Source organism: Phocoena sinus, chromosome 20, assembly GCF_008692025.1.
Source record: "Phocoena sinus isolate mPhoSin1 chromosome 20, mPhoSin1.pri, whole genome shotgun sequence".
NCBI lineage: Eukaryota > Metazoa > Chordata > Mammalia > Artiodactyla > Phocoenidae > Phocoena > Phocoena sinus.
This window is the reverse complement of record NC_045782.1, coordinates 40,528,146-40,593,901: the sequence shown is the minus strand read 5'-3', so window position 1 is coordinate 40,593,901 and position 65,756 is coordinate 40,528,146. Positions and strand designations below refer to the sequence as shown.

Genomic DNA, 65,756 nt, shown 5'->3' with positions numbered 1-65,756 from the left:
GAGGTGAAAAATCCTGGTGGAGGGATTGTCAAGGAAAGGTCCCAGGAACCCCAATTTTCTTGCAGCTGCCCGGGCCTTTGTCTTAATGGGAGGCGCCACGAGGGCGGGTGGTGGGTCGTTTTCTTGTTTTCTCTTCTCTCTGCTGTCACCCTCCACCCCCCACCCCTGATGGATGGCCCAGACTGAGTCACACTAATGGTTTTTTTTCCACACACAGAGCCCTCAGAACTAATGAAGCTGCTAACAAGTGATCGAGTAAATGAGTCGACACTGCTTTATCACTCCCCCTGCAACAGCTCTCCCCATGTTGGGGTTGGAGGGGGCGGGCTGAGGAGCAGGTCACAGGCTGCACAGTGGCTCATGGATACTGGGGACATAGGATAGGGTGGTGGATGGAACCTGTTACTTGGGCTGGGCAAGGAGGTGGAGTGCGGGGGAGAGAAGGGAGAGATGCTGGGTGAAGGAGGAGAGGAAAATAGGTAGAAAGGGAGTTGGTGAGAATTGTGGGGAGAGATGAGGAGATGCAGGTGGCAGGGATGAAGAGAGGGGAGGGGAAGGGATATGTGGGGTAGGTGGAGTGAGGGTCCTCCTTCCTACCAGGCACTGGGGTACAAAGATTGGAGGCCCCAGGCCTTGGCCTTGAGGAGATCACAGTTGGGATGGGGAGGGAGACAGATATAGCCATCATTTTAGTTATCAAAAGAAGCTGGTGGGGCTTCCCTGGTGGCACAGTGGTTGAGAGTCCGCCTGCTGATGCGGGGGACACGGGTTCGTGCCCCGGTCCGGGAAGATCCCACATGCAGCGGAGCGGCTGGGCCCGTGAGCCATGGCCGCTGAGCCTGCGCGTCCGGAGCCTGTGCTCTGCAACGGGAGAGGCCGCAACAGTGAGAGGCCCGCGTACCGCAAAAAAAAAAAAAAAGAAGCTGGTGACACTGGCTTTATTATTCCTTTTTTACAGTGAGGCTCAGAGACGTCAGGCAACTTTCTCAAAGTCACACAGCTGAGAAATGCAAGTGAAATTCAAGCCTGGAGCAGGGTGACTCCAGAGTCCAGGTCCTTTCCACTACCCATGATTTGCAAGTATGTGGAAGCAGAAGGCGGGATCAGAAACCATTAAGAACAGATTACTCTGGGTTGATCTGATTTGCCCCATTGATGGGATTTTACTTGCTCTGGGGTGGAGGTGCTGCAGGCTCCTTGTGCATGGACTTCGGCAAAGCACCCAAAAAATCTCTCCTGACATCCTGTGGACACAAGGGTGACGTGTGGGCAAAATGGCTCAATGGCTAGAAGAATTTCTAATTAGATGTGGGCCAATTCTAAAGACAGTTGCTGGCAGAACCGACCTATCAGTTGGAGGCAGTGACTTTGGACCATGGGGTTCTGTCCTTCGTCCTGCTGTGCTTAACATTTTTTTCCTTTTCCCCTCCCCAGTATTTAACGCTTATTACCCAAGTAGTTTATATTTGCTGTAGAAAAAGATACACTAGGGGCTTCCCTGGTGGCGCAGTGGTTAAGAATCCACCTGCCAATGCAGGGGACAGGGGCTCGAGCCCTGGCCGGGGAAGATCCCACATGCTGCGGAGCAACTAAGTCGGGGCGCCACAACTACTGAGCCCGCGTGCCTAGAGCCCGTGCTCCACAACAAGAGAAGCCACCACAATGAGATAGCCTGCGCACCACACGGAAGAGTAGACCCGGCTCACTGCAACTAGAGAAATCTGTGCACAGCAACGAAGAACCAAAGCAGCCCCAAATAAATAAATTGATTTTTAAAAATAAATAAATTGATTTTAAAAAATAAATAAAAGAAAAAGATACCCTATAGATAAGTCAAAAGAAAGAAAAAGCATCCTAAATCTCACTAACAACACTCACTGAACAGTCTTTTCAACCTGCTGTAAGTTTGAAAATTTTCATAATAAGATGCTGGGGATTAAAAACCCACAACAAAAGGTTACCTGCTGTTCACATTTAGGGTGCATCCTGCCACTCTCTATTGCAAGTAATAGCCATAAAAAGTAGCATTTTATCGGGCACTTACAATGAGTTGGCAATGGTACAGAGCAACTTGCAGGCCTCATATCATTATGTCCTCATAATCTTTTTCAGGCACTTTTGTGATCTACTTTTCACAGATGACAAAGCTCAGAGATGAAATAAGTTGCTTTGGTCGCGGAGGCTAGCGAGCAGCTGGAGCAGGGCTTGAACTGGGATTTGTCAGACTCCGGAGCTGAACTCTGAGCTTCTACGGGACTGCATGCTCCATGAGTGCGTCAGGACCCGCCCCCCACAGTCTACCCCTTACCACCTCACCCCTCCTGCGGGCTGTTTGTGCAGGATGGTCACGAATCCTCATGTTGCTTCCCTTTAGCTTACACAGGTGGTGTCCTAGGTGGAGACACCACCTGGGATGTGACCTTGTAGAAGGCAAGGACCCCAGTGAAGCTGGAGATTCTCCTGGTGTTTAAGCAGCCCCCCAGTGGGTGTTTCTCGTATGTTTCTTATACAGGCAGGTTCCTCAGCTTGGAAAAGCCAGGAATTTATTTTCTTTTGAAGTAACAAACGGTTTTAGAAAACTTACTATTTGCCAGGTGCTCTTTTAAGCACTTTAGAGATAGTAACTTAAAAAAATAAAGATTAAAAGAATTAACATGCAGTAAAATTGACTTTTTTGGTTGTTGTACAGTCCTGAGTTTTTTTTTTGTTTTTATTTTTGCGGTACGCGGGATTCTCACTGCTGTGGCCTCTCCCATCGCGGAGCACAGGCTCCGGACGCGCAGGTTCAGCGGCCATGGCTCACGGGCCCAGCCGCTCCACGGCACGTGGGATCTTCGAGGACCGGGGCACGAACCCACGTCCCCTGCATCTGCAGGCAGACTCTCAACCACTGTGCCACCAGGAAAGCCCCAGTCCTGAGTTTTAACGCCTGCATGGATTCCTGTAATCAGGATACAGGATAATTACATCACTCTGAAGGACTCCCTAAGGCTGTCCCTTTGTAGTCACGCCTCCTCCAAGCCCTAAGCTTTGGCAACTACTGGTCTGTTCTCCATCACTATAGTTTTATCTTTGTAAGGATGTCATATAAATGGAATTATACAGTCTGTAACCTTTGGAGACTGGCTTTGTTCACTCAGCCTAATGCTCATTGACATTAATCCAATTTGTTCCATGTATCAATAGTTCATTCCTTTTAATTACCGAGTAGTAAATATCCCAATATAGGGATGTACCATTGTTTATTCAGTCACTCACTGAAGGGAATTCGAGTTGTTTCCAGTTTGGGGTAATTATGAATAGAGCTGCTGTACACATTCGTGGACAGATTTTTGTACGGACATCTGTATTCATTCCTCTGGGATAAATGCCTTGGAGTGGGATTTCCGAGTCCTATGTAACTGTATGTTTAACTTTAGGAGAAAATGCCAATGTCTTTAGACATTTGTCTGAAGCGCTTCCTTCAGCACTTCTTTTAGCACAGATTTGCTGGCGACGAATTCTTGTAGTTTTCCTTCACTGAGAATTTTATTTCGCTTTCATACTTGAAAGATATTTTCACTGGATCGAGGATTCTGGGTTGACAGGTATTTTCTTATAGCCCTTAAAAAAGGTTGTTCCGGGCTTCCCTGGTGGTGCAGTGGTTGAGAGTCCGCCTGCCGATGCAGGGGACGCGGGTTTGTGCCCCGGTCCGGGAAGATCCCACATGCCGTGGAGCGGCTAGGCACGTGAGCCATGGCCGCGGAGCCTGCGCGTCCGGAGCCTGTGCTCTGCAACGGGAGAGGCCACGACAGTGAGAGGCCCGCGTACCGCAAAAAAAAAAAAAAAAAGAAAAAAAAAGGTTGTTCCACTTCTTTCTGGTCTCACGGGTTCTGGGGAGAAATCTGAGGTCAGTGACATAGTTTTTTTCTTACAAGCAACCCATTATTCTTCCTTGGCTGAGTCCCAAGGAAACAGTACGATCATGATCGTGATCTGTCCTGCTTGGGTTTGCTGAGTTTCTTGAATTGGTAAACTTATGTCTTTTTGCCAAATGAGGGAAGTTTTCAGCCATTCTTTCTTTCTTTTTTAAAAAATTAATTAATTAATTTTATTTTGGGCTGTGTTGGGTCTTCGTTGCTGCGCGCGGGCTCTCTCCACTTGCAGCAAGAGGGGGCTACACTTTGCTGTGGTGCGCAGGCTTCTCATTGCAGTAGCCTCTCCGGTTGCAGAGCACAGGCTCTAGGCACACGGGCCTCAGTAGTTGTGGCTCCCGGGCTCCAGAGCGTATGCTCAGTAGTTGCGGCACAAAGGCTTAGTTGCTCCATGGCATGTGGGATCTTGCTGGACCAGGGCTCGAACCCGTATCCCCTGCGTTGGCAGGCGGACTCCCAACCATTGCGCCACCAGGGAAGTCCGCCATTATTTCTTCAAACACCTTTTTTTTCTGTACTGCACCCTTTCTCCTTTCCTTCCAGAACTCTGATGTCTTGACTATTAAACCATTTGGTATTATCCTTTCATATCCCTGAGACGGTTCGAGTTTTTTTTCCACTAGTTTTTTTCTCCGGGACTTATTGATCTAGCTTCGAGCTCACTGGTTCTTTCCTCAGTTATCTCCATTCTGCTATTTGAGCCCATCCAGTGAATTTCTGTTTTGGTTAGTTTATTCTTTCAGTGCTAAAATTTCTATTTGATTCTTTTTAATATCTTTTAGTTAGTAGCTGAGACTTTCTATCCTTTCATCCATGTTAAGAGTATTTGCCGTTACTCCTTGGGGCATTTTAAATAACTGCTTTGAAATGTTTGTCAGATGTATCCAAAGTCTGTGTCATCTCAGCATTTGCATCTCTCTGTGTGAGGTGATGATTTTCCTGGTACTAATAGGCTAAATAATGCTAGCTTTATCCTGGATAGTTAATACTATTGTAAGAATCTGACTACTGTTCAAATTCTTCAGAGGATGTCGGTAGTTTTGTTTTAGCAGGTGACTGACCCAGGTGGGTCCAAGCTGCAAGTCCTACCCAGACTTCTGTGGGTTATAGTTTCCATGTCAGTTCAAGGTCAAAGTTTTTGCAGTGCTATTCAGATCTGTGCCATGTGTGTAGCATCCAGTGGTCAGTCTGGGACCTGGGGAGTGACCTTACCCCAGTCCATTTCTCAAAGCCTTAGGTCTACTGCTTAGGACCAGATCCACTCAGGTGCAGCTGAGGGGTGAGCTCTCAGGGGTTGCTTGTACCTCTCTGCGATTTTCTTCATACTTTCTGATTCTCTGGGGCCTTTTTGTTCTCCAGTGAGAACACTGGGGCTTGAGTTACCCTCCTCTGTGGCACACTTCCTGTGACTGTGCCCATGTTCAGGGCCACATGGCAGGAAGACAAAGAAAAAAGCAGTGAGGTTCAACCCACCCACTTGAGACCACAGCTCTTTTGAACAGAGTGGGGAGACTCCCCTCCCTCAGAGTTTTAGGTGCCTGGGGGCCCCTGCAGCCACTGATGTAACTGTCACCACTGCCACTGCCGCGGAATTGCCTGGGGTCTGGGGCACGAGAAAAGGCAGAAGAAGAAAACCAGGTTTCCTCCACCCTCTCTGATGTTAGACTTCCCTCTTCCACTCCTTGAGGCAGAACTAGAGAGTTTCTGCTGGAGATCTTTCTCTTCTCCCCAGTGCCCATTCTGGATCTGGGGCTGTCTTGTGTCCATGCTGGGGATACCAGAGGGAAAAATGAGACACTCACTGCCAGTCCAGTGGGACTTCAAATTCTGGCTCTCTTCCCCAGTTTGCCTGCTTTTCGTTACTTTTTAGACTCTTCAGATGACTGCTCTGTGCGCTTCTGTCCAAGTTTTATAGCTTCATTCAGTAGGAGAGACAGGGTGGCGTGGGCTTACACCTTCTTACCTGGAGTAAGGCAAACACAGTATATACTTTATCCCATCTTATAGTTAGGGATAAAAATGTGTTATACAAGGTACACACTACCGTATATAAAATCAACAAAAGGACTTACTGTATAGCACAGGGAGCTATATTCAATATCTTGTAATAACCTCCTAAGAATAGGAGCGCTTACATGGTGGGGATGTGCCTGGACCTCTGGGGCGGGGGGAGTGGAGCCCAGGGCCCCCTCACAGTATCTCATTCCTGGATTCACAGCAAACACCAGCATTAAAAATTTTTTTAACTAAAAAATTATTTTAATAAAAAGAATTATTTTTAAAAGTATTATTTATTTATTTGGTTGTGTTCGGTATTAGTTGCAGCAGGCAGGCTCCTTAGTTGCGGCTTGCCGACTCCTCAGTTATGGCATGCGGACTCCTAGCTGCGGCATGAATGCGGGATCTAGCTCCCCTACCAGGGATCGAATCGGGGCCCCCTGCATTGGGATCGCAGAGTCCTATCCATCATGCCACCAGGGAAGTCCCCTAAAAATTTCTTTTAATAGTGCTTTAACTTATTAAAATAACGTATATATACTCTATAAAAACATTCAAACTATATAGGAAATGGATAAAGTATTGGAGAAGTTCTTATTTGGAGATAAGCAGGACTGGTTCATTGCCCAGTCTTTTGAAAAAATGAGTTAAAATTGGGCAATAATGAAAATAGACACATATATGCCTTAGTCATTTTGTCTGGACTTGAAACATAAAAATGCACATTCAGGCACCCACCTCTCTTGGGGTCTTCTGAGTCCAGCTCACCTTGTCTTTCCTGCATAAATCACAACCACAATCCCACAATCTATCACCTACTCTTTCCAGTTTCACTAAATGGGCCAAGAACTTAAAGACGCATGTAAAACTCTCCTATGCAGGATCTGCCTTGATTTTTTAGGATTTTCCCAGAATATTTTACAGTTTTCCTTCACATTTAATCTCACATTTCAGCCTTTCCCTTTGTTGAGTCTTTCCAAAGCATTCAACTTAGTTTTCAAGGAAACGACTCTTTATGCACGCATATTTCATCAGTGTGTGTAATATTTAATTGGATTATGTAATTGTGTGATAACAGTGAAAGTATAACTGGCATAAATATCAAGAGAACATACTCAACTCACTCTTGGTAAACAGAAAACTCAACCCGGAGGGAGGGGAAGCCCTTGTGTTTTCAGACCATGGGGTTAGCAAACTATGGCCTGTGGACCTGTTTTGGTACATCCTGTAAGTCAAGAATGGCTTTTCATTAAAAAATATATATATATTTTTAATTTATTTATTATTTATTTTGGCTGTGCTGGGTCGTAGCTGTGGCACGCGGACTTCTTAGTTGTGGCATGCATGCGGGATCTAGTTCCCCAACGAGGGATCAAACCCGGGCCCCCTGCATTGGGAGCGTGGAGTCTTACCCACTGGACCACCAGGGAAGTCCCTACATTTTTCTTTTCTTCTTAAAATTGAAGTCTAGTTGATTTACAATGTTGTGTTAGCTTCAGGTGTACAGCAAAGTGATACAGTTATACATGTGTGTGTGTGTGTGTGTGTGTGTGTGTGTGTATTCTTTTTCAGATTCTTTTCCCGTATAGGTTATTACAAGATATTGAGTATAGAGACTTCCCTGGTGGCACAGTGGTTAAGAATCCGCCTGCCAATGCAGGGGACACGAGTTCGATCCCTGGTCCAGGAAGATCCCACAGGCTGCGGAGCAACTATGCCTGTGCACCACAACTACTGAGCCCGCATGCCACAACTACTGAAGCCTGTGTGCCTAGAGCCCGTGCTCCGCAACAAGAGAAGCCACCGCAATGAGAAGCCCGCGCACCACAGCAAAGCCCCCGCTCACCGCGACTAGAGAAAGCCTGTGCGCAACAACAGAGACCCAATGCAGCCAAAAATAAATAAATAAACTTTTAAATAAATAAATGTCTATTTAAAAAAAAAGATATTGAGTATAGTTCCCTGTGCTATACAGTAGGTCCTTGGCTTTACATTTTTAAATGGTTGAAAAAGTCAAAAGAAGAATAATATTTCATGACATGTGAAAATTAGATGACATTCAACCTTCTATGTCCACAAAGTTTTATTGGAGCCCAGTCACATCTATTCATGTTTTGCATAGTTCTATAGCTGCTGTTGCACTACAATAGCCAAGTTGAACAGCTGCAACAGAGACTAGAATATTTAATATTTTGTCCTTTGCCAAAGACTTTGCTGATATCTGTTCTAGGGAGGAGCCTGAGCCTTGGGTATGTACCATGCCACAGGTGTCTGGTCACTGTGTTTTACAGAAGGACCTGCAACTTTGGGGAAGGGGAGATCTCACAGGAGAACTACTAGCATAAAAAGTGAAATCCTTTCTTTCTTTCTTGGCATTACTGCCTCGCAAACCTACTCCCAAGATATAACCAGCATACATAGTGTGATAGTTTGGACAACTCCCGTTCACCCCACTCACTCACCATGGTCCCCCTGGTCCTCCAACAGTGATTCGTCCAGGATGGAGGATCATGGGACATCAAGAGTGCCTCTGCCCACTTCCCTACCGTTTGTCCCAGGAGATGACAAAGCTTCCTGGACTGTGGGTAGTATCGCTTTGGAGAGGAATGGCCATTTTTCAGTGGCGTCAACTGGCCGCTTTCACTCTCTGCTTTGTTCTGTGCGAAGAGCCAGAGTGTTTTTAAGTAAGAGGACATTTATACTCATGACAAAACGAACAAGCTTGCACGTCTGTAAGCACCATCACAGGAGCCAATATTTTCCTGGGCTGCAGCCACTAATCAAGGTGGCAAAGAGAGTTTCACATGGGCGAATAAACGAGTAGCCTTAACAATCAGAGAACTGACAGATCCAGCCCCTACTGTAGATATCCTCTGATTTTTCCTCTATCTTCTCCAGTGGATTTTGTCAGCTAGATGAAAGGCTGTCAGTACTGTACGGACATAAATGGAAGTTGTTCTTGGGTGAAATGTGTGGGACGTTTGCAGCTGTGAGGAGTGTGTGTGTGTGTGCGTGTGTGCTCTCGTGTGCCCACTCGACCAACATCTCTTGGCGGGATCATAACAACAGGTTCCTAATTGGGCTCCTGCTTCTGATTTTGCCCCTCTTCAGTCTGTTCCCAACACAGCAGCCAGAATGCTTCTTAAAAATGTAAGTCATGGGCTTCCCTGGTGGCGCAGTGGTTGAGAGTCCGCCTGCCGATGCAGGGGACGCGGGTTCGTGCCCCGGTCCGGGAGGATCCCACATGCCGTGGAGCGGCTGGGCCCGTGAGCCATGGCCGCTGAGCCTGCGCGTCCGGAGCCTGTGCTCCGCAACGGGAGAGGCCACAACAGTGAGAGGCCCGCGTACCGCAAAAACAAAACAAAACAAAACAAAACAAAAATGTAAGTCATTGTAATTAAGATACACACACTACTATATATAAGACAGATAACCAACAAGGACCTATTGTATAGCACAGGGAACTCAACTCAATATTCTGATAACTTATATGAGAAAAGAATCTGAAAAAGAATAAATATATGTATGTATATGTATAACTGAATCTCTTTACTGTACACCTGAAACTAACACAACATTGTAAATCTACTATACTCCAATAAAATTTTAAAAAATTAGATTGCGGTGATGGTTGTACCACTCTGAATATTCCAAAAGTCACTGAATTGTTCTCTTAAATAGGTGAATAACATAGTATATGAATTATATCTCAATTAAAATTATATCTCAATAAAGCTATCTTTAAATGCACAGACTTATGTAAAAAAGTATAATAAGTCAGCTCATGTCACTCCTCCAACCAAAGCTCTCATCTCATTCTGAGCCAAAGCCATCTTATTCCTCCCGGCAGCCTAAAAGGTCCTACATGATCTGATCCCCTGCTGCCTCCCTGATCTCAGCTCCTTCTGACTCTTCCCATTGCTCACTCCACTCCAGCCATACAGGCCTCCTCGCCATTCCTCAAACTGCCAAGTGTACTCCCACTTCAGGGGCTTTGCACTTGCTTTTTCCCCCACCTGGAACATTCCTCCCAAGGTAGCCTCGTGGTTTGCTTCTTCAGTTCCTTCAAATGTCATCTTATAGGTGAGCTCTTCCCTGACCATCCAACATAAAACAAGTCCCCCGCACCCCAGCGTCCTTTATCCTCCTTACCTTGCGTTTTTTCTGTGGCACTTACCATAATAGACATACTACATGATTCCTTGTTTATTCATTTATTTTCTATTTCCTGTGCTGACTTAAAAACATACATAATGTGAGAGTTGCAAGTTAAGTTTTATTTGGGGCAAAATGAGGACTACAGCCTGGGAGGCAGCATTTCAGATAGCTCTGAGAAACTGCTCCAAAGAGGTAGGGGGAAGGTCAGTACATATGTGATTGTGGTGAAGGGGGAGTACATGCAATCAGGCACATTTATTTTTGCGGAAGGTTTCTGCAGATGTCCCCATGAAGGATTTTAGTGTTTTTCTAAGTATGAGGAGATACAAGAATTGGACTCATAAAATCGGCTCCTGAAAATATCTAACTCTCTGAAGACCTGTTCTGCCAGCTTTTCCCAGAGCACAGAGGGCCTCGTTTCTGCTCTCCACCCTGAGCTCCTTTCAGGGGGTGTTGAAAGTCAGCAGGTGCAGCACACATGATTCAATCCTTGCAGAGGTAGATGGCAAGTGCCACTGGCAAGTCCCAATTTGTAGATGACACCTGCCACTAGAATGTAAACTCCACGAGGGCAAGGATTTTGCCTGTTTGTTCACTGCTCTGTCCCTGGTGCTTAGAACAGTGTCCGGCACAGAGTAGGGGCCTAATAAGTGCTTGTTGAGTAAGGATTGAATCACTCTTGCTGCATGGCCACCTGCTGTGTATAGACCCTCGGGCACGTGGCCTTGCCTGAGGGTGGACTATAGCACTGCCCAGTGGATGGTATATCAGAGAGGGGCCTTGTACCGGGGAGGTGGGGGAGGGTGGGCTAGGGGGGGACACGAAATTAACCCTCTGGGCTACTCTCTTTTTTTTTTTTTTTTGAGGTACGCGGGCCTCTCACTGCTGTGGCCTCTCCCGTTGCGGAGCACAGGCTCTGGACGCGCAGGCTCAGCGGCCATGGCTCACGGACCCAGCCGCTCCACGGCATGTGGGATCTTCCCAGTCCCGGGCACGAACCCGTGTCCCCTGCATCAGCAGGTGGACTCTCAACCACTGCGCCACCGGGAAGCCCCAAGGGCTACTCTCTCTTGATGAGTAGGCCTTGAGCCCACTGGGCAAGGGCAATGGTCAACTGGGGTCCAAGCCCATGGCCTCCTTGACCCCTGGGGTGGCCTTGCTAGGTGTTCTGAGAATGGGGATCAAGGGAACCCCAGTGATTCTGTCCCCACTTCCCTTTGAGGACAAGTTGGAGGCAGGTGCTAGTCCCAAGTCTACAATAACAACTATTTTGAAGTTTCTCCCCTCACAGATGTCAGCCCCCCACCCTCCAGACATGTCTCAAAGCGACTGAATCATGGATCAATAATGGTGATGGGTGTGTGGGTCGGGGGGGTGGCTGAGCCCATTGATCGAGGGCTGAGGCATCCTCAGCAAATTGATAAACTCTTCAATGAGGCGGTGGTGATTGATGAACCGATCAGCTGGCCCTGTCATTGTGAAGTGGAAGCCTGGCTCCTGGCCCACCCTGAGGGACCTCTTCCGGTCCCCTTTGCTTTCACTCTAAAGGTAAATGGGGAAGCGACTTCTTGAGAGGTTGAACCCTGAATCCGGGCCTTCCCCCATGCCTTCTAACTTCTCCTCCCATCTATCCTCAGACACCCACTCCCCAAGGTGTGAGGGGGTTCCAGGAATGCCACAAATTCCCTGTGGGCATCTCATAACACCTGTCGTCTCTCTCTGCCTGGGATCAGCTGCTAGAAACCCCAGCTGGTGCTGCAGGGTTAGTAAACAGCCCCTCGCTCAGATGTCCCTGCCCCCTTTAGCCTGCAGGCTCCTTGTCTAGGCCCTGACCCCCGGGGGTATAGCTGTCCTCACCAGTCTCCCGGCTGCCCTCTCCATCTCTAGGGTGAGCACCTGTCTTTTGTTTTCCCAAGGCCTCTGGAGGAGTGGAGTTCTTTTATTTCTGTTGTTTCCTCTCCAAACTGACCCAGGCTTGTTCCCCTGTATTTCTCTGTCGCTATGTTCTTGGAACTCCTCAGACAGGGGCTCTACAAGGATGGTGCCTCCTCTCTCAGATTGGGGCTCCTCTCACCACAGACTGGGAGTCCCCAAGGATGTGGCCTGGGGTTCCTGGAGAACAGGGTTGTGCCTTGCCCTTCAGATGAGAGCTCCCTGAGAAGAATGATTTTCCTCTGCTCTCTGAAGACGGGGTCCACGCTCCCTCGTCCTGGTGTCTTCCTCCACCTCCATGCTCGGCACACTGACCTGGCCTTTCTTGGGATGTGTGGGGCCCATAGGGCCCAAGTGGCTGATAAGCAGCCATTTCCGGAGAGTGCAGGTGACTGAACCCATAAAAAGGTAATTGAGAGAGCCCTGGACTCTCCACCTCCAGAGAGAACTCTAAAAATAACACCCACGGCCATCTGTCCTGGAGGGTGGCGGGGCTGGCCCTGAACTAGGGGCCTGGACAGCCCCCTCCTGCTTGTGTGGGCTGATGGGATGCCTGGAAGCACTGGAGGATCCAGCCAGGCCAGGGAAAGGGAGCTGGAAATGGCTTTATGGGGAGACTCCCCAGTAGCCCTCTTTTCCTGCTGGGGGTAGGTGGGTCTGATGGGGTTGGCAGACCCCATACTTAGCTTCCTTCCCCTGGCTCCCATGCCTGACTCCTAAAGCCCATGGTTATCCTAGGTAGTAAGCCTTTCTGTCCACCATGATTGAGTGGGATTCTTCCTGGGGTCTGCCTCAGCCCTTTTGTCTTGTTTGAATCCTGGGTGACCTTGGCTCTTGTTTCCTTATCTCCTAGAGCTTTAGTTTCCTCATCTGTAAAATGGGGGAGAAACTAAGCTCATTGTGTTTTGGGGCCTGAATCATATACTGCCCAGTACACAGTAGGTGCTTAATAAACAGGAGTCCTTTCCGGTTTCCATCAAAGGCCCTGGCTGAAGATATTTGCCCCTGAGCCCAGTGGAGATTGCAATGGGCTGGGGATGGTGGCATGTTCTTGGGCAGCCCTGGCATCACTCAATCCCATAAGACACCAGTGCCCTGAGTGATACCTGGATGGAGATGGGGGCACACTGCCTTGCAAGGGATCTCTATGCCAGGCCTGCTGGACCTGAGTCTGTATGTGTCAGGCTGGGTGCACAGGTGGCTGACTCAGCTGCTTCTGGGGAGGGGACTGCCTTTTGCCTCCTCCCGCCCCTCTCCCCAACTCTTTTTTTTTAAATTTTAATTTATTTATTTTTATTTTTGGCTGCGTTGGGTCTCTCTGCCGCGTGTGGGCTTTTCTTTAGTTGTGGCGAGCGGGGGCTACTCTTCATTGTGGTGCGTGGGCTTCTCATTGGGTGGCTTCTCTTGTTGCAGAGCACGGGCTCTAGGTGCACGGGCTTCAGTAGTTGTGGCACTAGGGCTCAATAGTTGTGGCTCGCGGGCTCTAGAGCACAGGCTCAGTAGTTGTGGTGCACGGGCTTAGTTGCTCTGTGGCATGTGGGATCTTCCCGGACCAGGGCTCGAACCGGCGTCCCCTGCATTGGCAGGCGGATTCTTAACCACTGCGCCACCAGGGAAGCCCTCACCAACTCTTTAACAGAGAGGAGACACAGTGGGGTGTCCAGAGAGGCTTCTCCTCCAGGACATCATAAACAGGAGGTCAAGAGCCAAGGTCATAGCTCCCATCCCTGCCTCCAGTAGAGAGAGAGTTTTCCCCACAGGTCCTGTCACTCCTTGGCTCTCCTCCAACATATTACAGAGCAGGGGCTGAAAAGGCTGGCTTTTGGAAGGAGTGGTCACAGGTCCCGCAGGCTGGAAAAAGTGGGTTTGGCTTCCTGCTCCCCTTCCCCCCCGAGCCCCCACCCCCACCCGTGGACAGGCTAGGAAAGATGGAATCTCAGCCCTGATCCTAGGGGTCATCCCAGGAACCTAGATCCAAATGCTTCACTTCCTCCGAAGGCTAGACCTGCTGTTGGGGGGCTGTAGGGTGAAGATGGGGTTCCGGCTAGGCACCCTATCCAGAGGTACCTTGAGTCCGAGTGTGGGAGCTCCCCCCACTCCTCTGCTCCTTGGAGGTGGAGACATCACGCACTGTCTGGGTGTAAGCTCAGCGATCTGGTCTGGGGTGGAGGGAGGAAGGAAGAAGAGCCCTCCCCCCTCCAGCTCCCCCTCCCTTTTCAGGCCTGGATATAAGCCCCGGAGGGAAAGCCCTGAGCTGAGTAGGCCACAGCCCGACCTGCAGCAGCCCAGCCCTTGGGACTCCTCTCGCCTTCCATCTCCTGATCATCTCTGCCTCTGGAGCTGTCGCTGTGAGTGGCCTGGGACCCAGGAACGGTCTGGTGCTGGGGATCCCAGGCTATCTGGTGGGGAAACTGAGGCTAGGATGGGGGAAACTGGGACTGAGTGGCGGGAAGCTGGATTGGAAGGGGGCCAGCCGACGTGGGAAGGAGAGAGGCGGGGGAGCCCCCATTGCCAGCATAGCCTTCTTCCTCCATCTACCCTTCTGGGTAACACCGGTGGAGGCAGGCAGGGCTTATGCCCCTCTGACAGATGAGGAGACTGAGGCCAGAGACGGTGCAGTGCCTGAGAACACACAGCGAGCAGGTGGCTGACCCTTGGTCGGGTACCAGCCCCAGACAGGCCGCTGGAGCGTGGGCCCCACGGCAGCCTCAGCCTCCTGCCTCAGGGGTAGAGGCTCGGGCTGACTCCAGTGCCCCTTCTCCAGATGGTGACGGTGCGCAGGCCGTGGCCCGCCATGGCCACAGTGCTGCTGGCCCTGCTCTTCTGCCTGGGGGCGCTGGTCGACGCCTACCCCGCCAAACCCGAGGCTCCCGGCGCACTCGCCTCGCCGGAGGAGCTGAAGCGCTACTACCTCTCTCTGCGCCACTTCCTCAACCTGGTCACTCGGCAGCGGTGAGCTCGTGCGCGGGGTGGGCGGGGCGGGGTCGCCACTAGGGGCGCGGCCGGGCCTGACCCCGCCCACCTCTGGCCCCGCCCCGCAGGTACGGGAAACGTGACATCTCGGAAGCTCTCCTCTCCAAACTGCTCTTCCCCGATCCCGAGGACCGGCCCGTCAAGTCGCGGTAAAAGCGCCCCGCCACACGCCCTGTCTCCTGGAGCGTGGCCTGGTCCTACTGCCACCCTGGCACCGCCACCTAGTACTTTCCCCAAGTCTCGCCTCCCCAGATCCGACGCTGGGCTCCGTGTGATTCTTCTTCTTTTCCCTCCTACAGGCCAGAAGGCGCCTACCTGTGGTGAAGACCCCCAAGGCCTCCTGAGAGACACGCTGATTCACCAACCTCATTTGCATGTTTGCTCCTGACCCCGGAACCTGGATTCCTCTCCCGCTTGCTGCGTCTGGGGAGGGTTCGGGGTGGGGTCCTCATTCCACTTCTCGGTACCCCCGCCCCTGGGCTGGAGGGCTGTGTGTGGTCCTTCCTTGGTCCCTAAATAAAGAGCAAATTTCACTGACGTGCAAAGCGTGCGTTTCTATTTCCTTTCCCTTCTCCTTCGTGGAGGTGGCATCCAGGTGGGAGTGGAGGGTGGAGACGAGAGAGCTGCGAGGATAGAAGACGGCATGTGAGACAAAAGGCGCCCCAGGCCAGGGCTGGGCTGGAGTGGTGGGGGGGCTCTCTCTGATCCGAGCTTAGAGAAAACGCTGCCACTCGGCGCGGGGGGTGGATAGCATCCAGACTAGGGTCCTCTGGAACTCTCTCGTCCAGTGGGGTGGAGATAGGTTGGAAGTTCTTCAAAAGGGGTAGAGAGGAGCAGCGAGAATTGTTGCTGAAGGGTGAAAAGTGTGGAAAGGAGCATGCTAGGCAGCCCAGCAGAGCAGGTGGAGACAGGGTTGCCCCCATCCCCCAAAGGTGAAGGTGGTTGGGAGCGTGGGCTTGACACCAACACCCCGGTTACCCTGAGGAGGTGTATTACTAACCCCCCCGGCTGTAGTGGCTGGGGGTGGAGATGGGACCCACGATGGGGCTGTGGAGGGAGAGTTATTTGGGGGGTGAGGTGGGTGTGTGTGCTGGGGAAGGGGTCATTTCTAACACCTCTGTTCCCTGGGCAGGAGGAGCGATGGGAGTGTGGAGGCTGCCCTTTCTCTCAGCAGCCGCCCTCCCCTTTCTGAATTTACACCCAGTAGATAAGTCACTAACCATGCCCTCCTTGTGACAAGGCCATGACAAGGATACCCTCATCAGGTGGCTCTGGGAGGGGACCCTCAAGCTGGCTCTGCCATAGTTGCAGAAGAGCCCCTGCTCAGACACAACCTGCCTTGGAGTCCCTGGGGCTCTAACACCTACCCTCCCCCGAGCTGCCCTCCGGCGTCCCTGAAGGTAGGGCAGAAGGGGGAGATGAAAGCAGGTCCAGGGCCTGGTCAGGTCACAGGCTGTGTGGACTCTTAATGCTCTAAGCCCTTGCCCAGGCCACTCCCGCTGCCTGTAAATCCCTTTCCCTCTCTTCAGTCTGGAGATCAGCTTCAGGGTAGTGGCTACCTCATCCCAGAAGCCTTTCTTGATTGCTTGGGGGGTGGAGTTAGTTCATTTCTCTGGTTTCCTCTCCCTACAGTATTGCCATTATCTGAGACCCACTTCCCATCACAATTCCCCCTGTCTTCTCTCCTCTACTCTATCCCTTCCCCCTCCCACCCTGCGCCCCAGGAGAGGTGGGATGGGAGCACGCAACGGCTGCCACAAGCTTTGGTTCATTTTGTGGTTGGAGAAGTGGGAGGGTGTGAATCTGTGTTGGTGTCCATGGTCCCCTGTGTGTTGGTCTGCTTGGGAGAGCCGTGGTCAGTTTGAGGCTAATAGAAGAGAACCCTGGTATAAATTATATGACCACGGACAACTTTTGTCCAGTTTGACGTGTCTGGTTCAACATCAGTGACGTGGGTTTGCCTCACGTCCACTGGGGGGAGTGTTGAGAGGTGGTTAATCCACTGTTGATCAAACCCAACCAGTGTCGGAGCTGGAGGGAACCTTAGATGTAACATTAATGACGACAATATAAATAGCTACTTTTTTTTAAAGTGCTTACTGGGAATTCCCTGGTGGTCCAGTAGTTAGGACTCGGTGCTTTCACTGCAGGGGCCCAGGTTTGATCCCTGGTCATGGACTAAGATCCCGCAAGCTGCACAGGTGGCCAAAAAAAGCACTTACTTATGTGCTAGACACTGAGCTATTTGTTTTACATACATTATATTGCCAGGATATTGATGTGGCTTTTAAAATAGAGACAGAATTAAAAATGGCTTAAACAAGAAAGGAGTTTAGTTTTCTCCTACATAAAATACGAGTGGCATCTGGGGAGTTGGCATCTCTGCTCCATGGGGGCATCCAACATCCCAGGTTTCTATTCTGAGGCTTCCCCACGCCCTCATCTACACGACTGAAGATGGCCCACCACCACCGCATCCATGTTCTAGCCACTGGGAAGGGAGGGAAGGAGAAAGAGGAGGTGCGCTTGTTACTACGCTGTGTAACAAGTTATCCTATAACTTAGTGGCTTAAATAACCGCTGTATTTCACTCATGATTTTGTGTGTCAGGACTGGGAAGGGCTTGACTAGGCAGTTGTCCCTTGGAGCCTCTCATGCAGTGGCTGTCAGAGGTTGGCTGGGTCCGGCAGGTGCTGCTGGCTGTCGTCTGGGATCCCAGCCCGGCACCAGCATCATGCCTTGGGGTAGTTGGACTTACACGGTAGCTGGTTTCCCCCAGAATGAATGCTCCAAGAGAAGCAGAAGGCGCTCCATTGCTGTATTAGTTTGCTAAGGCTGCTGTAACAAAGTACCACAAACTGGGTGGTTTAACAACAGTTCTGGAGGCCAGATCAAGGTGTTTGGCAGGGTTGGTTCCTTCTGAGGGCTGTGAGGGAAGGATCTATTCCAGGCCTCTCTCTTTGGTTTCTAGATGGGTGTCTTCACTCTGTGCCTCTTCACATCATTTTCCCTCTATGCGTGTCCGCTTCTGTGTCCAAATTTCCCTTTTCTTTTTTTTTTTGCGGTATGCAGGCCTCTCACTGTTGTGGCCTCTTCCGTTGCGGAGCACAGGCTCCGGACGCGCAGACTCAGCGGCATGACTCACGGGCCCAGCTGCTCCGTGGCATGTGGGATCCTCCCGGACCGGGGCACGAACCCATGTCCCCTTTCCCTATTTATAATAACAATAGTCATGTTGGATTAAGGGCCTGCTCTACTCTAGTATGACCTCATCTTAATTAATTACATCTGCAATGACGCTATTTCCAAATAAGGTCACATTCTGAGGTAGTGGGAGTTAGGATTTCAACATATGAATTGGAAGGGGGGTAGCAGAACACAATTTAACTCGTAACAATTGCCTTTTATGACCTGGCCTCAGAAGTCACATAGCATTTTCCATTATACTCTACTGGTCCAAGCGGTCACAGGTTCACCTGCACTCAAAAAGAGGGGACTTAGACCTCATCGTAGAACTACTTGTGGGATAGGAAGTATTTTTGTGGTCACTGTTGGTGCCATTTGTCACAGGGGGGTACATCCACTTGTAAAAACAGAATGGCACAAATCACTCAAATTCTCATCTCATTGCTTAAAACTTAGTCATATGGCCCTACCTCACTGCAAGAACAGCCCAGGAGATGTCTTCAGCTGAATGGCCATGTGCCCACTTTAAACTCTTATATGATGGAAGGAGGAGAGAGTAGATATTGGGGCAGCTAGCCTAATCTGCTACAAACACCATCTCCTTTGAACATCATCTAGAAATCATTTGGTCTTACCTCTTTATTGAGCAGATGGAAATTTCAAGGCCCAGAGAAGGGGAAAGACTTACAGGAGGCCATAGAGTTAGGGACAGAGGTAAGAGAACCCACCCTGTGCCTGTTCTGATTCCATTAACTGTTAAATCTAAATGCTTCTGCCAGAAATGCAAGACTCCCGATACACACCCTTTCTCCTCTGGTGGCATCTCCCACGATTCCTTGATGTGCACCCCTGAGCTGCTCAGTCCTGCTGCCACCTCCCTGCTTCTGTGAAATAGCATCCCCTCACTCCTCACCATTCCTCACATCCACCTCAAGCCTCATTTCCTTCGGAACCTTCCTGGTCTGCCCTGAGTATATCTGTAGCCCGAATCTGAGCTCTCACACCAGGAGTTCTTCAAGGGCAGGGACCCCAAGGTTGGTGCAATAGCCTCAGGGACAAAAGATCTGGATGTGAAAAAAAAAAAAAAGATCTGGATTTGAGTCCCATCTCTGCCATTCATTGGCTGTGTGACTGGCCTAGTCATTTAATTTCACTGCATCTATTCCTTCACTGGTTAAACAGGGATCCTTAAATAATAATACATCTTACACCTTAAATAATAATAATAGTTCGCTGCTTTAAGGCTCAGAGAGATGATGTAAGTTGCTAAAGGTCACACAGCTAATGAATGGCAGAACTGGTGAGTAGGAGAGCTGAATCTACAGGTCAGCTTGGCATAGCCTGGCACATGCTTATGAGTATCCCCCTTCTTTTCCTTTCTTCTCCTACTCATTCCTAACCCATCTCAAAACTGCTCTGGCATCGCCCCCTTCCACCCCAAAGGAAAAACTCCCCTCCTTCCAGAGCCAGCCCCTACGTTTTCCTTTCCTCCCCATTCATCCATCCCTCTTCCCCAACACTTTATTATATGGATTGGTTTAGCCTTTCTCTTAGCAAGAAAGAAGCCTTCCTCTTCAGGAAAAATTCGAGCTGACAATGATAGGATTTGCTTTTGCAGGCACTCGCGGCAGGGAGAGCTATTGAGCACTCCTGAGCCTGCAGGGGACCCTGGAGGCAGATGGAGTCCCCAGGGCGGAGGGAAGTGGGGACAGAGCCCGGGTTCCAAATCAGTGACCTGAGCCCTTAGTTGGGCCTGAGTTGGTCCTAAGGGGGTGGGATAGGGGCCCAAGGTGTGTGTGAGAATCCTCAGCCCAAGGGGTTTCCCCAGGGAATGGGGGACCCCCTGGGTTCCTGGTATCTGGGGGTGGCCACAGCTTAGCTTTCCCCACCTCTCCTGCTGCCATCCAGTGTGGGAATAAGACATTGGCCTAAGAGTTGGCCCAGGCTGCTTTGGAGGAGCTCTTGTTGTAGGGGGTGGGTATGGAGGGTGAAATGCTGGTCCAATTCCTGCTCTTGCAGTCCCATATGTGGGGACCCCCGTGCCCCTTGCTACTGTCCACTCATCTTCACCTAGTGACCCCAGGTGTTTCTGGGGTCTTCCTTTCCTCGTCTCATTGAGCCCTTACGCCATCCCCAACGCTGCCCAATGGCCATCGTCCCCGTCCCAGAGGCATGAGGTTTGGCAGGGGGAGAGAGATCACTTCCGCCTTCACTTACTCTGTCTGCGGGTAAGTCCTTGGTGCTTCTCTAAGCAGGGCTCCATGGCAAGCCCTGGGAATATACGAAGGTGAGTGAGAAGCATCGCCAGTCTGGACACGGCCATATGGTTTAGAAAGCACATCCACTACCCCTTCCTCCTCAGTTGTCACAACATCCCTGAGAGGACCCAGAAGAGGAATCACTTGTTTGCAAAGGCGAAAAACGAAAGCTGTAGGTTCAGCTGACATTGTAGAGTAACTGTCATTTCTTAGGCACTGACAAAGCTATGACAAAGCTATGTCCCCTCTGTGACAGGCCAAAACTATAGATGGCCCCAGCACTTGAGACAATCCCCAGGTCTACCATCTGTCTGCAGGGGTTGGGAGCTGACCGGGGTGGTGGCCAGAACCGTCCCACAGCACTACAGTCCTGTGGGAGACCAGACCTGTTGAACTAGGGTTGGAGCCTGGCGCCCCCTGGTGGCAGCCTGCAGCCTCTGCTGGCTTCACCAGAGGCCCTCCCGGGACCAGACACTAATTCACCCTTGTTTTACCAAGTGGGATCCCGAGGCCACAGAAGGGCCAGGGCTAGCGGAGACCGAACGACCTCCATATTTGCTTTGCAGAATGTAAGTTGTTGTTGGGTGAAGCATCATTGTTCTTGTTGCCAGAAGTCAGAACTGAGAGGAACAGGACAGAACACTGGTGTTTCCTGAAGCTTCTTTAATCCTCATTATCTCAAGGAAAAGCAAAGCTCAGATCCCTGCAGCATCACCTCCAGTCCTTACCCACCCCCACCCCCCCACCCCCCCGCCCCCACAACCAAATCCTCTCCTGACACACTCTTTTGGTGTCCTGATCTGGGACAGCAGAACCTCAGGGGTGAGAAGTCCTTTGCTCCCTACTCAGGCTTCATTGAGCTATTCAGTCACTTGTGCTCCTTGGCCTGAGCTGGGGAGGGGGCAGGGGGCTGGGGAAGGGACGCTGAGTAGGGGAGACTCAGAGGTTCCTGGGGGCGGGGTGGGGGTGGGGCTGCTGGTACTGGTGGGGTTGGGAATCTAAGCCAGAACTTGAGTCCTGGACAACTGTGTGATCTTGGGCTGGTGTCTTCGCCTCTCTGAGCCTCATGCTTCTCAGCCCCAAATCAGGAAATTATAGCAATATTTTAACAGCCCTACTTAGAAGAGTCCAGATTTTGGAGTTAGACTTTGTTTCAAACCCTGTATCTCCCACTGACTAGTTATGTGGCCTGAGGCTAGTTACTTAATGTCTCTGAGACTTAGTTTCTGAATCTGTAAAATGGGTTGTTGAAGGAACTCACTGAGGTGACTGAGCTGGGAACACTTTGGAAAATTCAAGGCTTTCCAAAGGATGCTGGTTTTTATCACTTCCCTGGAATGGGGGTGCTGAGAAACGGCTACTAGATATTGGCACCCCCCTCTCCCCGGGGCACATCAGTTCTCATTCTGCATCCCATACACCAGCCAGGGAGAGGGTTTCTCCCTGCCTGGGTCCCCACTCCTTTCCACACTCCCTGAAGCATCTCTCCCGTTCCCATCTTGTTCTAATCACAAACTGGAAAGGAAGTCCTGAGTCTCCAGTCTTCATCCCTGGAGTCTCTGAGCCACAGCCTCAATCTTCTGCCCTGAGGGAATCTGTTTGAGGATTTGGGTTAATCCTTGGGAGGCAGGCGGAGCTGTTCCCAGGCCTGTAATCAGAACCTTCCAGTTATCCTGATGTTCCAGAACCCCGTCCTTCTTGAACTAAGCCTGCTCTGGTGCCCGAAGGCAGAGGGGGGCCTACAGGAGGCTGATTGTGGTCCATAACTTTTACCCATTATGCACTAGTGTGGCACCCATAACACTTCCCTGTTCCCCTCCTGTACCTGGCCCTAGCGCGCTGGCGTTGTGGGCACCCGGGAGACGGTGGGAGGAGGGGCTGAGGGCTGGGGAGTGAGAGAGGCTGACAGGAGGCGGGGACTCTGGGGGGCTGAGGACTATAAAAGGGTTATGGCCAAGGGCAGGGGGATCCATCCGGCCTGAGGCAGGCACCCGCTTGGTCCAGCACCCGCTCCCTCAGGATTCAGGGTAAGTGGGCTCAGCCTGTCCTGAGCTCGGGGTCGGGGTCTCCGAGGGGCTCGGGCTGGAATGTGGGGAAGGAGCCGGTGCCTTGCAGGGCTGGGGGCCTCCGGAGGACTGAGGTCCTACGTGGGTCCAGCTCTACATCTGGACAAATCCAGCACCCTGGAAGAGCAGCCTGCCGCTGACTAGAAGACTGCAAATGTGCACGGGGCAGGGGATGGTGGCTGTGGACACAAATCCATGCGTGTGACCGGCCTCTTGCTCACAACGACAGGGGCTGTGGTGTCCTCTCCAGGACCCGCATCAGCATGTCTACCCCTGGCGGGGAGGCTGGGGAGGGTGGGAGGGCAGCCCACCAACAGGCAACGGATTCCTGCCCTTTGGTTCGCAAGTTCATTCTGTGTGCCCCCAACCTGCAGGGGAGCGGGCGTGCCCCTACTTCCCAGCAGCCCCTCTGCTCCAACTCCCACCCCGCACCTGCCTCTTCAGGGCCATCAGGCCCTGGATGTCCTGAGTCCTGTGTCTCTTGCCCCACGGCCCCACCTTCTCTGCTACACTTTTCTGCTCTGCCCGGGCCCTGGCTAAGCTCCGCCTGCTGCGCTGCTCCTGAGAGGGGCCGTCGTGCTCTCCAGGGCAGGCTCTAGGAGGAGGGGTGGTCAGGTCTGAGTAGCCCTTTGCTCTCCGTCCCAGGCTTGGAGACGGGTGACGGGCTCCGTGCTGCCTCTGTCTCCCTGCTCCTTGCCCCTCAGATGGCCGCCTCTCGCCGCTGCCTCTTCCTGCTGCTTCTGTCCACGGGCGTGGCTCTGTTGCTGCAGCCACCGCTGGGTGCCCGGGGGACCCCGCTGGAGCCAGTATACCCGGGGGACAATGCCACGCCGGAGCAGATGGCCCAGTACGCAGCGGAGCTCCGCAGATACATCAACATGCTGACCAGGCCCAGGTGTGTGCGAGAGAGGGCGAGAGACCCCAGCCCTAGACCCTTTCACGCTCTTGGGAAAGCAGAGCATCTCTACTGATCTGGCCTGGGCCCCTGTGCCCCGGGCGGGATGGTGCCGAGGGGTAGGCACGGGGCAGGTGAGCTGGCACCTCGGCACAGCGTTGGCCCCAGCTACCTCTCCCCTCCCAGGTATGGGAAAAGAGACAAAGAAGGAGCGCTGGACTTCTCGGAATGTGGCTCCCCCCACGCAGCTGCCCCCAGGTGGGCTTGCTTCCCTGCCCTGTGTGTCCAGATGCCTGGGGCAGAAATGGGTGTGTGTGTCGGGGGTGGGGGAGAACAGGGGCCTAGGGCTGGCCTGAGGTCTTCCGAGGGCACGAGGACTACCCACTCACGCTGCCACGCTCTGCCCTCTCCGCACAGGCAGCTCAGCCCGAGGGACTCGTAAAGTCACCTCCTGCCCCTCTGACTCCAGGGCAGTGCCGGCCCAGCTCGCCCTCCCGCACCCTTTGCTCTGGCCGCAGCTTGCTCCCTGCTCCCATGCAGGCAGGCTAAATAAAGCACATCAAAGTCATAGCCTCGTTCTCTCTGTGTCTCTGGGGACCCCAGGTCGGGGGCAGGAGCAGGCCAAATGCACAGGAAGAAAGGGCGGGGCGAGGGGGAGAAGAAGGGAAACAAGGGTGTTACAGAACGTCTGTAGGGTCATCAGAGCCATCCAGCTCAACCTCTCCACTTCACAGACGGGCAAATTGCGGCCCAAGAGGAGGCAGGGACTCCCCCAAGTTCATTCAGCTTGAATCATCCCATTTCAGCATCCCTAGACCCTCCTGATCATAGGCTAGATGGCAGCCCTGCCCCCAAAGGCACCCCCTTGAATGCTTTCCTATAGCCTAGGCAGTAGGTGAAGTGCTCATTTATACTAAAGTGTCCTTGGCATGGGGGTGGGCGCGACAGCCCAGCCCAGAGGAATGACTGGGGTTAAGACAGTCACCGGCTAAACCTGTGGCATTGGAGCTGCCCTCCTCTGGGCAGTCAGAGGTGTGTCACTGTGCGTGTTCGGTCGAAGGGCACGGTGCCCAGCAGAAGCACGGCCGGAGGAGGGGGACATGGTGGGGAGGGGTCTGGAGATGGTGTCACGTGAGGTTGTTGGGAAAAGGAGCCTCTGTGTGCCAGGGACATTTAACCCTCTCTGTGAGGGGGGAGAAACTGTTATCCTCGCTCTACAGAGGAGGAAACCAAGGCTCAGAGAGGTCCAGCAGCTTGTCCAAGGTCCGGCAGCAGATGGCAATCTAATACAGGGATACAGCATTGGCTTTAGAGTCAGATGAACCTGGGTTAGAATCCAGGATGTGCCATGTTCCCTGTGTGCTTTTGGGCCAGGACATAACCTGAATGATAGGGTTGTAGTGAGCAGGACGTGAAATAATGCATGTAAAACATTTAGCATGGCCCTTAACCCAGAAAAGTGCTAGCAGACGGGAGCTTCTGCAGGGCAGACTTGCAGCCAACCAGATGCTTCCATAAAGCATGGTGGACAGACGAGCAGAGGGATGGGCTCTGGAAGGCAGGCTTTCCTTGACTATAAGTTTCATCTTTGAAGAACCAGAAAACTGGAAAGGACTTGCCCTGAGAGGTAGTGAACTCCTGAATGTAAGAGCTATTCAAGCAGTCGCAGGAGGGGAGGCCGCGGGAGGAATTCGGCCTTCCAGGGAGGAGGCTGCATTGGCTGAGCTCTCCGGCCACCTCCAGGAGTCCAGTCAGTGGACTGCACACTCCAGCTCTGGGAGGGTGAGGACCCTGATCCTGCCCGGGGAGGCCTGCACTGACGAGGGGTCCCAGTGGCCCTTGCCAACCCTTGCCCTTCTCAGGCATCCTGAATAGGTGGGCATGGGCTGATGTGTCTGCGACTGGGAGGGAGTGACCTTGTCTCTCTCCTCTTCTCCTGGCCTGGGAGCACCTGTGGATAGGGGTCATGGCAGGGGTGGGGGGAGAAGTGAGAGAATTCAAACCTTCTTGGTTCCTGGAATGGCTCCTTCTGCCTCCCCTACATGTCCTGCCTGACGAGATGGGGCTTGTGGGTTCGGTGGATGAGGGGGTCCACTTTTCTGGGCTCAGCACCTCACACTGACCCCATGGCAACGACACCACACTGTGGTTCCCCTCAAGTCTTGGCTGTCTGGTGTGTGCAAACGACTTGAAAGTGGAACTAGGCCCTGAAAGGCAAAGGGCTGGAGAGGATGCCGCCACTGGGCAAGCGCATGGCTCAGGCTGATTCTTACATCCAAGGGGGTGTCCAGGAGGGGGGCTGGTTTCAGCAGGAGAATAGAGTTTGAGTTTGGATGATGGAGCCTTAAGTCCCAGAATTTCCCCTGGCAGCTAAGGGGATGGGTTCTAGGTTGCGAGAGGTGTAGTTACTTCCCAGGAGCAGGAATCGGGACTCTGCTCAGGACATACCTGAATGTGACAGTTGGATCAGGAAGGGGCCTCTGCCCCTGCCCCCAGGGGAGACAGCTTCTCGGGGACAGGCCTGGCTGAGCTCCTGCCCTCTCCCTGCTCTGCTCACAGCCAGAGGGGCTGAGAGGGTCCCCGGGGGTGGGGCAAAGCCAGGACCTTAACGCTCTGCACACTGTGCCAACCCTGACCTCCCAGACTGGCATCAAAGCTGCCCTGCTCGGGGCAGAAACTTGGGGGGTGGGGTCTGGCTGAAGCTCCTCCCCCGAGGTTGCTGGGACCCACTTCTCTCACCTCTGCTCTCCCTCTTGTTTAGGGCCCCCCCGCCCCTCCCCCGTAGTGGTGTAAGTGTCTGAGGTGGGGGAAGATGGATGGGTCGCAGGGAGGAAGCAGGGAAGACCCCACAGCTGAGGTCTTTTTTCTTCTACTGTAGCAGCTCCAGGAACCCCTCTCCCCCCTCCAAGGACAGGTCCCTTCTTGCCCAGGGCTCACAGAAGTCAAGGAAGCAACAGAGATTCCGTTTCTCTTTATTGTTCTCACCGGGGCCGGGCTGGGCAGGAGTTGGGCCCCTCTCAGCATATAAAGAGGGTCGGTGGGCAGGGAGACTTGAGTTGGGCTTCTGGAAGTCAAAGCCCAGCCTGGAGAAGGAAGTCCCCGGAGCCCTGGATTCCCCCCAGCCCTCAGGGCTTCCTTTCGCTCCCGCCCAGCCTGCCCCCAGTTCCGAGGCCCCTGACTGGTGCCAGCCGAGCCCAGGCTCTCCTACCTGGGGCCCCGGGAGGAGGCTGCTGGTCGGGGTTTCGCGGCGTTCCGGGGTGGCAGGTTCGTGGTGCTCCGTCGGGGGAGTTTCGTGGCGTTCGCTGATAGCGGTTTCGTAGCGTTTGCTGGTGGAGTATTCTTAGGGTTGTTCGCGTCATTAGAGTTCTTAGGGTTCTTGGACTTCATGCTGGGCAGCACGTCTTTGCAGAGGCCATGCGGCTGCTCTCCGAGCCCGGTTCCGGGCCGCGATGCGCAGGGAGTGGGGTGGGGTAGGGTTGGGTAGCGGGGGCAGGTGGTGTCTGTTTCCTCCCCTCCCACTCCCTTCCTCCCTGCCCACCTGCTGTTGAAGAGCTTCTCTATGTACTTGTTGAACTGGCCGAAGCTGGGCAGCCAACGGGCAGCCCTAGGCCTGAGACGCTGCGGCGCTTGCACTTCCCCACGGCCCCGTCAGGTCTCGGCAGCAGCGGCGCAGGCACAGCAGGGCGAATGCGCAGGCGCAGCGCAGAGCCGATGTCTGGAGCGGGCGGGGCGGTCACGTGACGCCCAGCCCTCCGACGCTTGGCGGGGTGGGCAAGCTGGGGTGCCCGGGCGCTCAGACCGAGGGACCCTCAGACTCTGGGACATAGACAGGTACACTACTGCCCCAAGGGACTTCCAGGTGCCCAGGCCGAATGGTGCACACCTGGCCGTGCACAGTGATGAGAACAAAGCACCAGGTAAACGGGGACCGTGGCGATGGACTGGGAGGCACACCCTGAGATGAACACACCAGGACGCCATAGAGCCATTGGTCAGCTCCCTAATCTCACTGACTTCCGTGACTCCTTCCTCACCCCACTCTGGCCTCTCCTGCCTCTTTGCTGTTCCTCAACAATGCCAGACATGCCTTCACTCTGCCTGGAAGCCTCCTTCCAGATATCCGTATGACCAGCTTCCTCGCCTCGCCTTCAGGAGTCAGCTCAAAATTCACCTTCTAAATGGACCCTACTCTGACGCCCTTATTTAACACTGCAACTCATCCCTTCATCTTGTTCTACTCCCCCCGCCCCCTCACCGCACCTTCTAACTTACTATATTCTATGCTTATTTTTTCTTGTCTTCATCCCCAGCAGTAACCCCTCCACCGCTCCACCAATGTAAGCACCATGACAGCTGGGCTCTTTGCCTGTTTTGTTCACTGAGGTATCACAAGCACCTAAAACAGTGCCTGACATTTAGTAGGTGCTCAATACTGCGTGTTAAATGAAAGACTAACACAGTTGTGTACAGGAATGCTAGCCCAAGGATCCCCACGCACACCCAGCCGTGCACAGAGAATTTCGTGCTGGCAACACACAGACACACCCAGTGATTCACATACTTTGATGCCCATACACATGCTACATACCACCGGAGCCCCTGAGACCCTCAACCCTCTCTTGACCAGGAACGCCTCTCCTCCCCACCACCCAAAGCAGGGACAGGAAGCGCTGGCAGCTGTCCTGGCCATCAGACGGGCAGAGGGGGTCTGCCCTGGCCTCATTCATGACCTTAATGGCCTGAGGAGGGGTGCTTGGTGCCAGCCTCCGTCCCAAGCTCCTGGAGAGCACAGTTGACAGGGGCCACCAGACATTACCATGGTGCTGGGCAGGTGCAGAGCGGCACGGCAAAAGCATCTCTGGTCAGGACCTCCCAGCCCCTTTATATTCCTCGGCATCCATGTCCCCTTTCCCTCTAAGTCTCCACCTCCTCCTTCTCCTGCCCCTGTGTCATAACCTGGGAGTTGGGAACAGGGAGAGGGTGGGGGTGGAAGCACATGGGCTGCCAGCTGTCCTGACCAGGGCACAGTCCCTGCCAGAGGCCCAGAGGTGTGGGTGGCAGAGGCAGAGGCACTGAGGAGTCGGGTAACTTTTCGCTCCAAGCCTACAAATCCTAGAGAGGAACTGTCTCGGGGGTTGAGAGGGAGCTGTGCTTTTCCCAGAGGCTATTTTCAGGGTTGGGAGGGGAGCTATGTTGAGAGACCAGGTGTTCCTTCCCATCCAGCTGGCTCCAGGGGGCCTCCTTTCCCTGCAGGGCTGCTGTGAGGCCTCAGAGCCCTTCTCCTGGCTTCTAGGCCTCCGGCGTGGATAGGGTGGGGGGGGGGGGGGTGAAGGTGAGCTTTCTGTCTTCAGGACCGCAGACCTCACTGCTCGTCCTGGGTATTTTCCCGGCCTGCCCTGCCACTCTGGAGCCCCTGATGGATGGCCTGCAGAGCCTTCTGAAGGGTGGTGGGTGTTGGCTGCCTGCTTGAGGGATGAACTCAGGCCTTGGGCTGCCTCAGGTCACAGAGTTTTGGCTGTGTGGCCTGTCACGGCCCCTGTAACTGCACAACATTACTGCTTTTCTGGGGTAAGGTTGAGAAATGTAGGCTGATGCTTTTTCATGCCCATCCCACTCCCAGAAGGGGCACAGTAGGAAGAGCAGGGGCTTCTGGGTAGGAATCCTGACTTCACTACTTCCTGGCTGTGTGACCTTGATTAAGGGACATTATCTCCCCTGAGTCTCCGCGGCCTTGTCTGTGCAATGGAGCTGGTTACACCTAGAGCACAGAGCCGTTGTGAGGATTGAGTCAGATGATGTAGCTGAAGCCCTTGGACAGCTCCCGGCACTAAATAAGCGATTAGCGTGTGTGAGCCCCTCTACTCCCCGATGTGCTCTTTCCCCCCACCCCCATTCACACTTCTCCCTCAGGGGAAGGGGTGAGAAACTCAATGTCAATGTCACAGAAGTTTATAGGATGGCTCAGTAGCCAAGTGAGACCAGGACTACATTTCCATGGAGCCTAGAATCTCCAGAAAAACAATGAGATTCCTATGATAAAATTCCATAGTACAAGGCGGGAGGAGAGATCTAGGGGCCAGTGTACCTCAAATCCCAACAAATAGGCTATTATTTATCCTACTTAGGCACAAGCCCAGCGCTGATGCCCCCATCCCCGAAAGAGCTCGAATATGTGTCCTCTTGAAGCTTTGGCTGTGAGAACCCAGGCTGCCCTTACAAACCCCTGGGTTCCTCCTCCGGCACCACGGGCCCTCAGTCCCTCACTCTTCCGGGCTCAGTTCATCCCAGGAACCATCAAGTTCTGAGGGATGGTGCTCGGCTCCCCTCCTTCCTGGCCCAGAATAAGAGAAAATGCTCGATAGGGTGAGCAGGTTGCAGGAGGAGGCATAAAGGACTCAATATTATTATCAATAACAGTAGCTCTATGAATATAGAGTTATATATTGTTGATAACTGATAATCATCGCAGTTGCTCAGTGCTGGGTACCAGGAGAAGCTTTCTGTTGCAGCATCTGTAATATTGATGACCCATGCAGGCATTGTTAACTCCCCATTTGAGGAAACAGGCTCAGAGAAGTTCTGAGACCTACCCTCTTGGATCTGGAGAAACAGGCCCATCTTCTTGGAAAGTTACCCCCAGCCAGTTACATGCCTCTCTGTCCTTCAGGCCTCGGGCCATCTGCAGTCCTGAGTCCCCCTCCATCACCTCCCAGTCCCTTGGTCCATCAACTGCTCCTAACTCAAGCAAGACCGCTGGCCGTGCTCTGCGCCCCTCCCCCACTCCCAGTCTCCTTCCATCTGCTTGGCTCTGTTTCTCCCAGGGACCTTTCCGAGTGAACTCTTCTCTGCCGCTCCAGTCAAGACACAGGCATCAGCATCAGACTGACCTGGCCTCCAAGCTTACCATGCTGCCTGCTGGCTGTGCATCCCTGGATAAGTCACTTTGCTTCTCTGAGCACGGTGTCCTCAGCTATGGCGGCCACAGGGTTATTGGGAGGCAAAGCTGAGAGAAGGCTCCTTAGGCTTTCAGCCCCAAATCTGCCTTGAATTCTGTGAGTTGCCCCTGGACCCTTCAGAGAAATTCCCTCTTTTGCTTAAGCTGTCTTGAGTTGGACTTTTACTTGCTACCAAACCAAAGCAGACTGAAAAACCTTTGATTAATAAGCCTCCCATTACTTCCTGGATAAAGCCCAATCTTCTTAGCATGATATCTAAAGTCCTTCGCAATTTGACCTCAGCCTACTTAAAAAAAATAACTTTAAAAACAATTTTGTAGAAATGTTTAAACACAAAACTCCGCCCATTTTAAGTGTACAATTGGATGCTTTTTGACAAATACGTAATCAACCCCACAGTCGAGATACAGAACATTTTCATCACCCCAGCAAGTTCCCTCCTGCTGCTTTCCAGCTTATCTGGCCAGAACCGGGCATCCCCTCAGGCTGAGAATGTGGCCCGGGATGGAAGGTTCTGGAGGAAACAGTTGCCTGCCGTGACTTAGGAGAAAATGTAGCTATCGTGTTAAGAAATTAAGTAGGCTATGCACTGAGCCCTCATTAGTAGAATAAATATTAAAATGACAAGAATGCAAATAATATCATCTTAAATTGAGGTTGGTAAAAGAAATGCTGGTCTGGAAATTACTGGTATTTTGCCTTACAGGAAAAATGACAGTCAGCTTACTAATTCCCACTCTGGTCTGGCCCAGGGGAGGCCTCCCTCAATAAGAGTGCATAGAACAGATGGTGCAGCCCCTGTGGGAAACAGTCTGGCTGTTCCTCAAAACGCTAAACATAGAATTGCCATATGAACCAGCAATTCCATTCCTAGGTGTGGACTCAAAAGAAATGAAAAACGATGTCCACACATAGCAGTATTATCCATTATAACCAAGGAGTGGAAACAACCCAAGTATATATCAACTGATGGATGGATAAACAAAATGTGGTACAGCCATGAAATGGAATGTTATTCAGCTATAACAGAATTATGTAGTAGAGAACTGAACCTTGCTGGTTGTCTAGGGCCGGGCGGTCTTTTAGGTCTTTTGCAACCAGTCGATTGCTGGTTGTCTAGGGCCGGGCGGTGTCGGGGATGGAAGGTGAGTGCTAGAGGGCATGAAGTTTCTTTTGGGGGGGTGATAAAAAGTACCCTAAAATTGATTATGGTTGTCAGTTGCACAGCTCTGTGAATGTACCAGAAACTACTGAATTGTACAGAGTAAATGGGTGAATTTTATGGTATATGAATTATATCTCAATAAAAATTTTACCCCCCAAAAAAGAGTGTGAGTGGAATTGAAGCTCCTAGAAAAGGGAATTTGCTGTGTTCACTGGTGTGTCCCAGTGGCTGCAACCCCTCCAGGAGGACAGGTGCTCAATAAATATTGGGCAATAAATATGCCAAGTGACTCCTGGCACTGAAGCAGGGCCCTGAGGACTCCCAGTCTGGAATTTTCCAGACCACTCCCCTTTGCAAAAACAAGAGCTGTTCTTAGAGCATCTGTACCTCCACTCTGCTTTGGGACCCAGCCAAAAGGCTTAGCCAGATTGCGTTGAGGCCTGTGGCCTAAGAGTGAAGGCAAGACAAAGAGGATGGGAGGGACATCAAGAAGATTGACCTACTGTGTCCCAGGCATGGGATCAGCCCCTCCAGCCTCCCGTGGGTTAGCCCAAATACCCACATCATCGAAGAGATTCCTTGGGATGAAAGATTTGAGTCTGAGGCTCTCAGATCCATGGGCTGTGAGGAGAGAGCCAGGGCTGTGAGGAGAGAGCCAGGCCTGTCTCCTTTGGAAGGAGTCTCAGGCTTGGAGGAAAGGGTATTGAAGGCTCCAACCAAGCTCAGACAGGAAGAGCCAGGTTCAAGAATTGACTCCCACCATTTCTCTCTGAGACTCTCTGATCCCTCCCCAGATGCTTTGGCCCCATCTGGGGGGTGGCCTGGCCTGCCCTCCCTCATCCCCCTGGGAATGTGTAAGGAAGTGAAATTCACATCCTGATTCTTCATATTCTGTTACTCAGGCAAGATAGTTATCATGTGTTCACTCAACTAACGTCAGGCATCTGTTCTCCTCCACGCATTGGGCAGTGTCCATGGGACAGGGAGTGAGTAAGGCGCTGTTCCCTCTGCTGGAGTTCAGTCTAGCATAAGAGCCAGACATGGGCATCACCTGCCAGAAGACCCCTAAACGCCATCACAGCCGCTTGAGCAAAACAAGAGCCCCAGGAGTCCAGGGCAGGGCAGGGATGGGACCAGAGAGGCCTCACAGAAGAGGAATTGCCAGAATTGGACCCCAGGGGGGATTTTGCTGGGCAGAGGAGCAGAAAACAGCTCATTCCAGACAGAAGGAACAGCACAAGCAAAGGCAAGGTGTGTGTGTGGTGGGGGTGTGTGTGTGAGGGTGCAAGACTGTCCAGGAGGCCACTGGAGTCAAACAGGTAGAGGGCTGGACAGGTACAATGAGGCAGGAACAGCAGGAAATGCGGCTGAAAAAAGTGGATTGAAATGCAAATGGTCAGAACAGGGGAAAGATAAACAAACTGTGATACATCTCACAAAGGAAGAGTACCACTCAGCAAGAGAAGAGAACAAACGGCTGAGATGCTTAACAATACGGAGAAATGTCAAAAACATGATGCTGAGTGAAAGAAGTCAGACGCAAAAAGAACACACTGTTTGATGCCATTCATATGAATGGCAAAACTAAAATAAAATAGGCAAAACTAATCAATGGAGATCAAAGAAAGAGAAATGGAGCTGGAGGAGTCGGGCTCCTGGACTTCAGACTATACTGCAAAGCTACAGTGGTCAAGACAGTATGGTACTGGCACAGAAACAGAGGTATAGATCAATGGAACAGGATGGAGAGCCCAGAGATAAACCCACGCACATATGGTCACCTTATCTTTTTTTTTTTTTTTTTTCCGGTACGCGGGCCTCGCACTGTTGTGGCCTCTCCTGTTGAGGAGCACAGGTTCCAGACGCGCAGGCTCAGCGGCCATGGCTCACGGGCCCTGCCGCTCTGCCGCATGTGGGATCTTCCCGGACTGGGGCACGAACTCGTGTCCCCTGCATCGGCAGGCGGACTCTCAACCACTGCGCCACCAGGGAAGCCCTGGTCACCTTATCTTTGATAAAGGAGGCAAGAATGTACAATGGAGAAAAGACGGCCTCTTCAATGGGTGGTGCTGGGAAAACTGGACAGCTACGTGTAGAAGAATGAAATTGGAACACTCCCTAACACCATACACAAAGGTGAACTCAGAATGGATTAAAGACCTAAATGTAAGGCCAGACACTGTCAAACTCTTGGAGGAAAACATAGGCAGAACACTCTATGACATAAATCACAGCAAGGTCCTTTTTGACCCACCTCCTGGAGAAATGGAAATAAAAACAAAAATAAACAAACGGGACCTAATGAAACTTAGAAGATTTTGCACAGCAAAGGAAACCATGGACAAGATGAAAAGACAACCCTCAGAGTGGGAGAAAATATTTGCAGATGAAGCAAGTGACAACGGGTTGATCTCCAGAATTTACAGGCAGCTCATGCAGCTCAATGTCAAGGAAACAAACAACCCAATCCAGGAATGGGCAGAGGACCTAGAGAGACATTTCTCCAAGGAGGATATGCAGATTGCCAACAAGCACACGGGGGAATGCTCAACATCGTTAATCGTTAGAGAGGTGCGAATCAAAACTACCGTGCGATGTCATCTCGCACCGGTCGGAATGGTCATCGTCGAGGAAGCTGCAGGTGGTGAGTGCTGGAGAGGGTGTGGAGAAAAGGGAATCCTCATACACTGTTGGTGGGAATTTAAAAAATAATAATAATTTTTTTAAGTTTATTTTTTCATGTTTAATGTGAAAATGAAGATCTCATGAAGTTTACATATCACAGTATTAGGCATCATATAATATCAATTTTGATAGCTATAGTTACATCATCTAAAAATTACATGACGATTGGTGGCACGTTATGTGCTTTTCAAAACTGCAGTAAAACAGAAATAACGTGAATGCAAATACATATTACCAAGGACCTAGGGATCGCACTTAAATGACTGGATGGCAAACTTTACATGTTAGCAAGGTAAAAAGAAATTGCTAAATCTTTTTTTCCCCCTGTATTGAAATAATGAGTCTTAGATGACCAAATAACAAGATCCAAGATACCTTAAATCAAAATATTTACCAAAAGTTCAATAATGTTTTAGAGCAAACAAAAAACAAAAAGGTGAAATTAAGGAGATCATTTGTATTCTAAATTTAATTTTTTCTGTTCTTAGTTCCAAGCATTTCAAAGACTCTTTAAATAATACTTTTAAACTCCTAGTTAAAATAAAATGAGGTGAGGTAATATTTAATTAAAGCAACAAGTTATACCAGTTATGTAAAAATGTCTTCCTGTTAATTTCAGAGATATTTTGTACCATTCAACAAGGAAGAATCTTGAACAATTATCTCAAGATAATGCTGTGTCATCCGCGGAGCAGTGGCGAGATGCGGTCGTGCGAGACTCCTGAGGCCCGTGCAGGGAGAGGGGAACGAGAAGGAGGTTTTTTTTTTTTTTTTTTTTTTTTTTTTGCGGTACACGGGCCTCTCACTGTTGCGGCCTCTCCCGTTGCGGAGCACAGGCTCCGGACGCGCAGGCTCAGCGGCCATGGCTCATGGGCCCAGCCACTCCGCAGCATATGGGATCCTACCGGACCGGGGCACGAACCCGTGTCCTCTGCATCGGCAGGCGGACTTTCAACCACTGCGCCACCAGGGAAGCCCGAAGGGGGTGTTTTGACTGAAGTTTTGCTGGCAGGGAACTCCCTCCTGTCCTGTGATCCCCAGACCCATGAGGAGAAGGAGGACAGCTCCCTTATAGTGGTATCACAAACTAACAAATGCCTAATGTGTCCCTTTCCCAGCTCCCCCCTCCAAATGGGGGTGCCTCTAAGAGGGATGTTAGCCTCACGTCAGACCCAGGAGAAGCAGGAAGGAATTTGGCGTTGACTTAATAAAAGTGTCTGATGAATAGATAAATGACAAGGACCGACTCTATAGGGAACTATGTTCAATATCTTGTAATAACCTATAATGGAAAAGAATATGTATATAGGGCTTCCCTGGTGGCACAATGGTTGAGAGTCCGCCTGCCGATGCAGGGGACACGGGTTCGTGCCCTGGTCCGGGAAGATCCCACATGCCGCGGAGCGGCTGGGCCCATGAGCCATGGCCGCTGAGCCTGCGCGTCTGGAGCCTGTGCTCCGCAACGGGAGAGGCCACAGCAGTGAGAGGCCCGCGTACTGCCAAAAAAAAAAAAGAATATATATATAACTGAATCACTTTGCTGTACACCAGAAACTAACAGAACATTGTAAATCAACTGTACCTCGATTAAAGAAAAGAAAGAAAAAAAATGTCTGATGCAACATTATATACATATATATAACTTAAAATTCATAAAAAGAAGCATCTTTCATCATGCGGATCAGCTGTTTTTCCACGTCCCTGTGTAAGGAGAGGGCCGTCTCTCCCCTGAGTGAGGGGACGGAACTGACTCCTCTTGAGGGCATCAGCTCTGCCCCTGCTCTCAGAGGCTGTGCCAGGGGCAGCGAGGACCAGAGACCCTGGAGCCCCCAGCTGGGGGTGGCCAGGGGCCAGTCATGGACCTCTCTGGGCCCCCTCATCCTCAGACACCAAATGGAAGCCCCCTTCGCAGGGTGGGCACTAGAGAGCACAGATGGGACCATCAGTTCTTGGCGTCCTCTTCTCTTCCCTTCGATCTGGGGGCACATTTATCTGCTCTCCTCTGGGTTCCCTCAGTTCTTCCTGCTGCCCTGAGTCCATAGCTACCTTCTCAGGCAAGAGGCCTTGGGGGTTGTCTCTGCATCCAGCTGCCCGGCAGTCCTCACCTGTCCACGCCCCAGCCCTAGTCTAATGACCAAGGGCCTCAGGCCACATCTCCTGCTGACGATCCCTTACATGCACCTATTGCCAGCCTTGGCTGTAAGTTGGAATCCCCTGGGGAGCTTTTCAAACTTCTTTTGCGTGGCCCCGCACCCAGAGCCTGCACCCGTGTTAACCAGTACCCACTTGATGACAGGCGCTGCGCTAGGTGCTGGAGTTACAGCGGTTAATAAGATACATTCACCGTCTTCAAAGAACTTCACAGGTGTGGAAATAGGTATTTATTTAGTGGAATAATGAACATTTCAAGAAATATCTATCAAAAGGTTACCTCTTGGATATCCCTGTTGGCAAGGAGGTTTTTATCTCCTTTATGAGCAGAGCGGAAAGCGGTCTCCTGAGATACACAGATTGATGGAGTTGGAAGGGAATTTAGTTAACTAGTCCCTGTGCCCCAACCTCCCATTTTACAGATGAGGAAACCAAGGCCAAGAGGCTGAGTTTTCTGTGTGGGAGGAGGAAAGCAGTCTCCGAAAGCCAGAAGGCTCTTGCATTGTGGCATCCCCCGCCAGGTGCTCTTGAGAGCTGCTAAGCTGTTCTCAATCCAGTATCTGATGCCAAGTGAATAAAAGATTTAGGGCGCATTAGTAAAAGTATTTTAATCAAGTCTAGATACATTCAAGATTAGATTAAGCTGTGATGGATAACAGCTAAAGACTAGCAAGAAAGGTTACAAATTGTTAGGTATTTATTTCTTTTAAGGCTGAGGATTATATGCATAAACTTAATCTAAGTCAAATTTACATGTTATTTAAGTTCAGCTGTTTTTGTGAGTTATCATATTTTTGTAAGTTGAAGAATAATTGATGGAAAACTAAGCAAATCTCTTTACTAACCAAACCTACTAAGCCTGGCTCTGCCACTAGCTTGCTGGGTGATCCTGGGCAAGTCATTGAACTTCTCTGGCTTTCAGTTTCTTCATTCATAAAATGAAGCTAATAATAGTAGCTATGAAGTGAGGTGCAGCATGTGTAGCAGAGCCCGAGGCCAGATGACCTTGGGTCAAATCCCAACTCTACCACTTAGGGTAATGCCTCTGCACTCAGTTTCTTCATCTGTAAAATGAGGTGATAGTATTCCCCGCCTCAACATGCAGTTATGAGGCTCAAATAAATTAATACATGTGAAGAGACTGGAACTGCGCCTGGCAGTGTGCTTACAAATGGTGGCTCTGGTGGGGATGATGTTTAGAGCTCAGAGCATCAGCCCACAACGGTAGGATAAAAATTTAAACTACGAGCAAGGTCTCTGAAAATCGAAGAATGCAAATCTAACCAGTGGGGTGAACTGTGACTAAGCAGATGCTCTAGACTCAGGGGAAAGAAAAGATGTCCTGCATTTATCCTAACCCCAGCCTCCTTTCACTCCTTCATCTTTGACCCTCCCCCATTCCTGCCCTGTCCAGGGTCTATAGGGGCACTCAAAGGCACTGTTGGCTTGTGGGAGTCTCCAGCAATGGATACTGGGTTTTTGGGTTCGCTAGCAGGACTTCCTCCCACTCCCAGGGTCTGCACTGCCTTTTGCGAGCTCATCCCCACTCTAGTGATAAGCTACTTATTCCTGGGCCCCTTACATGGTCCCCACAGCAAAGTCCTTGGCACCTTGGTTGGGCACTGGAGGAAGAGGATAAGAGAGGTGTGTGGCACAGATAGGGCTCGGCAAGATGCCACTAATGGGTGTGTGGGCAGCAGGAAGAGGACATGCTTTCTGTACCAGATACCTGGGGCTTCAGAAGCCCTGGGGTGGACCACCGCCTTCCCCAGGAGGACCTGAGGCCAGTTATGGGTACATCAGATAGCCAGAGACAGAGACTAACCACCCACTGCCCAGCTGGCACCTAGTGAGAGCCTACTCAGACCTACTCCCAGGAAGGAACCACATTTATGGGGCACTTTCTGTGTGCCCGGCACTGTGGCAGCCACTCTCTGTCCTCTCCCAAGGCGGAGGCTGTTATCCCTATGATGATGAGGGAATTGAGGCTCAGAGATGTTATGTAACTGGCCGAGGACACGTACACCACGTGGCGGAGCCAGGATGTCAGCACAGAACTGTCTAGTTCCAGAACATCCCACCCCATGGGGTTGTGGCAGAGTAAAGCAAGGAGGCACAGCAAAGTGTGAGTGTTGGGCCGGGTGGGGAGTGGAGAGGAGGGCCAGGAGGCTGCTTTCGGGGGAGGTTTTGCACCTCCAGACCAGCAGTCTAACGTGGGTGCAGGGCAGGTTGGTGTGTGTCTGGTGGTGGTGGTGGTGATGGTGGAGGACGTTTCAGGCTGTCTTGAGGTTGTGACGGGAGCAAGTGGTCAGGACACTCGGTCCTCCAGGGAGGGTTTGGTTTGGTCCTGGAGAGGAGGCAAAGCTACCTGTCTAGATGCCCTGTTGAGACTGGGATTGAAGAGAGGGTAGGGGCGCAGCTTTTTCTTTAGAAATTTGGTTTCCAAAGTGGGGAATGCGCCTAGGGGTGCATCAGATGATCCTTTAGGGTGTGGTAAGAAAATATTGGAACTTCTATTCATAGTTTAAAAAATAATCATGAAAAATTTTTGGTGCGTGAATGATTTTTAATATACATATTAGTTCAATAGCATAAATATAATACATAAACATAAATATACATACAGTGACGGTTCCAAACTTTATTTATTTTTTTACTGAGAGCTATACAGCCAATAGAAAAGGCTTCCAGAACAAGACTGGCGATTTGCAGGGGTCGGGGAAAGAGATCGGAGTGGGTGGGAGTAGAAACAGAGACTGGGGATAGCTGTTGGCGGCCCCTGCTGGTCATCACCGGAAGTGCAACATCACTCAATACAGTACCCTTCAGAAAATCCACTCCGAGTTTTCTTTCTTTCTGTGCCTTGAATCCCAAAGCCTTGGAATGAATATCCACCAGAGGAAAACCTTGATTTTAGGGGAAGCAGAGACACTGCCTGCACCATTGTGACCTCTGGGGCGGGGGCAGGGAGGAAGACAGAGCTAAATACAGAGCCCAGAGGGAGAGGACTCTTTCCCCTCACTCCCCCCATGCCCCCCACCCAACTCCCCCACTCTCCCTTACTCCCCCATCCCCCCATCCCTCGGCCAGAGAGGCAGCCCCTAACTGCCATGGGATGCATTGTGGACCCCTCAAACCTGCTTCCCGCCCCAGCAATTCTATTTCCCACTAGTAGCGCCCTCATTCCTTTGGGGCCCTGCTTAGAACACTTACTGCACCTCTGTTATGACATTCAGTTATACAGCCAGAAAGTGATTTTTGTGTCTGACACCACCCCTCCCCGATCTCCACCTTCAGGAATCACTGATGCTGGCGCTGAAGCTGGTATCTGACTCACTATCACTGAAGCTGGCACCCTATCTAGAACAGAATAAGAGCGTCCTACTCTGTATCAGGAAATGTTTCTCCCTTCTCTGTAACCTCATGGGGCTGTTGTGAGAATCGAACAATATATCAATTGTAAGATTCTGAACAGATGTGAGGAGCTGGCATTCTATAAGGCCCTTATAAGAGAGATGCTTGTTGACTGACTAATGGGGGGAGGCAGCTTGTAAGGGTAATGAATTGGGCTCCACCTTCCTAGAGGGCCAAAATCTGGGATCCCACCTTGTCCTGGTGACCTTGAGTGAAACTGAAAGTTTGCTGTGTGTTGCTATGGGGTAATAGTCACGTGACTGAGAAGAAGTAATTAATATTTTGGAGAGATTCAAGATCCTTCCACTTCCCAACCAAACGCAAATAGCCAAGTGATTCACTGCCCAGAGGTGGACAGGTGAGAGTGGACAGTAGCCTTCATAATGGGAAAGGGACTTCTTCCTGAATTGAATTAGGAGGATCTTCTGGCTTGAAGGCAGAAGAGAGGGCTGGAAGCATCGTGCTCCAGCAAGCTCTTTGGTTGGAGACAGAAGCCTGCAATTCCAGCCCCCGCCATCTGGGGTCGCTAACCAACGTTCTTCTCCTTCCTCAGTAACAAGGGCAGAGAGCACCAAAAAACATCAGGGTTTTCAGTCGAGTTTGGCCTGGTTCTGTGCCTCTTCCTTTTACCGATATTCAAACCTATGCTCTCCGGAGCTCAGGGGCGAGTTGAGTCTCCTGGACCCGGGGATCAGTCCTATTCTTCCAGGATGGATTTCCAAGTCAAACCCACTTCTGAGATTTCCAAGCAAGTTTCCAGGATGAAGTTCATTTCTGATCTTAGGAGCCCTGCATGTTCTAGAGGGCAGCTGGAGGGGTTGGGGGATACTGCGGCCAGAGTAGTACCGCGGCTGGCCCTGAATGCTCCGCGCACTTAGCGAAGGGTGGTCTTGGGGCTGAGCCTCCTGTATTCCAAGGCCAGAACTAAGTGCAGGTCTAGGGTGGAGCCAGAAGCCGGGCGAAGGCGAGCAACTGGATTTAAGTCTTTCTTTATTTCTTGAGATGGCACTCTGAGCAAGGGTTACCTCGTTCTGTACTCCGTAGACAGAGGTGTGGACCAGCTCTCCGGTCCAGGCTTGAAATAGGGTCTCGACGTTTCCCCCTTTTTTTTGCGAATTCGCCGAGAGGATCTGGGATCCAGGTAGCCACCACTGAATCCTTAAAAGTTGCCCCTGAGCCCGAGGCCCTACGGGGGTGCGTCTCTTGCTCTTTGGGGGTTTCCCTAAACTCCTCCTGCTCCCTTATCCAGTTGGGAAGCAGGATAATGAGGAAAGGTGAGGCACGCTTGGAACTGGAACGCGGGTCTAAGCTGAGAGAAGGGGGCGGGTAATCTTTCACCATCGCCCTTTTAAGGGATCGCTGGGCGCCGAGAGTAGGTACAGGTCTCAGTCCTTGCTTCCCCGAGTAGAAGGCAAGTTGGGGAGGAGGGTGGATCCTGGACTGTGCAGTGTCTCCCAGACCACCACCTCCCGGCCTACCCACTAGCTGCTCGGAAAGGCTACTTTCCTCGGAGTGGTCCCGCGGCATCCATATCCCCCTCCCCTCCTCTCTCGGTCTCCGCCCCTTCGCGCAGAGAAGGCCTCGCCGCTTTAAGACCGGGGGTTGCGATTGACAAGCAATAAACGCGGAGCGCCGGGCTGCGCTGGAGCAACCCCGAGCTAGGGGCCTCTCGGGGCGCAGGTAGGCGCCCCCCAGCCCCCGAGCCAGCACCCACCCGAGGGCCCTCTTCGTCCTGGCACGGCACTTGTGGCCCTTTCTCTGCGTCCCACCTCCCCTGGCCTCTTCCCTCAGGCCAGTCCCCTCCCTCTCACCCTCCCGCCCCCACCCCCCTTTCTCGGGTGCTCCTAGAGAGAGACCAAACCCCGCTGCCCATTTTTGCTGGCCCCCGCCCCCGCGGCGAGGGCTCCTAAGTGACGTCAGGCACAGAGCTGGTGGGCTGTGAGGGGCCTGGGCGTCCGGGCGGCTTCTCTGGGGGCCGTGCGGATTCTGGGGACTTCGGAGCCAGGCATTACGTAAGAACCGCGCTGTTAGCTCTTCCGGGGTTGGGGGCGCAAGACAGAGGTTGCGTTGGTCCCCTTGGCTCCCCCGCCACCTTGGGAGGCCAACACCTTAATCTTTCCTGGGAGGGTGTCCTGGGAAGGGGGTGTGATGCTTCTTCGCTTCCCAGGTTGTAGAGGGGGCGGGTCTGGGTCGGGGGCCAAGGCTAGGATCTGGAGACCTGGGAAGGGATCGGTGCCAGGAGCGAGCAGCCAGGGCCAGAAAGTTAGGTCAACTAAGGTGGGGGGGCGGGGGGAGAGTGAGGACGGGGTGGGGGTGGGGGCGCAGCCATTCAGTGACCTCATCCCCTAGTCTCCGGCGGGCGTGCAAGCAAAGAGCCTACTTTGATGGCTCGCAACACACCCCCCTCCTCCCAGGTCCTAGCGCCCAGCGTTTTCGGGCTGGGCTCTTGGAGCGGGGTGGGGCGGGGGACGGGGGCGCTCTGATAGTCGGTGCTTGTAGACCCGCCCGGCCACCGAGACCCAGTCTGTCTACCCCTCCCCACGACCTGTCGGTCTTCAAAGTGCCTTTGTCAGACCTTTCTCCTCTCCATCTCTTTGTACGGGTATTGACGGAGCTTGGAGGAAAGCTCCCCCTTTCTCGGTGGGCCCACATCATCAACCGACCCTGGTTAGTGTGGATAGCCTGGACGTAGGGGTGAGAGGGCTCCTGGGCCCAAGGTTTTGGAAGCTGAGGTGCGGGTTCCCAGATGCCTGGGCTCCGGACCTTGGCTCAGAGCCAGGCTGGCTTGCCTGGCACTGCTGTTCTCCTGTGGGCACAGCCGGGCCCCGCCCTCTCGGAGGCTTGGGTGGGGGGAGGGCAGAGCTAGCCGATGCCGTGGGAACCGACTCCCCAGAGGGAAAACCCAGGCAGGCTAGGCAAGACTTCTGGGGACAGGATCCTCCCTGCCTCTTCCCACCTTCCACCCTCGGGGGAAGGAGGACATCGGGAGTTCTCTTTGCCAGCAACCGTCAGGGAGATTAGCTCCAGCCAGGAGAGGGCTGCAGGTTCCAGGTCCTTGGGACCTGGGAGGAGGCAGGAAGGGAGCCCTCCTCGATACTGTGTAGGAATAGGACAGCAGGGTTTGGCGCCCGGCGCACTAGCTGGTACAGTGGATCCTGGGCATTGCTCCCAGCCTGGGTGCTAGCCTGACAGGGGGTGCCCTTCCTCTCCCCGAAAGCTCCTTTCTTCCTTGTTCTCAGGGGCAGATGCAGGAGGAAGGGGAGCCATCCTTCCACTTTTGTAATTTCTGCTACTTGAGCTCAGATGACCAGCTCAGGCCTGGGAAGGTGATAGGAGGAGAGAAGATTTTATTAAAATCAGGTAGTGGTCCCTCTAGGGACCTTTTGGTGGGGGAGGTGAAGTTGTGGCTCCCCCACCCCCAGGGCCCAGTAGCATTCAGTCCTAAAGTGGGCACTGCCAGCTGCTTCCCTGCACTCCCCCACCCCTGCTGTGAGCCACTGCCTCCTGTTGTCAAGGCAACCAGGAATTAGGGTTTTCTCCAGCAGCACAGGCCCAGGAAGGCAAAGTGGGGAAGAATGGTGGGTTACCCACCTGCACCCTCCCCTGGAGAATGAGAGATCCAACCCCAGCTTGGGGAGGACCTGGGATGGGAACTGGGTCTGTAAACTCCATGGCTGGTTCTGCCCAGAGCCCCTGCTCTCCTTGTCCCAGCTCCAGCTAAGAAGGGGCAGGGGGAGAAAGAGGAAACAAGAGAGGCCTTGGGGATGAATGACATCATTTCTGTCAGACAGATGGACAAACGTCTGTGGAGCATTTACACCGCGCTAGTCTGGGATCCAGAGGCAAAATAAAACTGATGCGGTTCTTGACCCATGGAGCTTCAAGTCAGGGAACACCCATCTTTCCTGCTTTTGACTCAAACTGGACTTTTTCCCACCCTTTCTCTCTCTCAAAAAAAAAAAAAAAAACAGACAGATGGTAGGCAGAAACAATTTTTTTGAGTCATAAAACCTGGGTTTTCATTGTAGCTCTCTTTATTAGCTTTGTGACCTTGGGCAAATCAACTAACCTCTCTGATCCTCTGTCTCCTCCTCCTTGGAGAAATGGGCATGTAATATCTGCTCTTCCTGCCTCCCAGGACTGTGGGATCATTTAGTGTCAGGGCAATGCCCTCTCCCCTACCTCGCTGGGTGATCCTGAGGGCGAGGCCCTTCCTAATAACTTCCCTTGCTTTGCCCTCATGCCTTCTCAACCTTCTGTTTCCCCTCCTCCAGGAGAGCCATTTCAGAGCCCTTGCTGATTTCACCATGCCAGTTGCCGCCACCAACTCTGAGTCTGGTAAGAAGGGAGTGGGGATGTCAGTTTATATCAGTGGTTCAGAGGGTGGGGAGCAGCAATCAGGCCCTCCCACAGCTCCCCTGGAAGAACAAACTACCCCTGCCGCAGCTGCTCCACCCAGCTGCTTGGCCATTTCTTGGCAACTTCTATCACCCTGCTGCACCCGCCCCAGGGTGGGGCTAGAGACACAGCACAACTCACCTCCCGGGAGGCCAGGGGAATGCATGCTCTGGAGAAGTCCACGGTGCAGTGCCCACCAGATGGGTAGAGTGGACTGTCACGTGCTAAGATGGGAGTGTGTGTGTGCACAGGAAGCTGTGCGTGGAGAATGCCAGGTCAGGAAGCCTTGACTTAGTTCTATAGGAGGTTTTAGGGCAAGGGTGTGGGTCACCCAGACAAGCTAGGAAGCCTCAGGAACAAGCTGCTTAAATTCCTGGAGCCTGCGTCTCTTCTTCTGTAAAGAGGTGTAAAGGCTATGACAGAGAACGCACATTAAGAATATTCACAGTTATTATGCTGTGCTGCTGAGTTGTTAACCTGTGGCCCTGAGCCAGTCACCTCCCTTTTAGGACCTAGGTTTCCCCATCTGGAAGATGAAGTGTTGGGACAAGATCGGTGTTTTTAACTTGTATGGGTCCTGAATCCCATTGAGAATCTGATGAAAGCCGAGGGTCTTCATCATAAACAAAGTCTTCTATGCACAAAATCTGCATTCTACTCCAGGGCTTCAGGGATGCCCCCTTAAGTGCATTCAGAGACCCACCAGGTGAAGTGCCCTGTGCTAGAGGCTTTCTAAGGGCCCTAATAATTGTAAACTGCTCTTGTATTGCTCTGATTTCTCTCCTCTGACAAACTGAACTAGGAAAGTGAAGGGTGCTGTGAGTGGGCCAGAGCCTAATCTGTGACACCCTTGTCCCCCAGGAAGGGCCTGTTCTCCATGCAGTGGCGGGACTGTACCAACGTCCCCCAGCTTCTGCAGTCTTGGAGGGCTCAGTGCCTCCCCCTGCTGCTCCAGCCTCCCTGGGCCCCTGTGTAAGCTGCTTAGGGGTTAATTAAGCCCATCCCTGAGCCCGTGATTAAAGGCCTCTCAATCTGGGACTGTCCAGTAAACCCATTAATAGTGCCTGGGAGGGGTGTAGAGGGAGGGGAAGGCCCAGGATTTAGTTTCCCTGCTGCAGGCCTCTTGATAAGCCCTGGTGGGGTGGGGGACAGGGCAGGGAGTTGAGCCCGGTGGGGGGGGTGAGGGCCTGCTTCCTCTGAGGACTCCTGGGGCACCTGCTGCCTTGGGTGTTGTGCCACGGGCTGCTTTGCCTTTCCATATTCAAAGGAAGAAGGATAGGAGCAAGCTGCTTAACCTCTTGGAGCCTGTGTCTGTAAAGAGGTGATGGGAGACTCAAAGCATAGGAGTCTTGTCTTTCCCTCAGGTGGCCCTCTGTGCCTGCCCTGGGGCTGGACTTGGCTCCTGGCCTCGAAAATCTAATGGTGGGTTCTGCCCCTCCTCATTTGGTGGTCATTACACTTCCCATGGGCCTGACAGACAGCTGCGCCCATGCCTCTAAGGTCAGGTCCATCCTCCCCGTCCCCTCTGCCTTCCCCCAGAGGTCCTTGCCTTGGGCTCTGCAGACAGTGAAGCTAGCAGGGTCTTTCTACCCTTACCTACATGTCAATATGGCCACTATCATTGTGGAGAGAGGGAGATGGTGTGGGTGTATTCCTCTAGCAGAGAGACCCCAACTCTATTCCTAGTAAGGTGGAGGAGTCCTTTTCCTGAGGGTTGGAGATACACGGGTGTTGGCATGGGCTAAGAGTTTAGACAGCTTACCGCTGGGCTCCAGTCCATCAGCTCTGCCCTCTCTTCCCCCTTCAGCTGGTTCCCTCCTTTCTTTGAATCAAGGCTAGGATGTGGGGCTTTCAGTTGGAGCTGTCCCTTTAAATCTCTGGGTTAGTGTCCTAGTGTGTAATCCTGCTTGCTGCCATGGCAACCATGGGTGTGCTGTGACCTGGTGTCACTCCTCAGGGAATGGCAGTCTGGTGGCGGCAGCAGCGCCTAGTGGTGGCCTCATGGGTACAGGGTCTCAGAGGAATGAATGGTGGCTCTGGGCTGGGGTAACTTTCAAATCCCCATCCACCCCCTCCCCCCCGGACCCCCTGGTCTCTGCAGCGTGAATGCTCCCTCACCTTTTCCCTTCCCCAACCCCAAGATGCCTGACTTGCCCACGGGCATCACCCCCTTAAGCAAGGGGGAGCGCAACTGGGAGATGGGGAGGGAGAAGCTGCTGCTGAGATGTGGGGTCAGAGGGCTTGGGGCGCCCTTCCCTGCCCACAGTGGTGTCACCCCTTTCCCTCCTTCTTCTCCCCCTCACCGCTTCATGGCTAGCAGCTGGGGGAGGCATTTGGGGCTTGAGGTATTTGTCCCATGCCAGAGTGGTGCCACAGCCTCCTGGCGGAGGACCGAGAGTCGTTCTTGGTGGCTTCCTTAGATCCGGAGGGGGTCATTGTAAAGGAAACTGGGCTTGGAGAGGGGACTGAGAGGAGAGGTCGGAAGGCTCAGGAGGAGGTGGCATGGGGTGTAATAGAGGAGGGACTTGCAGGAGGCGGGGCGGGAACAAGATGGGGCCAAGTCCCCACCCACCTTGGGTTTCTCACAGGGTCTCTGAGCACCGCTCCCGTCCTGAAGGGGCTGCATGCTTAACCCCTTCCCCCTGCAAACCTTCTCTCAGCCGCTTCCTTCCCTTTTAGTGGTAGGTACTAAAACTGGGGGATCCTGCCACCCGTGGGACAAGGACCCTCCCACCGCCCCTTCCCCGCCTCTCTGCTACAGTCGGGGCTTTGGCCAATCAGCAAGGCGGTCAGACAGCTGAGCCTTGCTATTGGCTGACCCTGCAGCGGGCGCTCTCTGAGTCCCGCCTCCTCCAGCGCTGCCAGCCTCTGACTGGGAAGGCGGCGGCGGCGTGGAGGCTACTCCGGGAACCCTGGGCCGGGTCGGGGGCAGCCATGGCCGGCAGCCCGGGCTGCGGGGCCTCTTTGGAGGGTATATCCCTGGGCTCCTCTGAGGAGGCCGAGCTCCGGAGGGAAGGTAGGGAAAGGCGGGGTGGCGAGGCTGGGGGCTGGTCCTGCGGGCTTTGGGGCATCTGGAGAGAGTCCCTAGGAGCGGGCTCTCTGGGAGCCTAAGGGTCTGGGGGCGCGGCCCTCCGGGAGCGCTGGCCTGGGCTGAGGGCACCAACTACCCTGGCTCAGTCCTCCCGATGGCTGGCAGGCTGGGGAATCTCTGTGTGAGGATGACTGGAGAGGGAGGGTCCCAGGATATCCTGGCAGAGCGGGAAGGGTCCCTGCCCTGGCCTCTTTCTGAGCCCACTAAGGGCCTTGCAGGTGTCTGACCAATGCCAAGCCCAGGCCTGAGCAGAAGGGGTCTGGAGGGCAGGTGTGGGTGTCTTTTCTGGAGAAGGTGGGAAGGATGAGGGGGAAGAGGTTGGGAGGCCAAGAGTCCCTGGACAGTAGCTGCCAGCCCCAGTCTCAAAGCCTCCTGCGCCCCACCCCCATTCCATCCTGGAGGAGGGGGGCACTGCCGAGAGCCGTGAGAGTTGCCAGGGACTGTACCCACCACCCCTCCTCCTCCCCAGTTTGGGTGCTGTTATGCAGACGTAGGCGTGGGTAGCAGGGTGGCAGAGTAATGATACCCCCTGCCCATCTCTGCCCCCAGCTGGGCACACTCTGCCTCTCCCTTCCTTCCCCCAGAACCTGCCACAGCCAGGAGCTCCCACCTCTGCTGGTGAGGGAAGACAGCCCCCACCTCAGACCTCAGCAGTGGCCCAGCTTCAGGTGTTCTCACGCCCTTGCTTATGTCCCATCCCAGGCTGAGGGTTTGCTGATCCCTGGGATGACTTGGTCTGCCCTCTGCCCTTGGGTTTCCACAACCATCCCAAGCCCCAGGGTGCCTGTTTCCCCAGCTCCTACCAGTGTTCTGGGCCTCAGCCCTGGCTTCCTATGACCTGTATTAAGTTCGGGGTCATTGTCTTTCAGAGCTGAAGGGCCTGTAGATACCAACCAGTTTAATCCACCCATTTTACAGGAAGGAAAGACTGAGGCCTGTGAGGGACAGTGACTAGTGCAAAATCACTCTGAATTAGTGGCGCAGCTGGTACTGTATACTGGGTAGGCCCTGACCTCCTGCATGGCTGCCTGCTTGACTTGCACTCAGGGGCGTGCTCCAAGCGCCGTTTCTCATCCCTGAGCCCACCACGTGCAGGTGGCTGAGTCCTGTGGCTTCAGCCCATCCAGAGGTTGAATGATGTGGTTCTCTGGTTTAGGGCAGAACCTGGAACCTGACACCCGCTTTCTTTTCTCCCCTCCCCCCACCTCGGAGTCCACTTCCTGGTGCCTGGAGCCTTCTACCTGCCCAGGCTAACATTACCTAGGGCCAAGGAAATTGCCCCTCCCTTCTTAGGGCCCCTGCCCCAGGCATTCAAGGAGTCCCAGGAGTGCCAGGCAGGGAAGTGTGTGCTCCCGGGGAGGCGCTGTCTTCTGTGGGATATGGGGTAAGAAGGGCAGGGTTTCCATGGTGTGTTTGGGTCCCCTGTGCTCAGCTGGTACTTGTGTGTCTCACTGCCTGCTCCTTCCCTCCAGCCATGCAGCAAGTCCTGGACAACCTGGGATCCCTCCCCAATGCCACAGGGGCAGCCGAACTGGACCTGATCTTCCTTCGAGGCATTATGGAAAGTCCTATAGTGAGATCCCTGGCCAAGGTAGAGTGCTCCAGGGAGGCTGGCACAAGAGCACTGTGCCTGGGGAGGCATAGTGTGTGGGGGGATGTTAGCCACAGGGGTGCTGGGAATGGGGCATGTGGCACCGGAGACCCCCAGAGGGGGGTAAGCATGGACATCCATGCCCAGGTGATGAATCTGAGACACTGCAGGTAGGGAGGCTGCCCCCACGCCTGACTGGTGAGTGTGTAGATGTGCCCACATGGATGGGTGTTTGGTGACTGCCAACTTGTAGAGGGTATGATTGGTTAGGGGTGAGCATGCCTGTGCTTTGGAATCTCCAGAGTTCATCCTGCTTAGCTTTCTGCCTTTGGGCATTTTGTGCGGACATCTATCTAAGGTCACCTGCCACATATCAGGTGGGGGAGAGACTCACTAAAACAAAGTTATAAAACACTTTGGTAACAGCAGTGATAGAGGCAGATGCGCTAGGCGTTTGGGGAGTGTAAGGGACAGATGCCTGACCCAGCCCGGGGCGGGTAGGGAAGACTTCCTGGAGGAAGGGCCATTTGTGCTGAGTCTTGAAGTATGAGAAGGAGGGGCAGGGCATTCCATGCCATGGAATGTTGCTTGAGCAGAAACAGGGGTGAGAAAGAACCAGAAGTGTACAGGAGCTGCAAGTGTCAGCGTGAGGCCGGAGCTTTAGGTGTGAGACAGGGAGTGTGAGCTGTGGAGATGTTGGCAGCTGTTGGCAGCTGGTGAAGGGCCCTGGGGGCTATGCCTGGGGCTTGGGCATCGTCCTGTGATGTCCTGTGAGCAACCTGGAGCCTTTTGTGGGTTTTAAGCATGGGTGTGATGACGGCACACAGGTGTTTTAGGAGTATCACTCTGGCAGCCACAGGAAGGGTGGTTGGAGGGTCATGGCTGGAGTTGGAGAGGCCAGTGTCAGGGATGGCCCTGAACTAGACCTGTGGTAACAGGGCTTGAGGGAGGGGAGGATGAAAGAAATATTTAGGAAGTAAATTGTCAGTACTTGATATTTGGGTGTGGAAGGTGAGGGGTGCAGGTAGCCACGCACCTGGGATTCTGCACAGGGCAAGTGTAAGGCTGGTGCTGCCTTCACGTGAGATAAGAAGCAAGGATAGACTGGGGAGGGGGCGATCCTTCACTGCGGAGGATGAGGAGGACTCCCAAGGCTGGGAGTCGCAGGGAGTCGTGCTAATGGCTCAGATTTCTCAGGGGAGGCGGGTAGTCTTCAGCTGGCCATCAGGGGTCAGGGGTTGAGTGGAGCGGGGCGGAGGGGGGGATTTGGAAGTGAAGGTTCAACTAATTAATAACTGAAGGGGAGAGAGGGAACCCACCAAAGCTGGGGAGCGGGATCGACAGGGCTCCAGACTGTCTATCCCAGGGTGGGGGTGACTCAGGCCAGAGGCACAGAGGGTGGCTTTGGTCCAGGGCTTGTGCTGGATGGGGGCTGTGGGAGGCTGAGATGCAGGGAGAGGTGAGAATGGTCCAGAGCATCACCTCTGGGGCCGAGGTTGGGAGGGGAGGGGAGAGTGGTCAGGAGCAGACAGAGGGGCAGGGAGAAAACGGAGGTGAAGGCCTGGGGGCTCTCCGGATTTGGGGATAGAGTGTATAGCTGGAAGAAATGAAGGCCGAGGTCAGAGAGAGGGTTGGGAAGTGAAAGATTTCCAAGGAGGACAGTTCTGGGGGTGACATGACAATCTAGGATGTGGCTGCAGTGGACGGGAAGGTCATCGATGTTAAAGAAGTCTAGGAATTGGGACTTCCCTGGTGGTCCAGTGGCTAAGACTCTGTGCTCCCAATGCAGGGGGCCTAGGTTCGATCCCTAGTCAGGGAACTAGATCCTGCATGCCGCAACTAAGAGCCTCCAGGCCATAACTAAAGATCCAGCATGCCGCAACTAAGACCCGGAACAGCCAAATAAATATTTTTTAAAAAAAGAGACATCTAGGAATGGAGGGCTCGTGGGATGGGGTGTCTACACAGGTGTTGTGGTGGGGGGGGGAGACTAGAGGCAGTTCCAGGGTCTCCAGTGAATGGTGGTGAGCGTAACCAGGAAGTTGGCAATGACAGTGATGGTGGGGAGGGGGAGGGTGGTACAATCAGGTGATGGGTCTTCCACAGGGTGAGGGTGGGGACTCTGTCACAGGACAGCTGTGGTCGGCCCTGACATGGGGCGTGGAAGGGGACTAGGCCCCCTTGCTACAGGGGATGCTGTGTCCCGGGGACACAGCCTGGTATGTTATCATCTGTGGAATGGCTGAAGACCAAGGGCAGTCGTTAACGATGGAAGATGAGAGGTGTGAGAGGGTCGCTAGTGGGAGGTTCTGGGGAAGAGAAAACTGAGCAGATTGTAGGGGACTGGAGAAAGGCAAGCTGCTTCTCATTCGGTGGTCAAGGATTGGATTCATGTGTTAAAAATCAAAACAAGGAATTATGCCTGTTTCATACAGAGAGATTACGAGCTTCTTCAGGACAGGGATGTCTGCTTGATTTGCTACTGTATCCCCAGAGCCTGGAACAGTGCCTGGCACATAGTAGGTGCTCACTGAATATTTATTGAATGAGTGAATACAAGAGAGTGTGTAGAAAAAGCACCTAACGGACCTCTGAGTACCCACCTCCAGGATGTGAATGCCGGCCATGTTTGCTTTAGTTCCTGCTCTTTCTTTTTAAGAAATAAAAGCGTGATCCAGTGAATGCCTCTCCCCTTTTCCTCATTTCCACTGCTTCCCCTGCCCACAGGTGACCCCTGGCTTGAGTCGATGATGCTGTTCCCCTGAATGTGTGCCTGTCTTGCCTACACATGTATTTAGATGTAAACAACGTGCCCCTCTTATATGTGGTTTTAAGCTTTGCGTGATGGAATGATCGCGTAAGCAGCTATGGTTTTTGAGATTTCTAGTTCATATAAGTAATATAGTTATTGACATGCGTAGAGATATAGATTCATTTGAACTGTTGTGTGGTATTCCGATAGGTGAAGAGAGCCCAGTGTATTCATTTACTGGTTCCCCTGCTGGGAGACAGGCACACTGTCGCTGACTTGCCTCTGTAAAGCACAGAGCTGCCGTGAACATCCTCATATCCATCTGCTTCTGCACATGCGTGAGAGTTTCTCTAGGGTGGGCACTTGGCAGCGGAGTTGCTGAGTATGCACATGTGAACCTCAACATCTGTAACCTTCCAAAGCTGACTTCACGGTTGGATTTATTAAACCACATCATCTCTGAGTCACTCTAGCTATTGCTTCTATAGCGGGACAGCCAGTGAGATAAGGAGGGGCTCTCGGGATGCAGAACCTCTGGGTTAGAAGATCCTGTAGCCAGCACCCTGCAAGGTGTGACCCTCCCACCCCCACCCCCATAGCATTCCTCTCTGATGGCCTTGTGGAACCCATTTGACAGCTCTCCAAAGATGGGATTGCCGGCTGGATGGCTCTGTCCTTCACTTAGTCATTGTCATCCGTCCTCTATTCAACAAATAGCTATGGCACAATATCTATGGCACAAATATCCAAGTCCCAGGCACAGAGCTAGGGCTATGGCAATGAACTGTCAGAAAGTTTATTCTTCTCCCGAGAGAGCCCGAGTCTGTCATTTTCTTACTGAGCCCTGCAATGTCCCAGTCCTGGGACCCCTGCCTGATTGAGAAATTACCAATGTGCTGTGCCAGACCGTAAGTAAACTCCCTTCTCCAGAAGTATTCTTGGGGTAAGCCGGCCAGAATTTCCTCCCAAGAAATTCCTAGAATGGTTCCAGTTGTGCATTAACACAACAGAAGGTAGTGTGGACATGTCTTCAATGCTGAGACCCCCGTAAGAGGCTCAGGGGCTAAGGGAACCCAGTGACTTCTCTCCATCTAGCTGTGAAACAAACAGGAAGTGAATCTCCATAAAGGCCCATCTGAGCTCAGTAGAAATCTTTCCGTGACCCTTTACAATGCAACTTTGCCAGTCCTCTCATCAAAAGGGAGAGTTTCTACTCTTCAGTCTGGGCTTGACTGAGTGACTCGCTTTGGACAACAGGACCTACTTCTTACTCTTTCTCACCTATTTTAATGATTATGTACACACAGATCAATTTCAAACCTATTAGACAAAGTACTTTGATCAAAGGTCCAGCTGCAAAAGCTTGGTGGCCCAGAAACCCACAGGAGCGGAGTCCAGTCGGAACCCCATGTGGTAGCTATTCACCTCCTTCCCTTACCCTGATGACTCTCCTCTCCAGGGATGTGGCAGATGATGTGGGAGGGGCTACACTGGGTAGATCTGGGACCAGGGAGGAGCAGGTCCCTGAGGGGACAAACCCAGAGAGTTACAGGTTCTGAAGGAAGTCAAATTTGGCAGGCAGATCACAAATCCAGAGGGTTGGCTACAGACAGCACGTGGCAGCCCTGGCAGGTGGGTGACATCTGGGAGCTCTGACATGGACCCAGTAACAGGTGTTCCAACAACGGACAAGGCCACGGCGAGAAATCAAAGGCAGATGACAGTCAGAAATTTAGGTAAGCTGTTACCAGTGGGGACATCTGCCAGCTGGGGGGCCTGTGAACTAATCCACGTGAGATGAAGAAGAAAAAGCACAGAGTTTGGAGTCAGAAGATGCACTGGCTAGCTGTGTGGCTTTAGTAGGTCTGAGAACCTCTCTGAGCTTCAGTCATTTCTTCTGAGAAGCGGGGATAACGATGCTTACCTCTCAGAGTTGTGGTCGGGATGGGGGAGGTCATGGATGTGGAAGCATTTTTAAACCATGAAGAGTTGTTCTAATGCAGTCTTGGCCATTGGACTAGAGTTCTTAGGGAAGACTCCAGTCCTGTGGCAAGGGGGAGGTGAGAGAGCTGGCAAAGCAAGGCAGGGCCTGACAAGAATGAGGGGCCAGGAGGGTCACTAAGATGGAGCCTCTGACCAGGGGACATGACAAACAGAGGCTACAGTGGTGGGGAGCCCAGTGCATCAGTTGGCTTTCGCTGTGTAACAAACCACCCCACAGCACAGTGGCTTAAAACAACTTTGATTTATGTCTCATGACTTTGTGGATTGGTTGGGTGGTTTTTCTGAGTGGGAGAGGTGGGTGGATGGGTGCGCGGGGCATGTGATTAGATGTAGGATATGGTCAAGATCCTCCTTTATGATCTAAGTGGTGGCCACTTAGATCCTTGTTGTATTATTACAAAAGTACCTAATTTAATAGCAACCAACTAAAAGGAGGCCGTGCACAAACCAATGATGAGAATACATTATGAGCCGAAGACATGATCAATCCAATTCTGAGTTCCCAAAGCCCCTGGAAAGCTGCTGCAAATCGTGACACGTGTTGGGTGTTCTCAGTATTGGTCAGTCAGCTGTTTGGGTCAGCCTGCTGGTAGTGTTTCTTTTGTATTTGAATGATTAAATGTTTAAAGTTTCCTCTGGCCCAGGAAGGTTGAGCTTGGAGAGCTGTGATCTTCCATCTGTGGGTAAGACATCCGGGGGGGGGCCACAGGCAGAGGAATGGATCGGCCTAGGGGGAGGGGTCATTAAGTCAAAGGTGGGAGGTAAAAGGCGTGGGAGACACACTGGCTTCCTGCTTGGTTAAGTGAGGGCTTCTGGGGAAACTTGTCCTCTTCATCCATGGAGCAGAAGATGCTAAAGCTAAAATGGGCAACCTCTATGCTTCTCACGTAACCTGGGCCACAGCTAGCTCCCGTTAACCGGAAGGAGCCTGGCCAGGGTCACCATGGTGAGACGGCTGCAAGCCTGAGTGCCTTTCTTTATTCTTGAAACATTTCCTGGGGCCTTGGGCTCTCAGCATTGTCTAGACACTGGTAACGGAGTCAAGCTCTGTGGGCTGTGCTGAGCTTAATGAGTGAAGATCTCATAGGGTTTGGTGGAACCTTCTGGGGCATGTCTCTGCCCTCTGGCTTCTGAGGATCATCAAGGCATAACGGGGCTCCGAGTACTACTCCTTTGCCCCTTCAATTGTCTTTTTCCCCAGCAGGGAACCCTCTGCCCAGCCAGACTGTAGGAGTCAGGCTGAAATGCTGCTCCCCCAGCAGAGGGTGATTTAGTGACAGTGGGGCCAATATGCGTCCCTGTGTGGGATGCTGTTTCCCTGGCCCGTTTGGGGAAGAGAAGACAGGAAAGGAGCGAGCCTTTATTGAGCACCTGCTGTGTGCCAGGCACTGTGTCCATCTCACCAAATCCTCAGAGTATCCTTATGAGATGTTATTAAAATCTCCCCATCTCATGGGCTTGAACAACTTTCTATTATGAAAATTTTCAAAAATGTTTCTTGAATCTCCATCATCCATTATCCTACTTCAACATTTAACAACTCATGAACAATCTTGTTTTATGCATACCTCCACCTCCTCCTCCTCTGTCTCCTGAATTATTTTGAAGGAAATCTCAGACATAATTTTATCCGTATTTCAATTTGTATAGATAAAAGATAGATTCTTTTTTTTTTTTTTTGCGGTACGTGGGCCCTCTCACTGTTGTGGCCTCTCCTGTTGCGGAGCACAGGCTCCGGACGCGCAGGCTCAGCGGCCATGGCTCACGGGCCCAGCTGCTCCGCGGCATGTGGGATCTTCCCGGACCGGGGCACGAACCCGTGTCCCCTGCATCGGCAGGCGGACTCTCAACCACTGCGCCACCAGGGAAGCCCAAAGATAAAGGTTCTTTAAAAAAAAATCACACTATCATTATCACACACAGAAAATTAAGGAATAATTTTCTTATGGATTTTTATTAAATGGTATTGGGATACCTGGATAGTCATTTGGAAAGATATCAGAGTAGGTCCATACCTCATAATGTACATGAAAATAAACTTCCAAGAAGATCAGAGATTGAGAAAACAAGCCATACACATTCTAGAAGGAAACATGGATCTGTGTGTAAGGAATGCCTTTTTAAAAAACTATGCCTCAAAATTCAGATGCATAAAATGTTAATAAATTTAACTACATTAAATATATATTTTTTGCATTGACAAAAAACATAAGCTGAGTCAAACGACAAATGACAAACTGGGGGTAAATATTTGCAAGACGTATTACAGATAAAGGGCTTATTTTCCTAATATAGAGAATGTTTAAAAAAGTGAGAAAAAGAAAGAAACAAGATCTGATGGAAAAATTGGCAGAAGACATGAACAGACAGTTCACAGAAAAAGATATACAGATGGCCTTTAAACATATGAAGAGCTGCTCAGTTTCACTCATAATAAGCAAAATGCAAATCAAACCCCACTGAGAGATGGTTTCTCATCCATGTGATTGGCAGACATTCAAAGGTTTGATCACACACTCTGGTGGCAAGGCTTCAGGAAAGTTTCTCAGCTAATGCTTGTGGGATGGCAAAGTGGCACAAGCCCCATGGAGGGGAGTTTGTCAATATCTAACAAAACCACATGTGTATTTCCTGCTTGACCTGAAAAAAAAAAAAAAAAGCCCTGAAAGACTAAGAGTCATTGGAGTCTGTTCTAGATTAAAGGAGAATAAAAAGATGTGACAACCAAATTTAACATGTGATCTTGGTTAGATTGTAGATCAGAAGAATAAAGCTATAAAGAATATTTTTGAGACAATAGTGAACATGGACGTGGACTGTCTACTAGATAATACTATATTGGTGTGTCAGTGCTGAATTTCTTGCACGTGATAATGGCACCGTAGTTTATATAGCAGATCTCCTGTTCTTAAGAGATTCATGCTGAAGTACTTTGAGGCGAAGTACTTTTTTTTGGGGGGGTACGTGGGCCTCTCACTGTTGTGACCTCCTGTTGCGGAGCACAGGCTCCAGACGCGCAGGCCCAGCGGCCATGGCTTACGGGCCCAGCCGCTCCACGGCATGTGGGATCTTCCCGGACCGAGGCACGAACCCGTGTCCCCTGCATCGGCAGGTGGACTCTCAACCACTGCGCCACCAGGGAAGCCTGGCGAAGTACTTTTTGTCTGCAACTATCTTTCAGATGATTCAGAGGGAAAAAGAAGTCTGCATGTATATCCCTGAAATGGGACTCCTTTCTTCCCACTTAACATAACATAACTCTCCCCGCTGGGCTCGTCACTGGCAAAGGCTTCCTTTTCCCTTTTCAGAGCACCTTGTCATGGAGCCCATGCTCATTGTCATGGAGCCCAGAGTCAGTAGAGCAACAAGGAGGTACAGGACCTTCTCCTGGTACCATGTACTGGTATCTTGTCCCCTTCTTCACTGGAGCACTGGGCTCAAGGCTTGGAGACCCAAGTTAGAGTCCCTGTGACCTTGGGCAAGCTACTCCACTTCCCTGGCTTCCTTAATCTGGGCTACGGGGTGTCCAAGACCCCACCCAGCCATGATGTCGGTTGGAAGAAGCTGTCCTTGAACTCAGATGCTTATAGGGTTCTGGAGGCTGGGGAGTTTGATGATGTTAATGGTCGTCTGTGGCAAGAGATGGAAATGAAATTTTATCCTTTGGATTCTCTCTTCCCTAAACTGAGTCCCAGTCGCTGTTTTGGGGGAGAAAGGAGAGAGCAAGGCACCTGTGCGCACGTGTGAGTGTGCTTGTGTCTGAGTGAGTGAGGCTCTGAGACTGATACCAGGAGCAGTGCTGTGGATGGGGTCTAAAGTCAGCATTTGGGGGTGGGAAGATGCCTGGGAGCTGGTGGGGGGGGCACTGTTTGGTACCCCAGGGCTCTTGGGGAAGCGTCAAGTTTCACCTGTCCCGCCCCCACCCCCAGGCCCATGAGCGGCTGGAGGAGACGAAGCTGGAGGCCGTGCGGGACAACAACCTGGAGCTGGTGCGGGAGATCCTGCGGGACCTGGCGCGGCTGGCCGAGCAGAGCAGCGCGGCGGCTGAGCTGGCCCGCATCCTCCAGGAGCCCCACTTCCAGGTTTGGTCCTCTCCCGGGCTGCTGGGGGGGTGGCGCCGGCAGGAAGTTAGAACTGGGGTGGGACGGGACCTCGGGGCACTGCCCCATGGTCCCTCCTCTTCCCCCCGCCTCCCCAGTCCCTCCTGGAGACGCACGACTCTGTGGCCTCAAAGACCTATGAGACACCGCCCCCCAGCCCTGACCTGGACCCCACGTTCAGCAACCAGCCCGTGCCTCCTGATGCAGTGCGCATGGTGGGCGTCCGCAAGACGGCTGGAGAGCATCTGGTGAGGGCGCTGGGCAGCGCCAGCGGTGGAATCTCGGGAGGGGGGGTTGAGAGTAACCGGCGGGGATCAAGTCTGATCAGGAGAGGGCTGAAGATGAAGACGGGATCAGCTCTGCCCAGGGTCGGGCGCCAGCACACCCAGGAGACCGCAGACATTGTGACTCTCTCCATTCTGCCCACTTTCAGTCCACTGGTGCCCCCGTAAGTAAAGAATTTGGGCAGAAGATGGCAGAGCAGGTTGCTGTGAGGGCGGGGGTGGAAGGGTAGAATGGAGGGGCTCTTAAGAGACCCATTTGAAGATCCTGGCTTGGAGCAGTTGGCGCCTCCTCATACCCGCCCTCCGTCCCCCAGGGCGTGACATTCCGCGTGGAGGGTGGCGAGTTGGTGATCGCACGCATTCTGCACGGGGGCATGGTGGCTCAGCAAGGCCTACTACACGTGGGCGACATCATCAAGGAGGTGAACGGGCAGCCGGTGGGCAGCGACCCCCGCGCGCTGCAGGAGCTCCTCCGCAACGCCAGCGGCAGCGTTATCCTCAAAATCCTGCCCAGCTACCAGGAGCCCCATCTGCCCCGCCAGGTGGGCCCCTCCACCAAGCCCCTCGCCCAGCACAAGGCCCAAGGGGTGGCTGAGCTTCCCGGCGGCCAGGGTCACGGGCCTCCTGATGGGAGCCCCTCCTCGCCAGCCAGTGTAGTCAAAGCAAGAGGCATCTGGCGAATGCGGCCACGCGCTTGCCATAGTCTCGGGCACTCAGGCGCACGTGTAAGGGATGTGTGCGCATCTAAAGCCTGGAGTACCTGAGTGTACAAATGAACTCCTGCATCGTGTGCAGCCCTCCGTGTGCCGGCGTGTAGGCACGGGTGCCCAGAACTGGGTTATCGTGTGTTCTATACAGATGCCTTCAGGTTGGTGGATTGTGGAGGTCTCGCTGCTCTGCTCACCTCTCCTATTGGCTGTCTAGCCTTTTGCCAGAGCCCTCTCCTCCGAGGGAGGGTGTAGGGGGATGGAGGGATCTTGCATTAGGTGCCAGGATCGTGTTCCTTACCAGATGATCCCACCTTCCTGGTGGGTAGGGCCAGGGCCCCAGGCCTGAGCAGACCCCCCATCCTTCTGAGTCCTTTTGTTCTGGATGCAAAGGGAGGCTGGTACCAGGGAGGTGGACCAGGCAGGCCTGCAGCATCATGCCTTTAAATGGGCAGTGCCAGGGTCTCTTTCATCTTTGTGAGGGGAGGGGGCAGAAGGTGACCTGTGTGACACTCTCATCCCCCCACCCTCGGGGTAGGGGTGGCAACAGGAATGGGCATCGCCCCCTCCAGCCTTCCCCTGCTTCTTCCCTTGACCCTTTGCCAAATCCCTGGCCCAGGTATTTGTGAAATGCCACTTTGACTATGACCCAGCCAGAGACAGCCTTATCCCCTGCAAGGAAGCTGGCCTGCGCTTCAATGCTGGGGACCTGCTTCAGATTGTAAACCAGGACGACGCCAACTGGTGGCAGGTGAGCCCTGGGCACCCACGCTGTCTCTCCATGTATGGTGTCGGCAGGCAGTGAGGGCTTACTCAGGCACACCTTTGTCCCGCGGTCATTTCAGGCGTGCCACGTGGAAGGGGGCAGTGCTGGGCTCATCCCCAGTCAGCTCCTGGAGGAGAAGAGGAAAGCCTTTGTCAAGCGGGACCTGGAGCTGACACCCACCTCAGGTACAGTCCTGCCCCCAGACCTCTAATCTGGGACCTGATGTGGCCCTGCCTGGCCTCACTTGCTCATCTCCTCATGGCCAGGGACCCTGTGCGGCAGCATTTCAGGAAAGAAAAAGAAGCGAATGATGTATTTGACCACCAAGAATGCAGGTGGGTGGTGGGGCCCCCTTCCCCCATCCTCCTTCAGTGCTCCCTCCGTCCCCCACCAATGACTTGTGCATCTCCTGGTTCTGATGCTGCCAGTCCTGTCCCTAAGCCCTGCCCTGTTTTTCCCTCCTGCCCTCGGCCCCAGCCCTCTTATCCTTGGCCTCCCTGAGAGCCCAGCCCCACCCCCTTCACCTGATGAGCAGTGACATCTCCCTGTGTCCAGAGTTTGACCGCCACGAGTTGCTCATTTATGAGGAGGTGGCCCGCATGCCCCCCTTCCGCCGGAAAACCCTGGTGCTGATCGGGGCTCAGGGTGTGGGCCGGCGCAGCCTGAAGAACAAACTCATCATGTGGGATCCGGATCGCTATGGCACCACAGTGCCCTGTGAGTGGGGGCTGGGTCCTGCCGGGTGGGAGGCAGGGAGCAGGGGCTGCCCTGGGGGTCAAGGCTGGGTCCACTGAATGGGCATCTGCGTAGGCCCCAGGTTAAGTGATACCTTTGGGTGTGAGGTGTGTGGTGCGCGCCCTCTGTGGGTGGATTTGGGAACTGCAGGCTGGGGAGGGCGAGGAACCATTGGCCACGTGGGTGGTGCTAGCCTTACCTTTCCTTCTCTCATGTTTCACTTGCTAAAAGCCCAGCTGGGAACCCATGTGAAACAGGGCTATGAGCTGTGTGTGGCCTTGTGGAAAAGAGGGCTTCTGGTGACAGAACCAGAGGCAGGAACCTGAGTGCTGACCCCAGGTCTGCTTGGCCTTGCTGTGTGGCTTTGGGCTGCATATTGCCCTCTCTGGGCTTCAGCCTCCATCTGTAAGCACTGGGTTACAACAGTGATTTCTGAAGGTCCCCTCAGTATGGATGTCTCGAGTCTGTGGGTGCCAATGGTGAGGGCGAGGGCAAGGTGTGCGGGAAGGCAGCAGGGCTGCTTGGTGCAGGTAGAGCACGAGCACATGTGCCTGAGGTGGTGTGGCCTGCCTGTGCCCATTCGGCCCCTCCTTCCCCCTAGACACGTCCCGGAGGCCCAAGGACTCAGAACGGGAAGGCCAGGGTTACAGCTTTGTGTCCCGTGCGGAGATGGAGGCTGACATCCGTGCTGGGCGATACCTGGAACACGGTGAATACGAGGGCAACCTGTATGGCACACGTATCGACTCCATCCGGGGCGTGGTCGCTGCCGGCCGGGTGTGTGTGCTGGATGTCAACCCCCAGGTACTGCCTGGCCTGCTCCTTCCCAGCCTGCTCAATACCTCTCTGGGTACTCTGCTTGCCTCCCAGTATTACCCCATATATTTCCAAGTACCCCCCTATAACCCCTCAACTACTGCTAGGGACCCAGCCCACCTAGAACCTCTTTCTCAGCCTCCTGGACCCCCAGTCACCCCATCCCTAGCCACCTGCCAGCTATTTTGCCATTCATCCCCAGGACTCATGTCCCAGAGCCCCAGGTCCACATTCTCATCTATTCCCAGGTACCTGTTCTCACCCCCATCACCCCAGATGTACATGGGGATAAACTCCTGACCCTCCTCTTCTGCAGGCAGTGAAGGTCCTGAGAACAGCTGAGTTTGTCCCTTATGTGGTATTCATTGAGGCCCCTGACTTTGAGACCCTGCGAGCCATGAACCGGACGGCGCTGGAGAGTGGGTTGTCCACCAAGCAGCTCACGGTGAGGGCCTCTAAGGTGTGGTGGTGGGGGTCTAATGGCTGATTGGGGTCGTGTGGGGGGCCAGCCAGAGCCGAGGAAGAGAAGAAGGTGGTGTCGGGAAGGGGAGAGGCGCCCACCTGAGGTACCACTGAGGTTAGACTTGCGAATGCCACTTTATAGGTGTGGGAATGGAGGTCTGAGCGAGGAAGTGAAGTGTAGAGTCAGGGACACAGCTGGCCCGGGGCACGGGAGCTTCTGCCAGGCCCCCTGCTCAGTCCATTCTGTGGGAACAGGGCTCCAGGGGAGCCCAGAGGGCCGGTGGGCGATTTGTGGGCAGAGGTGGGCTGTTTACAGCTGGGGGTAAGGCTGAAGGGAGGGAGGAGGCCGGAGGCTGGAAGGCTGCCTGGAGGGACCAGTTAGCATCAGGGAGGAGGCAGTGCAGGGAGGAGAGGCTTCAAGGCAGGTGTTGCAGGACTCCAGGGCACCCTTCTCCCGCCAGGGACCCCTTGGAACAGCCTTCCCCAGCAGGTGTAGGGTTTGCAGAGCTCTGAACTCAGGGGTCCCTCTGCTGGCCACTTGTGGTACTGCAGCTCTCAGGCCCAGGTCAGGGGCTCAGACCCAGGAGAAAGGTCCGGGCTGGGCTCCCCACTGCTGCAGCCTGCTCTGGCCACAAACAGAGCCTACTGGAGCCCCCGGGACACAGCTGGGTCAGTCCTAGAGCTCCTGCCTCGGCTTCTGTAAGTCAGTATTCCCTTCCCACCCTTGCCGGTCCAGCTTGGGCTGTGTCTGGAGAGGGGGTTGCCTCGGGCCCTTGTGGGTGGCCCTAGGACCAGGCGTGGCAATTGCTTTCAGGCTGTCTAGGTAGGGGGGCCTAGTCAGACTGAAGGGGGCGCTGGCTTTGGAGTCAGGCAGACCCCGTTCAGCCATTGGCTGGCTGTGTGGCCTCTTTGTACGTCAGTTTTCTCTGTTGTAAATGAGAATAATTAGTCCTGCTTGCAGAGCTGTAGTGAAGATTACGCTGGTTGCCAAGTGTTTAGTGCAGTGCTTGGCACTTCCTAAAGGTTATTTCCTTCCTCCCTTCCCACCACCCATCTGTCTGTCCACGGTTACAGGAGAGCTGCCTTGGGGCATGCAGGGAGGGGCTGCTGCCTCCGCAGCCAGGGGGTCTGTGCCTGCCATGGTTGGTACTTTGGGCTTTGGGGAGGGGGCTAGACGGGGCAGGCTGTGGGTCCCCCTGACGCTGGGGGTGCCAGGCGGATACTGATGGGCGGGAGGTCCCCTTGTGCTGGCAGGAGGCGGACCTGAGACGGACAGTGGAGGAGAGCAGCCGTATCCAGAGGGGCTACGGGCATTACTTCGACCTCAGTCTGGTCAATAGAAACCTGGAGAGGACCTTCCGTGAACTCCAGGCCGCCCTGGAGAAGCTGCGCACGGAGCCCCAGTGGGTGCCCGTCAGCTGGGTGTACTGAGCCTGTTCTCCTGGACCTCGGCCCTCTGGGTTGGGACCCAGAACCCTGAATCCGTCCCTTTCCCGACCGTGAGCCCCAGCCATGACCTTCAGCTCCCGTTCCCGGCGCTCTGGCTCTCCCTGGGTCATGGCCCTAAGCCTGGCTTCAGCGCAGGAGGCGTGCATTGCCAGGGAGGTGGGTGTTCGTGGGGCACGTCTGTGCCCAGGTGCTACCCACTCCCGACGTTCATTGGCCACCAGATGTCCCTCGCTGAGGGCCGAGCCGTGCCCCAGAGTGTCGGAGTCGCCTCCATAATGCTCAGTCCAGAGAAGAGAAAAGCTGCTTTGGGACCACGTGGTCAGTAGGTACACTGCCCCCACCCCTCTCGCCAGTCAGTTTTTCTCCTCTGGACTGGCCACCCTGACCCCACTCCTGGGCTGCTCCTACTTCTCGCCCCTGCAGCCTAGGAGCAGGCCTTAGGCTGGTTCCCTGTGGCCAGAGGGCTATGTGGCCCCCTGGCAGCTAGGCAAGCCCAGGTGCAGTGCCAGCCTGGTGCCATCCCGAAGGCTGGAGGAGCCGAAGCGCCAGCCAGTTGCCGCAGCCAGGGAGCAGCGCAGTTCTCTGCCCCCTCAGAACGGGGCTGGCTCACGTCCTTCCCTCACGCACAGCTTTTCACTGCCGAAGTCTCTCCACAGACTTCTCCAATGTGCCCCTGACAGGCCAGCTCTGCTCCCCGCAGGTCAAGGGCGGCAGGGGCTGAGGGCTCAGCCCAGGCAGGGGTGGGCTGGAGGCCGAGCCCTGTGACAAGGAGCCTGACAGGAAGCTCCCAACCCTCCGTGGCCCGTGGTGGGGACGTGTCTGGGCTCCCTGTCTGTGGTCGGTGTCCATTTTGGTCTCTGTGGCCGGGTCCAGGTGCCCACTCACATGAAGGCGGCCTGGGGGCTGGGGAAAGGGGAGGGCTGGGCCACGGGGCATGGCCTTGGAGGATGTTTGCACCCCAGCAGACTCCCCGCACACCTCCATGGGGCGCCATCCACACTGGAGTCTCCACAGCTTATCGTTCCGCAGGCTGCAGTGCCTGGTCTGTGTTTCTGCCACTGGCGTGTGTGTCAGGCTTAGTTTTTGGAGAGGGGAAGCAAAGCGTTGTTGAGCTTTGGAGGTCACTCTTTGGGGCCCCGTCTTCGGGCTCCCCATCAGCCCCCCATTTCTTATGAGACCCTTATCCCAGATTCCAGAGGCTCGGCCTTCCCCAGATGTCTCCCTCCACTCTCCTGTTGTCCCCCGACCCTAAATGCCACCCTCCAGTCTTTGAGGAGGGCAGCTGTGTAAAATAGGAGAATCCCTTCTTTAAAAAGTCTGCTGTCCTTGACTTCCCCAGACATCCCTGTGACCCTTCCTGGGGTGAACCTGTCCTTGTAGGGGAGCCCCCCATGACCCCACCCCCAGCCTGTGTGCTCCCCAGTTCTTCTGTCTAGTCAGTCTTTGCTGCAATGTCAGCCACGCTGGCCCCTGAACCACTGTGTGCCCATTTCCTAGGGAAGGGGAGGGAGAAGAAACAGAGTATTTATTACAAAGTCAGAAATATATTTATTATATTAGGGATCTCATTTGCATTTGCCTAGGATATGCAAATGAGATGTAAAGGTCAAATCTACTTCCATCTCATTTGCATAGCTCTGCATCCACTATGCAGTCAGCTTTATGTTCCTCTTTTCCCTTTAGTCAGCGTTCTTTTAATTTATCCTCAATTCAGCTCTCTCTTGCTTCACCCTCACCCTCAACCCAAGGGGACCGGGAGTGGGAGGAGAACGGGGTGTTCTCGTGCTGGCCCAGGGCCATGGGGTTCTTTGTTCATACCCACGTCACCCAGGAGACTTGGGAATAGAGGCAGCTACCCCCTCCCCCTTGGTTAACCTCCAAAGCACTCTGATTAGAAGACCATTCTCTTTGATGGGAGGTGGGGCTGGGCACCTTGCTGAAGGGTTGGCACATGGCCCTTGAGGGTGAAGCTCCAGTTACTGTCTGGCACCTTCACTTCTGGTGATGCCTGTGGGTTGGGCCCCTCCCTTCCCGTCTCTATTCCTCTCTGAACAGCATTCTACCTCCCCTGCCTTAGCCGTACTCCGGGGACCCGTACTGGGTTGGAATGGGTGTGTGTGCCCACCGCGTTAGCCCTCAGGCTCCAGCCTCCCTCTTCCCACTGTGGACGCTTGTATTGAGGAATCTCAGGATTATAGGACCCTGCCGCCCTGTCCACACTCAGTCCCAGCCCAGATGTGCTTCTCCCGTCCCCTCTCTCAGCCATCCAGTTCTTGAGCTTTCTCTCTGATTGGCTTTCTTTTCCTGTGATTAAATGTGCAAGCAAAGCTTCTGGGCTCTGTTTGTCTTTCACTGGGGTCGGGTGGATGGCTTTGGGAAAGGTTGAGAGAGGGGAGCACAGCATAGAAGATTCTGGAATGGAAGCTGGAGTGACATGTCTTGCATTCTGTGATGTCTTCTGAAATTTCCCGTCTCGCCACTCCACACTCCCCACCCCCAGAAGATGCTCTTGCAAATGCTTGTATCGAGGAGTCTGTGAGCGTCCACGGGGGCCAGGGGACTCAGGGGCCCCATGGCGAATCCACTCAGCCTCACCTGGAACTTGCTGTGTGGCCTTAGGCAGGTTCCTCTGCTTCTCTGGCCCTCAAGTTCATCCTCTGTAAAGTGTCATGGCCTCTCCCAGGACTAATGCTAGGATTGATTCTAGGTGCTTAACAACAAGGGCCATAGAGAGCTGGTTGAAATGTCACCCCGATGTCACTATGGGTGTGTGGTTGAGGGGTCAGCCTTCCTTCCCACCTGAGTTCCTCAGGGGAGCCCAGAATGCTCACTGAGGATTCTCAAGAGGGG

The 65,756-nt window shown here is 53.2% G+C and overlaps 3 protein-coding genes across 5 annotated transcripts; all 3 read left to right on the top strand.

The window, feature by feature from the left end:
• The first annotated feature begins 14,224 nt into the window (after positions 1–14,224).
• Positions 14,225–15,424, top strand: PYY (peptide YY). Its single transcript, XM_032617277.1, has 4 exons — positions 14,225–14,350; positions 14,767–14,954; positions 15,044–15,124; positions 15,275–15,424. Exons 2-4 carry the CDS (start codon positions 14,767–14,769, stop codon positions 15,297–15,299), a joined length of 294 nt encoding a protein of 97 aa, XP_032473168.1. The 5' UTR covers positions 14,225–14,350; the 3' UTR covers positions 15,300–15,424.
• A 7,765-nt stretch (positions 15,425–23,189) lies between these two features.
• Positions 23,190–23,822, top strand: PPY (pancreatic polypeptide). The gene is made up of 3 exons (XM_032617486.1): positions 23,190–23,380; positions 23,567–23,638; positions 23,798–23,822. Exons 1-3 carry the CDS (start codon positions 23,190–23,192, stop codon positions 23,820–23,822), a joined length of 288 nt encoding a protein of 95 aa, XP_032473377.1.
• Positions 23,823–38,356: 14,534 nt separating this feature from the next.
• MPP2 (membrane palmitoylated protein 2) lies at positions 38,357–65,223 on the top strand. 3 transcript variants are annotated; one of them, XM_032618068.1, is made up of 13 exons: positions 38,357–38,462; positions 44,026–44,089; positions 48,713–48,831; positions 57,517–57,669; positions 57,786–57,935; positions 58,286–58,513; positions 59,298–59,429; positions 59,524–59,629; positions 59,711–59,779; positions 60,000–60,161; positions 60,781–60,983; positions 61,312–61,440; positions 62,712–63,248. In XM_032618068.1, the coding sequence occupies exons 2-13, from the start codon at positions 44,059–44,061 to the stop codon at positions 62,886–62,888; spliced, it is 1,659 nt and encodes a 552-aa protein (XP_032473959.1). In that variant the 5' UTR covers positions 38,357–38,462; positions 44,026–44,058; the 3' UTR covers positions 62,889–63,248. The 3 variants fall into 3 exon arrangements, with proteins under 3 accessions (XP_032473959.1, XP_032473960.1, XP_032473958.1); XM_032618069.1 differs by lacking the exon at positions 38,357–38,462 and adding an exon at positions 41,375–41,431; XM_032618067.1 differs by lacking the exons at positions 38,357–38,462; positions 44,026–44,089 and adding an exon at positions 47,042–47,165 and having other exon boundaries at positions 62,712–65,223.
• Positions 65,224–65,756: the final 533 nt, after the last annotated feature.

What these genes read in the sequence shown, in the direction of transcription:
- PYY (XM_032617277.1), top strand. Translation starts at nt 14,767, where the DNA reads ATGGTGACGGTGCGCAGGCCGTGGCCCGCCATGGCCACAGTGCTGCTG. An exon ending in AACCTGGTCACTCGGCAGCG is followed by an intron (nt 14,955 to 15,043) that starts GTGAGCTCGTGC and finishes CCCGCCCCGCAG; the next exon opens with GTACGGGAAACGTGACATCT. An exon ending in GACCGGCCCGTCAAGTCGCG is followed by an intron (nt 15,125 to 15,274) that starts GTAAAAGCGCCC and finishes TCCCTCCTACAG; the next exon opens with GCCAGAAGGCGCCTACCTGT.
- PPY (XM_032617486.1), top strand. Translation starts at nt 23,190, where the DNA reads ATGGCCGCCTCTCGCCGCTGCCTCTTCCTGCTGCTTCTGTCCACGGGC. An exon ending in AACATGCTGACCAGGCCCAG is followed by an intron (nt 23,381 to 23,566) that starts GTGTGTGCGAGA and finishes CTCCCCTCCCAG; the next exon opens with GTATGGGAAAAGAGACAAAG. An exon ending in CCCCACGCAGCTGCCCCCAG is followed by an intron (nt 23,639 to 23,797) that starts GTGGGCTTGCTT and finishes CTCTCCGCACAG; the next exon opens with GCAGCTCAGCCCGAGGGACT.
- MPP2 (XM_032618067.1), top strand. Translation starts at nt 47,084, where the DNA reads ATGGCCGGCAGCCCGGGCTGCGGGGCCTCTTTGGAGGGTATATCCCTG. An exon ending in TCCAGGAGCCCCACTTCCAG is followed by an intron (nt 57,670 to 57,785) that starts GTTTGGTCCTCT and finishes CCGCCTCCCCAG; the next exon opens with TCCCTCCTGGAGACGCACGA. An exon ending in TGTCCACCAAGCAGCTCACG is followed by an intron (nt 61,441 to 62,711) that starts GTGAGGGCCTCT and finishes TTGTGCTGGCAG; the next exon opens with GAGGCGGACCTGAGACGGAC.